Source organism: Jaculus jaculus, chromosome 9 (assembly GCF_020740685.1).
Source record: "Jaculus jaculus isolate mJacJac1 chromosome 9, mJacJac1.mat.Y.cur, whole genome shotgun sequence".
Lineage (NCBI taxonomy): Eukaryota > Metazoa > Chordata > Mammalia > Rodentia > Dipodidae > Jaculus > Jaculus jaculus.
Genome location: NC_059110.1, coordinates 31,726,008 through 31,798,096, shown reverse-complemented (window position 1 = coordinate 31,798,096; position 72,089 = coordinate 31,726,008).

Sequence of the window (72,089 nt, the reverse complement as noted above, 5' to 3'; positions counted from 1 at the left end):
TCAGTTCAATTCCCCAGGACCCACACAGATAGCTCAACATGGCCATGCACATCCATAACCCCAGTCCTGCAGGAAGCAGAGACCTGAGTATTACCATAGCTCATGGAAACTGCAGCTCCATGTTCACAGAGTCCCTGTCTCAAGGAAATATACAAATGAGCCATAGTAAAAGGTCCCATGGCATTCTCTTCTTGCCTGTCCACACACATCGTTACCACCACCACCATCACTACCATCACCACAGATACCATGAAGGCCAAAAAAATGATAATAAATTTCAGGGCTGGAGAAATGGCTTACTGGTTAAGGCGCTTGCCTGAAAAGCCAAAGAACCCAGGGTCGATTCCCCAGGACCCACATAAGCCAGATGCACAAAAGGGCACAACATCTGGAGTTTGTTTGCCGAGGCTGAAAGCCTTGGCACAGCCATTCTCTCTCCCACCCCCCTTTCTTTCTCCCTATTTCTTTTATTTTTTTTTTTAGGAAGTTTGTAAATTCCTTTATTGTTCTTTTTCAACAAGATAAAACATAGTATTTGCAAACATATTTGAATCATCTCAATCAGGAATTTCATTTGAAAAATTAATCATAGAGTTTTCAACTAGTTACTCAATTTGCAAACAATCTCCCCATCTCTGATACTGAATCCAATGTAATTTTCTTCACTTTGCTTGACTTGAAAGTGGAACAAAGGTGTGTTAGCCAGGCCAGCACTCTTAAGATTGGCATAGACACATTGGCTGGCTTCATTTTCCCACCAGCCTTGCCAAAGCTGACCTGGAGTCTCCCTATTTCTAACTCTCTCTCAAATAAATAAATAATAAAATATTTTTTTAAAAGAATAAATTTTCACCAAAGTAAAAATAACTCAGGAGAACATAATGAATCAAAATCATTTGTTATGGTATCTTAGTTAATTGCATGCTCTGTGAAAGTGTTAATGTTGAAGTTTAGATTGTATTCACCACAATAAAATTTTTGTTTCTCCTTAGCCTCATCTAGAGTGAAAAAAGATTTATAAAAATTATGGTGAAATGTCCTATTGAATAAAAATGCAGCCAATGCAAATTCTCCAAGACAAACAGAAGTTTCATATATAATGGATTGCAAAGAATGACTACTATTCAATAGCTTCCATAGAACTTAACAACATTGATTGTTAGATACAATGAAATTACAATAAAATAATATTGTGAGTAAAAGGTAATGATTATCATATTTTCCCCAGAAGCACACACAGGAAACATAAACAAGCCTTTGCATTAACTTGAAAATGTCCAACCATCCAAATGCTTGTGAGCTCATGTGGAGGAGTGATGGCTCTCGCACATATTTATGAGCAGCCTTAAATCCTTTCTGGAGCACAGAGAAAAGTAAACACAAGACACAGTCACATATTTAATGAGGAGGGAGAGAAAAGTCTAAATTGGACCGCAGTCACAGCTCTCACATCCTCTTTCTTTTCCAAATGTCCTGTTGAAATGTTCAGATGCCGGCTCAACCCATACCGCAAGGGAAGAAATGTGCTCCCTCACCAAGTGTCCACACAGTGGGCATCGTCAAGCAGAAATGCATTAACAAGATGTCTTCGTGAACATTCTAGAGCCCTAAAGATTTTTAAATAAATGTGAAAATGCTACCTATCATCCTCAGGGTGACTTCCAGCATTCTCCCCATGCAAGCCCTAACTCTGTGACTTGGGGAAGAATTGTTTGGTTCTGAGGCAAAGCAGCACATCTTTGACTTAGTTCAGACAAAATTTGTACAGGCATAGGACAATCCCATCTGTCATTTTTTGCTTCACTTAAAAATTAAACAGGAAACACATATGTACCCGTATATGTGATACAAATGTGCCTGTGTTTTGTTATCTTGCTGGTTTTATTTAATTTTCCCCTTTCTAACCCAAGCATTTCTTCCACTTTTCATTCATTTCTTTCATGCCAAAATAAAAGAATAATTAGACATTGGAACTTTATTTATAAGTTTGTGATAAGTCAATGTATGGTGCATGGCTCTGAGCAGAGAAGTCCTTTTCAGAACTTTGTTGAAATAGCTTCTTGTTTTTAACTGGTTAATGGCACAGATGATCCTGTGGTGGGTTGATCCAGGTGTCCCCCATCAGGTGTTTTGACTGCAAGTTTCCCAGCTGATGGAGATTTTAAAATTAACACCTTCTGGAGGGAGTGTATTGTTTGGGGTGGGCTTATGGGTGTTATAGACAGTCCACCCCTACCAGTGTTTGGCATACTCTCCTGTTGCTATGGCCCACCTCATGTTGGCCAGGGAGTGATGTTCACCCTCTGCTCATATTGTCATTTTCCTGCCATCCTGGAGCTTCCCCCTCGAGCCTGTAAACCAAAATAAACCTCCTTCCTCCCACAAGCTGTTCTTACTTGGGTTATTTCTACCAGCAATGTGAAACTGACTGCAACAGATCCCAACTGTAGAAAAACCAGGAATGCTTCCTGTAGAATAATTCTGTGTTTAATCCTGTTTGCCCTACACTTGGTAATGATTAAGTCTAACTCTATGCTTCAGTCTCATTCCCTCAGCATCTTGCTTGTGCTCTCTGTCTCACATATAACATGCCAACAGGCCCAAAGGTAACACACAGCCAGAGGAACAAGTTCACTTACAAATGTCGAGTTAAAAATGGACTCTCAGTAAACAATAAGTAATTAGTTAATGTGTCTTCCAAATCTTGCACAGAATATCCTACAACTATACAAATGGATTATTTGTTACTTATATTAAGCTTAACTGTGTATGTCTGTAATTTACCTAGAAATCCTACAAACAGTTGCTCCATGCTAGTTCAAGCCTCTTTATTTCAGGCTTTTCCCTCCATCTCAGATCACCTACTGCGCCTTGCTGTCAAGGAAGAACCAACTCACTTGGTTTTCCTTCCCTCTTCATGATGCCCCACTCAAGCCCAGCAGAGTGCCCTCCTGATGCTGGGCTTGTGCCTAATTCACCCTAGGTCATGAGCTGTGTACATGTGTATGTGTGTGTATATCTGTATCTGCATGCTCATGCTACAAAGTATGTGGCCCTTGGAGGACTTTTGCATAGGGAAAAGAGAAGAGAGCTGAATATAGACAAAGCTGGATTTGAACCTTGGATACAATAGACAGCACATTTAACCCAGGCCTAAAACTTCTCATTGACCTTTTTAAAAAAAATAAAACATCTCTGGTCAAGTAATTGTTGAAAATTAAATGAAACTGTTCATAATAGAAAGTCTTCCCTCTCTCTCTCTCAATACCTTCCTCCCTCCATCTCCCTCTTTTAAAAAAATCCTGAAGAGAACTTTAATCTCTGTTTTTACATTGTTTTATTTTTTATTTTTACTTATTATTTATTTATTTGAGAGAGAGTCAGACAGATAGATTGAGATAGAGAGAGAGAGAATGGTGCACCAGGGCCTCCAGCCACTGCAAACAAACTCCAGACACATGTGCCACCTTGTGCATCTGGCTTATGTGGGGACTGGGGAATCGAACCTGGATCCTTAGGCTTCACAGGCCAGTGCCTTAACTGCTAAGCCATATCTCCAGTTCTACATTGTTTTATAATTTCTCTTAGTATTAGTTAATATACTTAATAAGTGGGAAATTTTCAGTTTTATAAGATATTTTTTATTCCAGCTTTCCCCCAGATTCCGACTCAATTTCCTGCTCCTAGCATTTCTCCCTCAACCATCTCATGGCACTTCCAATCTGAATATATGAGAGGAACAAAACTCTGCTCCCACAGCTTGCAAAGAAAAAAAAGGAGGGTTTCTAAAAATTACTCTTGTCTCATATGTCTGGCTCACATTTATCTAAAAATAAAAGGAAAACTAGGAGAAAAAATAAACGAACAGAGGATAACATGCAGCCCCATGTCTCTGAGTCAGATAACAAGATAATTTTTGTGTGTGCTCTATATTTCACTTTACTTTTCAAAATGACCTTTCCACCCCCTAACCCTATCACTAGAATATAAATCCATTAATGAGGAATCTTTTCTTGCCCTGTCCTTTTTCATATCAATAGCAGCAAGACACTAGATTTTCCTTTGAGTTCATTCACTTTATAGCTATTAAAAAGAAAATACAGTCTGGAGACAGCATGTCTCCAATTGGTTAAGCATACGATGAGGGAATAAATTCCACAGTTTCTAGCTTTCATCTGCCAGTGATTTTATGTGTAAAACCTGGGAATGTTTCCAAATATCATTTTTAATCTGTGAAATGGGTGAATCATTTCTCAAAAATACCTTTTTCACATGCCTTTTTTTTTGAGAAAGGTTCTCGCTCTAGCCCAGGCTGACCTAGAATTTACTATGTAGTCTCAAGCAATCCTCCTACCTCTGCCTCCTGAGGGCTGGAATTAAAGAAGAGTGCCACCACACCTGGCTTTCACATGCCATTTTTAACAAAAAATAATAATAAGCTCTTACAGATTGTTGTATAAGTGATAACTTTCAGAATATCATAGGCTGGCTCCCAAAGCTTAAATGCCACTGTTCATGAGATGAAACAAAATCATAATAGTGGCAGGAATATGCAGTAGTCACCTCCCTCTAGTTATGTACTTATTCTAATCTAGTTTTTATTTATTAATTTTTTAATTTAATTTTTTTTAATTTATTTATTTGAGAGCGACAGACACAGAGAGAAAGACAGATAGAGGGAGAGAGAGAGAATGGGCGCGCCAGGGCTTCCAGCCTCTGCAAACGAACTCCAGACATGTGCACCCCCTTGTGCATCTGGCTAACGTGGGACCTGGGGAACCGAGCCTCGAACCGTGGTCCGTAGGCTTCACAGGCAAGTGCTTAACCTCTAAGCCATCTCTCCAGCCCTATTTATTTATTTATTGAAGAGCAACAGACAGAGAGAAAGAGGCAGAGAGAGAGAGAGACAGAGAGAGAAAAAATGGGCACGCCAGGGCCTCCAGCCACTGCAAACAAACTCCAGACAGGTGTGCCCCCTTGTGCATCTGGCTAACATGGGTCCTGGGGAATCAAGCCTTGAACTGGGGTCCTTAGGCTTCACAGGCAAGCACTTAACTGCTAAGCCATCTCTCAAGCCCTAATCTAGTTTTTAAAACTAAAATCACCAAAGAAGAGACTGGGGTATAGCTCTATGGGGAAGCACTTGCCTTACATTTGTGAAATCTTAGGTTCAATTCTCTGCAGGGAGGGAGGGAGAAAGGAAGGAAAGGGGAGGGCAAAGTTTCCTTTTATAATCACCTCCTCTTGCCTCCTATGAGTTCTGTGGGTACAGGAATCACATGCCATATCCCTTTGCGTGGCAGGGCACTTGATCTGGAGTGAATATGTGGTAAGTGGTGACTGAATTCCAATAAGCCTTCACATCATGTTATCCACTTAGTCCATCCTTCTCACATTCACTTCATAAGATAAGACTCAATTTCAGGGTCATGACACAGTATGACACAATATCAAAGGGCAATGATGCTTTGTGAGTGTGTTTTTCATCCTCTCTTTGCTAATTGGGTAAAATAGTGAATGTATAAGCACAACCAGGCAGTTCTTAAGGTGACACCAAGAAAAAGTAGAACAAGAAGGCAAAGTTCATATGGAAAGTGAAGATCCAAATGGAACCGCCCAGTTATGAGAAAGTCCTCCTGAGAGAACAAGGATGAATGATAAACAGCTCAGAACATTCCAAAGTCTCCCTGAAAGTGCCATCTTTGCAAAGCAAACTATCAGGGTTATCAAAAACTTCAAAGACCTTCCTGATCTCCTCACTGTTTGATATTAAGAGAGTTCATAAAGGTCAGGATTATCCAAATCAATCTTAAGAATGGTCTGACTCCACTTTTCAGCAACAACATGTATTGTGTGTTCTGTACAGTATGATAGCACCTTTCCCCGTCTTCCAGTTGGATATCATGCTTATAACTTACTGTAATGAAAACCTCAAGGCTCTTCCAGGTCAACGGCATTAGGTAAGACATAACTCATACCTATAAAAGATGAGTAATGCTTTGAAATACAAAGAATAAGGGTACCTTGTATAATTAAATGTAAAGGCTATTTTTCTGAATTACAATGTGTATGTACATCTTAAAAGAAAAGTTAAAAAAATGGAAGAATGTATAGCCATTTGTCCTCATATACATAGGGATTATATCCTAGGCTCATCTCAGAAAGGTTTACCAACACACAGCTGTATTTTTGGTGGAGGTGAACATGCATGAGCTACAAAGGAAGGAAGAGTAAGACTAGCCAATTAAATCCAGAGTATCAGTAAATAAAGAGATGATATTGCCACCATCTCACCTCTAAGTAAATTTGTTCCAATGAGTAAGGCAGCACAGCCTTATCCTGCAGGTCTCAGATCCCTGAGGCTCCAGCACAGACAATCCTGGTATAGAGAAGCTCCTGGAGCAAAGTCCAGTCTGTCACTGTCATCACTCTGATATGAATGGATCATGGAATAAAACCTCATACTCTAGTCTTAAAGGGGCAGTCTAATAAAATTCAGAAATCAATCTTAAAGAAAGAAAATATGCTTTAGTATACTACTTGAAGTTTTTTGTTGTTGTTGTTTATTGAGTTTTTTTTGGGGGGTGTTGGTATTTCTTTGAGGTAGAGTCTCACTCTAGTCCAGGCTGGCCTGGAGCTCACTTTGTAGTCCAGGCTGGCCTTGAACTCACGGCAGTCCTCCTACTTCTGCCCTGCCAAATGCTGGGATTAAAGATGTGTGCCACCATACCTGATTACTTAATGTTTTTGTCATAAGTACTCCTCATTTTTACAAAAACATTTCTATACAGAAATACATGGAGGAATGGGAAGGGAATAAAAGGAAAGAGGACAGGAGTGAAGAATGAGAGAGGAGAGGGAAAAGGAAGAAAGAAAAGAGGATGGAGAAAGAGGGAGGGATAAAGAAAGAAGGGAGAGAAGGCGGGAGGGAGGGAGGGAGGGAGGAAGGATGGACAGGAGGGAAGGAAAGAGGAACGTACAGAGTATGTGCAATGCACTTTTGCAAGTAGTACTTGGGCACAAGGTTGGGATTGCTTAAGAAAAGGATGTAAGCCCGATGGTTTTACCATATGCTTCACCGAAGCACTTCCCAGTCTCTGAATGCAAATATTGAATTTCTGAATACTGCAATTGTGGAGGTTAGTGAGAAGCCCTGGATTATCCCTTGTCTCTCCTTAGTGTTTTGAAAATTGACTTTGGGTCATGAAACATAGAAAATGAGTAATAATTTTTAAAAACTCCCTACAAGTTCAGAAAACAAGATGGGAGGACTCAAAGTTTTCCTCACTAATGGGAAATGATTGTTCTTGACCTCCTGCTCTCTCCCCTCAGAGGCTCATGGCTCTTTCCAGACATAACTAGGGAGATTAGACAGTTTCTCCCCATATTTCCAGGTCAAGAGAGCAAGGCTAGAGTTGTTCAGATGTTTACTGAATCCTAATAAGCACAAAACATCATACTTGGCATTATGAGAATCCAAAGAAACAGAAGATACAGATCCCACTGGAGTAAAAAGAAAGATATAAGGAAAACTCACATGATAAACTCACAGCAAAATAAGATTTCACAAGCCTATTGCCAAAGGCAAGCATTCAAGCCATGACAGCTCTCCTGACCAATAGAATATATTTAATACACACTACTTTCTTCAGAAATAGATTTGCCATCTGCTAACTACACACACGTGTGCATATACACCCACATACACCCATCAGTCTGTTAAAATAAGCCTGAAAAAAATCATAAAAATATACTTTTTAAAAAAATTTTTATTCATTTATTTGAGAGCGACAGACACAGAGAGAAAGACAGGTAGAGGGAGAGAGAATGGGCACGCTAGGGCTTCCAGCCTCTGCAAACGAACTCCAGATGCATGCGCCCCCTTGTGCATCTGGCTAACGTGGGACCTGGGGAACTGAGCCTCGAACTGGGGTCCTTAGGCTTCACAGGCAAGCGCTTAACCGCTAAGCCATCTCTCCAGCCCATAAAAATATACTTTTAAGCATCAAGATGACAAAAGCTAACAGGTGGCATTAGTTGGGTATTTTTACTGCATTCTAGGTACTGTGCTAAGTGATTTGAAGGTAGTTTCTTGGTTAATTCTTGAAATGAGTTAATGTGATAGGGATGATTAGCCTTTTAAGTTTCTTTGAATGCTTAGAAGGCTTTAAATAATGCCAAAAGTTTGGAGTAGTGTTTAAGATGTCATAGCTAACCCATAGTTCTGCAGGACTGTAAAGATACCAGGGAATTAGTGTGATTGCACTACACACCGTTTGTTCTTGTGAGGCATTAGTCTGTGCACAGGGAACTTGGCATTTCATAATACCCTTGAGATTTACATATGTCGCAGTAAAGTGGCCAGTGAATACAAGTAAGGAAAGGCTTTGAGAGAGGTCAATGTGGAAAACAATTTTTAAAGGAAACATTTGGGCAGTTCACTGATGCTTTTCACTAAGTTCTAATGGAGCACTGACTATATGCAAGCCCACCTCTTTATGAACAAGGGAAATTTGTATAGACCTTTATGGTGCTAACAGCCTGAGTAAGGAAATGGGAATGATGGAAAAACAGAGCAGGAAATACAGTTAGAATAGGTAGTAAGCCCTGATACTGAGTTATGGACAAAGGGTCAACTTTCCTTGTGGGAGCTGCACATGGTTTCCCTGAGTAGCCAGAGTTGACTGGCTTTAAAAAGACCAGCAAAACTTTGGCTGGAAAATAAGAGCATATCTGATAGAGAAAATAGTAAATACAGAGGTACAAAGAGGCACGGTTTCCATATGAGGACAATTAAACACAACTAAAATTGGACACAACACCAGGAATTATTGGAGTTAAATGTAGCCACAACCTGAAGGAAAAAAAAAAAGCAGGGAAAAAGAGAAAAAGTGGGGTGAGGCTGGAAAGATGGCTCCTCTGTGGTGAAAGGTGTTTGCTTGCAAAGCCTGAAGGTCCAGTTTTGCTGTCCCACCACAAAGTGGTACATGGATCTGGAGTTTGTTTGCAGTATCAGGAGTCACTGGCATGTGCATTCTCTTTCTTTCTCTTGATCCTCCTCTTTCTTCCTTTCTCTTCTCCCCCATCCCTCTCTCCCTCTCCCTCTCTCTTTGAAACAAATAAGTAATTTTTTTCTTTTTTTTTTTTTGGAAAAGGGAAAAGGCTGGTCTGGCACAGTGGCACACGCTTTTAATCCTAGCAGAGGTAGGAGGATCGCTGTGAGTTCAAAGCCAGCCTAGGACTACAGAATAAACTCCAGGCCAGGCTGGGCTATAGTGAGATGCTACCTTGAAGAGACAGAGAAAGAAACAGAAAGAGAGAAAGGACAGAGAGGAAAAAGGCAAGTGAAGTTAGGGTAAGGAGAAGGAGAAAGGGAAAAACTGTGAACAATGCCAGTCACAGAGGAACCCAATGCTTTTCCTGTTTTAGCTCAGAGAAAGATAAAAATGCATCGAGTTGTAAGCCAGAAGCAGAGGTACCAGACACATGGCCTTCCCTCTTCATTCCTCCCGTCTCTTCAGCTAGAGTCCTTGAGTCACTCCTCCTGAAAGTCCTGTCTGCTCGCTGCTCTGTGGCCTTTAAGCTATGGAACTAGAAAAGTCTGCTTCCTGCCTGGACCACTGTAGTTGCCTCTTGATTGTGCCTCCAACCCCAGTTAGTTCTCCTTCCTTTTTACAGGGGGAACTTTTTCAAAGCAAACTTTTCTAGAACTTTCCATAACCCTTAAGGTAAAGTTCAAAGTGTTCCATCCTCCACTTGCTCCTTTACCCCAGGTCCCTCCACTACCTGAAACCCCACTCATTCTAGGATTCACCAATGTTGACTGCCTTCACCTTTCTCACACTACACCCTCTGTCCTCTAGACTTTCTTTTGTACTGTTTTCGTGATCTGAAAGGCTCTTGTTCTCCCAGTTCCTTTTGGCTGATGCCCTCTCATCCTCAGAGTCTCAATTTACCTGTCACCTTTTCTGGGAAACCTTCTGTGATGTGCAGCTGGATTATGCATCCTTTCTCAGTGATTACATACCACATTGTTCTTTTCTCTTTCCCCTCACTTAAAGATGTGTAACTGCCTGTTTACTTATCTGCATTTCCAAATAGATCTTAAATGCCAAAGTGTAGGACAGCATCCATCTCACTCACTTTATTTTCCACAACAGCTGGTGCATATCAGACCAGTAAATAAATAGCTGAGTGGCCGTTACTCTAGGACAATATGAAGGGGATAGCATATTGGTAAATAACAAGAAAAGAATCAAATAGACAAGGTCCAGCTGCCAGATCTGTGACCCAAACACAGCATCGATCAAGCAATTCCAGCAAAACGAGGCTTAGAACCAATGAGGTGTTTTTCTTGCATCTGACTGTGTACGTTAATAGAAGCTGAAATAAAAGGGATGACCATTCAGGACTGGAAAAGAGTCTCTTCATAGGTGGGATCCAGCATGAGAGAGAAGTGCCAGAAAAAGGCTGGAATGTAATAGCAAGATCAATGTAGGGGTCAGAAAGTGATCTGATTTGGCCAGCTGGGGAAACATCAGACTTCAGTGTTTTGTTGTCTACTAAAAGAGAATGCCTAAACAGCCTAGTTCAGTCCTGAACTTACACATTCCTCCATAAATAAAATGCACTGTCTACTTTAAAGAAATGCAAGTTCATTTTATCATCTCCTAAATACAAAGACACCCCCACCCCCGCCACACTCCTCTACTTTACAGAACCTTGTTTCTTCTTTTCACTGTAAGCATCTTTCTGGATGCTTTCAGAGTCCTTGAACTAGTCTGAATAATGTAGCCAGTGAGGCCAAATGAACTCTATGAATTCATGAAGTATAAGGCCACGCACTGGACATAATGAAAATTCAAACTGTATCTGGATGCTGAGAAAGGCCAGAAGAAAAGTCAGGGAATGGCATGTGATTGAAGAGTGCCAGGGTACGTGGCAAGGGCATCATGGAGAACATTCAGCCCTGTGCTTCAGATCCCAGGCTCTTCCATGTTATTGTTGATTGGTCTCTTCATAGCAGAGTGTGTCTAGAGGAGAGAAAAGCCCAGCATTATCCAGGATTCAAATTGTATATAAAGTCTGATGATAAAATGTTCTGGTTTTTGAGAAATAATTTAAGGTTTTCTGAACTTTTGGGGTAAAAGCATGCTTAATCATCATACAGCAAAGCTGGAAGCTAGCCAGATGCAGGACAAATCAAACGGCTTTCTCTAAAACAGCCCTGAGCCGGATACCTCAGCTTTGGATAAGTACTAGTGGGAGAAAGGCAAGGACCCTGCTTCTGGAAATCTTCAAAATCCTCGTGAGTAAAAACAGATCCTTCTGCTCTTTGGTAGAAAACTTAAGACTCAAGCATGAAGAGGAGTGAATATTCCATGAATAATAAGTTGTGTTTCATAAATAGCAAATATCAAATAGTTCAAAATTATGAGCCATAAAGATAATTCTTAAGCAGGAATTTCTCCCTTAATTGACTTGTCTGAATATCTACACTCTTTTCCCTTCCCCCTCCAAAATAAATCAATGTATTGCTGGCTTTGGCAGTTTTATACTAAAATGCAAGGTTATATATAGAATCTGGAAAAACCTAAGATAAGCACAATCCTTCCTGATTGCCTCTTTCCAGGTCGTGTTTCTTGTAGCCCCTCGTGTTAAAGGCTTAAACCATATTTTGAAGGGAAAGGGGAGTTTATCACATTTTATGTCTCTAACTGCAGTGTTCATCCTCATGGGACCCATTCTAGAGAAGGTGGTGGAAACCTGATCTGAATTCTCCTCCTTTAACAAATCACTCTACCAGTGACCCAGCAGCATCCATTAGATGGCTTTGCTCTGCTACTGAGAATGAAGCTCTCATTTCATTTTATGATAATAGTGAAGGTAAAGGAAATCCAAAACTTGAAAGTGTGTTGAGTGATGGTCACTAGCTCTGATCCTTGCTCTGTAATTAGTTACCCTTTGCACCTTTATCTACAACCAGAGAGGTTTCGCTAAGAATGTTCCCAAAGCCTTATGCTAAAATTCTAAGATTTCTTGGTCTATTGTTCAGGTATCCTCCAAACATATAGAAAAAAAATATCCATATTGTTAAATACCACCTGCTTGCCTTCAAAGTTCATCTTTTTAAATTTTATTTATTTGAGAGAGTGAGAGAGGGAAAGAGGCAGACACACAGAGAGAGAATGGGCACTCCAGGGCCTCCCACCATTGCAAATGAACTCCAGACAGATATGCCACCTTGTTCATCTGGCTTATGTGGGTCCTGGGGAATCGAACCAAGGTCCTTTAGCTTTGCAGGCAAACACCTTAATGGTTAAGCCATCTCTCCAGCTCCAAAGTTTATTGTTTTTATTTTGCATTTCTCTTTAAATATAGTCTTCTATGTTTTAAGATTTTTGTATTATAATTTGTTAAGGTTACCTAGGCTTTGTGATGGTAAAACTGAATGCAATTATTTAGGTAAACAGTGCATGATTCTAAGGCACAAATTTGGAACTTCAAGGTTTCAACACTCCTTGAGCCTTTGAAACCTCTAAGTTTTTAATTTTTATTCATTTACTTATTTGAGACAGAGAGAGAGGGAGAGAGAGAATGGACACACCAGGGCCTCTATTCACTCTCAACAAATTCCAGATGTATGTGCCACCTTATGTATCTGGCTTCCATGGGACCTGGAGAACTGAACCTGGATCCTTAGGCTTTATAGACAAGTGTCTTAACTGCTAAGCCATCTCTCCATCCCTAAGTTTTTAATTTCTAGCAATACATTAAAAAAGCTTTCCTACTGAAATGTAGCTTTCAATGTGGTAAAATAAAGATATATCAACTAAAGTCAAATAACTTTGTTTTAATATACTAGAAATTCTGTCATCTTAGAGAAATATAAATTAACGGATGCTTTAGTATATACACATTATCTGTATTTCTTGATGCATAATCAGGTGGCATAATGCACTCATATCACATTTAAGGAGCAATCTTTGATTTTCCTGTGCACAAGTGATACTGACCTCCTTATGTGTGTTTTTTTGTTTTTGTTTTTCTTTTGGAAGCTTCAGTCCTCCACAGTCTGAGAATATTAACTAGAAAATCATAGGAAAAACTTGTTCATAACTTTTAAATTTCATGCCATTCTGAAGAATATAACAAAATCATATGCTATCTGCTCCGTTCTGTCTGGGATATGAACTGTCCCTTTGTCCAGCAGGTACATACTCTATATGATACCTGCTTATTACTCACATGATAGTTATCTTGAACATCAGTTCTACTATCATGTCATTGCAATATGGATGTTCAACTTATCTTTATTTTACTTAGTAAGGGGACCCAGTGCACAAGAATAATAGTGCTGGTCTTTATTTTTAGTGGATCATTAAAATTATTCGATTTTACTACTGTTATCTCTGACTTGCAAATTAAACTTTTATTTTATTTATTTGTTTGTTTGTTTATTAGAGAGAGAGAGAGAATGGTTCTGCCAGAGCCTCTAGCCACTTCATACAAATTCCAGACACATGCACCACCATGTTCCAAGCATCCGGTTTGCATGGGTTCTGGGCAGTTGAACCTAGATCCTTAGGCTTCACAGACAAGTGCTATAACCACTAAGCCATCTCTCCAGCCCACAAATTACGCTTTATCATCAGTACGCATATGCACATGAGCTTAGTATATGCATGATTTGGTACTATTATCAGTTTCATACATCCACTGGGGGGTCTCATAATAGATACTATGTAGATAGAAGGATACTAGATTCTCATGGATATCAACATTAAAACATTACAGCCCTAAATCCAAGCAAAATAATGTATTTCCTTTGTGAAAAAAATATTTCCTCCCCTTTGCCTCTACTCCTATGAGTATTTCACATTCAGTAATCCCAGTTTTCACTGTAGACATCTGCCTCCTCGTCGTTCATACATTAGTGCAATGGCTTTCTATTCTCTGTTCAATATATTTCTTGAGTGCTTACATTAGTAGTCATTGAATTATGTGTTAGTGGCACAGAACTAAGCAGACAGAATTCCTGGTCCCAATAAATTGGCATTCTCCAGAAGCTGTCCATCCCCTCTAATTTCCAGATCTTCATCTTCAAAACTGAGTAACTATTGCAAAAGCTATTGTGAGTATTCAATATAATAACAATTTTTAACTTCTGATTAAATGTTTTGGCAAATAACTTTCAATAAATACTGTATATTTTGTCTTATTCCCCAGGAGTTGTAATAGGGTGGAAATGGCAAATAAGACAATATTTGAACCAGAGTGAAAAGGATAGAAAGCAATTCAGGTTTGGTAATTTTCTAGTCTTTACATAGGCAGCATGAAATGCTATCTTCAAAGGCTATTTGAAAGAAGTAGGAAGCTATGCTACAAAGCTAGAAAGAAGAAGCAGGATATGAAAGTAAAACAGTAGCGTGGTATTGTCCTTGAGGAGACAAAAGACAATGGGTTCTTCAAAATAAGAAAATAACATTACTCTATGTGTGCTATAGTAAGATCACTCTGACTTTACTCTCAGGAATAAGTTTATAGTATAAGAACACCGATAATATCAGAAAGGAGATGCCCAAAGTCAAATAAGGGTTATGCCTGACCTCAGGCAATGACACTGAATAACACAGGTGGAGATGAGAAATGTTTCAGAAGTGGCTTCATGCATGTGGGGGCATGGAACTTTGTTGTTCAAATGGATTAACAGATTGTTATCTAAAATAATAAGAAATAAGTACATTACAGAAATGAGAGCTGAGGGGGATGGTGAAAGCTAAGAGATTGTGGACATAGTTTAGAATGGAAAAAAACCCTAAGAGAATATGAATCATGACAGGGCAAATCAAAGGGAAGGAACAAATAGGGAAAGTCTGTGGAAGGCTGGAGATATGGATCAATGGTTAAGGCACTTGTCTGTAAAGTATAATAACCTGGGTTCCATTCCCCAGTACCCACATAAAGCCAGAAGCACAGTAGAGCATGCATCTGGATTTCATTTGCAGCAGCTGGAGGCCCTGGAGCATCCATATTCTCTCCCCACCCCTCTCTCTCTCTCCTCACAAATAAATACATTAATAGAATTTTTAAAAAGAAAGTCTATAGAGAACAGGTAACATTGTGCTGAGTAATATATTGGAAACTAGGAGGACATCAAGGTGGCATTAAAGACCATAGCACTCATAAAAACAGTTAGTAAGCTTTCTGGGATAAAACTGGTTCAATCTTCCAGCCCCCGAATTGGAGTGAGAGAAAGAACGGGCCACCTACCTTTCAGCTGGGCTTGAGGAAAGGAATATAATCATCAGAGAAAAGTAATGTTTTAATTAATATAAGAAGATAAAGCAAGTACTCTCTGTAGAGAAGCACTAAAATATACAGTATTACAATGGACAAGACACAGAGAAGAGCCAGCAGACAGAAAGGAGAGAAGTCCCCAGACCACCAAGAAAGGACAAGGCTTGCCTGGGTAAAGATAAGAGTAGGAGAAGATTAATCTTGAAGGAACACTGCTTCTTTTTATCTTTGTCTTCAGTGAAATAATTTCACTACTTTGAAATCCTTTCTGATATCATCTTAATAATTTAATACTTTAGTTACCCCTCAGTTCTACCCTGGATGAGAAGGCAATATGCCAAGCTAAGCAAAAGTGATGCCAACCACCATAATTCAAAAACATGGTCAAGTTGCTCCAAAGTGCCATATAATTCATAATTCAGGTTGAAAGTGACTAGTTCTCTATGTAAGTTTCTCAAATGTCACCTCTGTATGTAATGACAGTCTTGATACCCTACAAAGGTATCTGCTCCCAGTGGACCCCTGTCATTTTTTCCAGCAAGGAAAAGCTAATCTGCCTTCTCCTGATGTGGCTGTTTATCTTTGCAAAACACTGAGAGAACAGTTCCTGACTATCCATTGCTTGATCCTGGAGAAGTTGCCTAAAATCCCATCATCGGGCTGGAGAGATGGCTTAGCGGTTAAGCGCTTGCCTGTGAAGCCTAAGGACCCCGGTTCGAGGCTCGGTTCCCCAGGTCCCACGTTAGCCAGATGCGCAAGGGGGCACACGCATCTGGAGTTCATTTGCAGAAGCTGGAAGCCCTGGCGCGCCCATTCTCTCTCTCTCCCTCTCTCTGTCTTTCTCTCTGTGTCTATCGCTCTCAAGTTAATAAATAAATTTTAAAAATAAAAATAAAAAATAAATAAAAAATAAATAAAATCCCATCATCGCTCTGTTAAAAAAAAAATTAAAAAAAAAAAAAGCTGGCACAGCTAGTTGCGCACCTATGTTTATTCACTGAGCTAAAAGAAATGGGATGAACTGGGCTGAGAGATGGCTTGGCTTAGCGGTTAAGCTCTTGCCTGAGAAGCCTAAGAACCCCGGTTTGAGGCTCAGTTCCCCAGGACCCACGTTAGCCAGATGCACAAGGGGGCGCACGCGTCTGGAGTTCGTTTGCAGTGGCTGGAGACCCTGGCGCGCCCATTCTCAATCCTCTCTCTCTCTCTCTCTCTCTCTCTCTCTCTCTCTCTCTCTCTCTCTCTCTCTAACTGCCTCTTTCTCTCTCTGTCACTCTCAAATAAGTAAAAATAAACAAAATGAAAAAAAAAAGAAATGGGATAAACTGCATGTCTATATGGAAAGATAAAGCTCTGAAAATTGTTCTCGACACCAGATAGGACTTGTTGAAGGCTCTGTTTTCTTTTGCCAAGATGCTGAGTCTAATATTTTACAGCCAGCTTTTTCAGCAGGACTGTGGCTACAAGGAAAGGGGCGCTTCCCTGGTAACCACACTTGGATTCACTTCAGGAGTCCCTTCATCAATATGGAATGAGGGAAAGTGCCCAGATGAGCAGTGTGCTGTGCTCTCAAGCTGGAGAACAAGCAGATGACCCAAGTCATTCGTTGGCATGCGTGCCTTAGTGATGGATTTGAAGCATGGACCCTCAAACCCCTTGACACCCCTATTATAAGGTAGGATTTGTGTCCTAACTAACCCCTTAAAACCAGAAAGACCTATGATTCCTTAGCAATAATATATAAGTGTTATGACTTCCAAGGCTACATCAGACAAGGCCATTCAACTTCAGCCTGCTCTGCTGAAGCCCCTCCTTGGAAGGAGCCCATCACTATGCCAATCTGACTGTCCCACCACTGCCCCATTGGAAAAGCCATGATTAGTCAGAACGTAGATAAGCCATCAGCGTGAATTGCTGATGAAGCATGCAAATGAGCTTTCAGTCCACATATTTTCAGCTAGTACCTGTCTCGGGCCTCACACAAGATGCCATACAAGGACAGTGCTTCTAAGACCACTCAAAATACCCATTCTACAATCTGTGAACAAGGCAACAGTATTATTTCTAAGTAGCTCAATTTGAGAATAACTTGTCACCCCAGCAATAAGAACCGAAACAGAACTTGTTACCTGAAAGTGGTATGATGCTAATAACAACAACAAAATATTACTGTGAATGAAAAATACACCAACATTTCTTTAAACAAGGGGCAATTAGTAATGCAGAAATGCACATATGACGAAATTGCTGAGAATAAATGACTACTATGTGCTCAGCTTCAAGCGGGCAATGTAAACCGTTCCCTCCAAAGCTCGGGGAACTTCACAGAAGAGGAGTAAACAGGAAGAGGAAGAGGAGAGCTGTATAATGCTGTCATCTGGATATAAGAAGGCTCGTGAATTCACCCCTGAATTTGCAGCAGCTGAAGATTGTAGCACAAGACTGAGCCTGTCAATACTTCAGCATTGTAGGAGTAGGATACCTGAGAGTCCAGACTTCCCAGAGAAGCTAATGGAAGCTCGTGGTTGTAGGGCGACAGGGAGTCAGGTTCAAACCAGTGGTGTAGCCACTGGTAAGTTGGCAGCTCCACAATAAACAATCTTCTACCTATTATCAAGCAAGCAATCTTAATTTAACTCAATGGGTAAAAACAGAAAAAGAAGACATGACAGCAAGAGGTGGATTAATGGAAAAGAAGGGTGTTAGTGGGAGAGGAGAGGGATAAGAGAAGGTAACTTGGAGGAATACGATCAAAACACATCATATACATGTATAAAACTATCAAAAATTTAAAAAGTAAATAGTTTTTATAGCAACAACACAACCCAAAATATGTTCATTGGACTTTGAATACTGGGTGCATAAGCAATAGTTGGGAAGACTTGAGTCAACTGTCAGAAATAAAGTGGCCCTTGGAGAAAGCTTAAAGGAATTGAAAAAAAAAAAATGTTGCTTCAGGCTGGAAATGAGACCCTTGCTCTATAGTGAGAAAGTTTAGCTAAGCTAAATGGATGCCTGGAATATCTAGAGTTAAAATATAAAATGTACAACATGAGCATTGTTCTACATGAGTTTTGGGTGGGTTTTTTTGTTTGTCTGTTTGTTTGTGTTTTGGAAGCAAGCCCAACAGACGGTCTTTTTATGTGAAAGTAAAAGAGTGGGCTGGAGAGATGGCTTAGCGGTTAAGCGCTTGCCTGTGAAGCCTAAGGACCCCGGTTCGAGGCTCGGTTCCCCAGATCCCACGTTAGCCAGATGCACAAGGGGGCGCACACATCTGGAGTTCGTTTGCAGAGGCTGGAAGCCCTGGCGCACTCATTCTCTCTCTCTCCCTCTATCTGTCTTTCTCTCTGTGTCTGTCACTCTCAAATAAATAAACAATTTTTAAAAAATCTTATAAAAAAAAAAGAGTAAGACAGAGAGAAAGGGAGAGAAAGGAAGAGAAAACTGGTGCACCAGGGCCTCCAGCCACTGTAATCAAACTCCAGATGTATGCGTTCCTTGTGCACATGCCTAACCTTGTGCTTGCATCGCTGTGCACCTGGCTTACATGGGACCTGGAGAGTCAAACATGAATCCTTAGGCTTCACAGGCAAGTGCCTTAACCACTAAGCTATCTCTTTAGCCCTGCCTGACATTTTTAAGCCTCAATTTTAGTAGTCTTTAAAGCAACAGTAATCAAAAGAAAATGGTACTACAAGAGAGGAAACAGACAACTTTCTGAATATTAAAAAAATGTGCACACTATTAACATATTAATATATAGAAAAATAAGAAACAAGAGCTCAAAATCAAATGTTTAAGTAGGCAAATGATAAGAATAGTCACTTCTTGAGAGAAAAGATGGCCAACAAATTTATGAAAAATGCTCATCATTGTTAGATCTCAAGGAAATACAATCAAAACCACAATGAGATACTATCTTAATACAGTTAAAACGGCTATTGTAAGAAGAGACTACAACAATTGCTGGCAAGGATGTGGAGAAAAATGAATTCATGTTCACACTTGAATAGGAATGGATGAGTATAGCCTCTGCTGAGAACACTGTAGAAGGTTTTCAGAACTCTAAAAATAAACCTACACTATGATCTCTCCATGTCTTGGATAGATATCCTAGGGAAAGATACCAGCAGCTCAAAAATACAGAGATATTGAATGATGAGTATCAGAATACAACAAGGCAGAAATCAGTTTCAGCATTCTACAGCATGGTGAGGCAACTATAGTTCACTATGGCTTATTACATATTTCATGAATTACCAGAACAGAGAGGTGTACCAGATCTAAATACACAGTAATGGTAAGAAGATTCAAAACATAAATCATCTTGATTTGATGAATGTATAGCATATACATTATTGAAATATTTCATTGCACACAAAAAAAGGTACAATCATTATGCATTGATTAAAAAATATTTCAAGCTGGGCATGGTGGCACACACCTTTAATCCCAGCACTCGGGAGGCAGAGGTAGGAGGATTGCCAAGAGTTCAAGGCCATCCTGAGACTACAGAGTGAATTCCAGGTCAGCCTGAGCTACAGTGAGACCCTACCTTGAAAAACCAAAGATATATATATATTTCAAGAGGCTAAGGGTGTAGCTTAATGGTAGAATATTTTCTTGACATGAACAGGTCCTGGGTTTAATCCCAGCAGTACAAAAATATAGTATTTTTAATCATCATATGTTATATGACTATATTCAACTATCACACTGTATCTCAGAAGAATGAATAATTAAAATAATAAATAAAATTCATTTTAAAAGAAAATAAAATGTGTACTACAAAATTTTAGAAGGGAGAAAAAATATCCTTTTTAAATGTGACCTGAAATTTGTTTTCTCTGATAGTTTTTAATATTAACAATAAAGATTACAATGGGAATATAACCAAGTTACATTATTCTCATATGTTAAAGTTCTCAATAACTTTTTAAATAAAAGCTAAAAATTAAACAAAAGTCAAAGTACAAAAGAATATGCACACCATGAACCGATAAAACTAGGCAGCAAGGGATTTCTTCAGGAGGAATGGAAGAACAAACATTCCATTCCAAGAGTTTTAACCATATGTAATGTGTAGCAGGAATTCACAGAAACAATTTTCAAATTTCAAGATTGTGTAGAAAAAAAAAAAGGATCTAAGACAATGTTCTCAAATGTGTCACTTTCCCACCTCTTTTAGCAAAATGCTTTAGGATTACTATCAAGGCTCTAAAAATGTGGTTTCATGATAGATATAAAGTGATGTGTGACAAATTTTAAACCTTCTGAATTATTTCAGATCTGGCGGCTCAGAGACATCTTCCAAGGGCTCACGGCCTTCCTTCCCTCTTCAGGCATGCGATGGACTTCCTCTGCTAAAAGAACCACGAGTGTGCTCTTGCAGCAGCTTCGCAGACACCCCAGGGTTGAGATAGAACTAGCTGGATGGAGTTTATCAGTGCGGTTTTTATCTGGAGGGGTGGATTTCAAATTGGTACACAGGAAGCTCCTAAAGTTTTTAAAGGAATTACTCATCTTGGACTAAATGCAGGAAGGCCTTTGAGCAGGGAGGAAACTGAATAGCTACCCATGGTACCATGGTGAATCGGAAGATAGGATCGAAATTCCAAGTCAAACTGAAATCCATAGACAAGCAGTGCCACAAGTCACTAATTTAGAAAGTAACTTACTTGTTTAACATATTTGAGATGTGCTAAAGTCAGTCACTTCTATGCCTTCTGTATTCTCCCTTCGGGAAGGAGTCTTCCAGACACCTAATGCCCAAACCACCCTGTCTTGTCAAGCAGTACAACAGGTCATTTCTGTTTTTGTGTTACAGTCTCCAGATCAGGAATCATGCTCACACACTCACAGATCTCTCTGCAAAGATTTCTCCTGATATTTGCTCTAGGTAATGTGATCTAGCATCTCTGAGAGCAATGTTTGAGCAGAATGAGATGCTTCAGGGCCAGACTATAATGAAACTAAAGAGGTGATGAGTGTATTTTGTATATAGAAGGAATGAAAAAAATTGTGGCCTGCGCTGGAGAAACGGCCCACTAGTTAAAGACACTTGCTTGCAAAGCCTAACAGGCCTAATTAGATTCCCCAGTAGCCATATAAAGCCAAACACACAAAGTGGCACTTTTGCAGGGGCAGGAGTCCCTGGTCCACCCCCCACTCCAACTCATTCTCTTTCTGTCTCTCCTCTCTCAAACAAATAAAAATATTTTTAAAATATGGCCAAAATATTAACTGATGCTTATGACTTAAAACCTTGCTTCAAACTGTTGATGTTCCTTCCATCAGGAGTTGAGATGCATATAAATTAATTTAGGGGGTAAAAGTGATGCTTTTTAACTTCTGAGTCCAAATCAGAAAATTAATGCAATTCCTTCTTGGAATTCTCATCCTAGGGAAAGTCAGCCACAAGGAAAGATACCCATTTACCCTAAGCTAGCCATGTGAAAGCGCTACCACGCTGACATACCAGTGCACATCACTGTTACCAAACTTCAGTGGTGAGAGTAAGTTGTCTTGAGCATTGTGCCAAGCCAAGTCCAGCTACCATCTGATCACGGCTTCATGAGTGATCTGAGGTGAGAGCTACCCAGCCAAAGATCCCTTCCTGAAATCCTAACTTTTGAAATACAGAGAAAACTAAGGCTCTTGTTCTAAGCTACTAAGTCTGAGGTTAATCTTTTACTCAGTAGTACTAAGTGAAATGCTTAGAAATATTTTTTCAACAATATTTCCAGATGAAAAGTATCTCCTATTGGGTTAAAGAGATAAAAGATCAACTATATATCATATATCATAAGAACAGGAGACTGCATGAATGCCATAGGTAAAAATTAAACAAACAGGAGGTTTGTCAATAGGAAAGAAAATACATAAATAATGGAAACTTAGTAACATAGAATATTTTGAAGACATTGTTAAATATTTAGGGCTGTATCATTTAACCATTAATCATTTAAGGGATTTTAATGAGCTAATGTTTAAAAAGGAAAAAAATAAAACAAAAGAATGTAAATCAATTTCCTCATATATGTGTTTGTGTGCATTGCTATGGTTGTACATATCTATCAATTGATTCAAAGAGATTTAATACAGTCAATGCATTCAATTTGTAAATTTAGATGGGGACACATACTTTCAGCACTGTTTAAAAAAATACAAAGAGAAAGGAAGGGAGGAGGATACTTAACAGGTTGATATTGTATATATGTAAGTACACTGATTGTAATGGGGAGGTAATATGATGGAGAATGGAATTTCAAAGGGGAAAGTGGGGGGGGGGAGGGAGGGAATTACCATGGTATATTTTTTTATAATCATGGAAAATGTTAATAAAAATTTAAAAATTAAAAAAAAAAATACACAGACTACGTTGCTAACACGGCTTCTCCCACAGCTGGGAGACCAGAACTTGTGAGAGGTAATAAAAGGAGAGAATATAGAGAAATGAAAAGGGGGCTAAGGGAAGAGGAGAAAGAATGACTGCATTGGAAGCATGTAATCAGCGCTGCTGCTCAATAAAGGGCCACTTGTCTAGCCAGGTGGGACCCTTGGTTCAATCCTCAACACTGTAAAAGCATATGCAAAAGTAATGTATAATGAAACATTTATGAATGTACACAAAATTATATCCTCTAGAAATGAGTAAAACTGGACACCTGCATTTATCATTGCATCTCTTTTGAAATCACAAGCATGAAGGTAAAAACCTATTGGTCCATATGTGAATTTGCTGAGTCATTCAGGTGGAAATTGTAGAGTAAAGCATACCATGGTGAAAAATTTCTTCTTCCTAAAGTATCTATAATATGTTTTATTTTATTTTATTTTTTTGTTTATTATTTATTTGAGAGCAACAGACAGAGAGAGAATGGGCATGCCAGGGCCTCCAGCCACTGCAAACAAGCTCCAGACACGTGCGCCCCCTTATGCATCTGGCTAACATGGGTCCTGGGGAATTGAGCCTTGAACCAGGGTCCTTAGGCTTCACAGGCAAGTGCTTAACCACTAAGCCATCTCTCCAGCCCTGTAATATGTGTTTTTAAAAGTTTCAGAATGGGCTGGAGAAATGGTTCTGTGTCTAAGGTACTTGCCTGCAAAGCCTAAGGACCCAGGTTCGATTCCCTACTACCCATATAAGCCAGATGCACAAGGTGGCACATGCAGCTGGATTTCTTTTGCAGTGGCTGGAGGCCCTGGTGCACTCATTCTCTCTCTATCTGCCTCTCTCTCTCACTCTCTGTCTCTAATAAGTAAATAAATACATAGATATTTTTAAAAGTTTCAGAATTGCCTAAGCTAAAGAAAATATTAAAATTTGGTGGAACAAAACTGGTAATTTAAGCTGTTTATGAAACTTGTCTTCAATCATTTCAATACACTTAATAGAGAGATATAACTAGCCAAGGAGTAAAAATAAGCTAGTTATTCCCATACTTATAATCTCTCTTAGTTCATAAAGAAGGAGATTATATTTTCATAGTGCAAGATGTTGGGTTCATGAGACACATGCTAAAAGTTACTAAAGTCCCCTTGGGAGACAGGATGAGAGGGTGAGGAGGTTGGAATTTTTGTTCTTTATTTTGTTATAAATTGTTTGATTTTTATCAGGGGCCTCTGCTATTTTAATTTAGTTTCAGAAGTCCTTTAAGATATCTTAATAATTAAAATTGTAGCTAAAATAACACTGCCAATGGTTTCACTGAAGTACCTAGTTTTTCTAGACAACAACAAAAACTTTAAATGGCTTGCAGTGAAGTCATTTTAAGATATTTTTAGCATTTGCCATTCAGGCAGTGTTCAAGGACACATCCATTTGCCATATATGGTTTTGACATTTATATTACTTATGAGTAATAGTCACTCTTGAACTTTCCTAAGATACATTTTATTAGTATTAAGATGCAAGAACCTCACACTGTAGACAGTATAGTAAGAAGGGTCACATGTTCTTAAGGAGAGATAAACATCAATCTTCCCATATATCCAACAAAGGCAGTTCAAGTCCAGGAGCCAAAATTCTAAGAAAATGCTACCCATCAAGATGATGGCTGCTGTCCCATCAGGATAATGGCTGACCACTCACCTGTGTCCATTGTTCTGCCCCCATCCTGACTTCCTTAGATTCTGACAGGCACCCCTGGAGCCTGAGCAACATCACCTTACCTCGTCATCAATCAGAGACCCCCAGATAATGTGTTTATGCAGACCTATCATAATCTGTACCCATTCGATGCCTAATTTCCATGTATGTCACCACTCGGACTTTTTCCAGTCCTAAAAGACACTGCAATCCTCAATGCTGGTCAGCAACCTTCTGAGCCCTGTTCCCCATCACCTTCTATGGAGAACTTTGTTCTCTCTTTTTCCCATAAGCCACACTTGCGTAGCCTTCTTTGCACTCCCTCCTTCTGTCTCATGTGCTATTCTCTATCACCAGGAGACAAAGAACTGAAGAGCCCCTGGCACGGATAGTTTTAGTGACTGTTGTTGCTCTAGCACCAAAGCTAAGCCTGATAATAGCTGAGAAAGGCTCTATTGCTCTCAAAACCTGAAAGATATGATAAAAAGTTTGTGAATTTCTCCAAATAAAAATTCATTTTGTGTATTTTGAGTTTTAATATGAGATGAGATGGAGAACATATACAGAATTTCCCAACAAAGTACATGAATCTAAGCCCAAATTTCAAATTAAAAATGTCATACCTCGAACTTTAAATCTCAAGTGCTTAAACTTTTATTGAAGGTGGAAAGAATACATATACATACATATATATATTTAATTCTTAAGGGTTTTTTTTCTTAGTGTGTTTTTCAACTTCACCCAATCTGAGTTCTAGTCATTTGGACTAAGTGAAAAGAATCAGTAATTCAAAGTCCTTACAAACCTGAGCATGTCACCTAAGATGACTCAGATGCAAATGTACAAATTTGCAAGACCTGTAAAGAGTAAATTTTCAATCTTGGCAAATTCTAATGGTGTACTCTTGATTTGATACTCAAAGGACAAGTCTATACACAATCCAAGAATATTTTTCAGGAGCTGGAGAGATGGTTTAGCAGTTAAGGTGCTTGCCAGCAAAGCTTAAGGACCCAGGTTCAGTTCCCCAGGATCCGTGTAAGCCAGATGCACAAGGTGGTACATGCATCTGGAGTTCATTTGCAGTGACTAGAGGCCCTGGCATGCCCATTCTATATAACTGCCTCTTCCTCTCTTTCTCTCTTTCTCAAACAATTAAATAATTTAAGACAATATATTTTTCAACTATTAAATTAGTTCATACACAATTTATATATTCATTCCTTTAAACTAAAACACATTCATTTGTTTAATCCAGAGTAACTTTGGAGTTAACCTTCCACCAATAAGAAGTGAAATGCAGCCCATTAAGGACCATTAATCAATTCCCTTAAAACAGTATCTAGATTAGATCTGGCTAGTAATATCTATTTATGCAATTAAGTGTTTTAGTAATACCACTTACACTAAGAATAAGACATTCCTTGGACTTTTGACATTGCTTCTTTAGTTCACATTTGAGTCCAGAGTATAACATGGCTATAACATTTAATTTCATTGTACTTTTTACCTCTACTATCCTAAAAGCTAGAATAGTGATTTTGTTTGAAATAGGCATATAAATAGAAACTCTAAAGTTGGGCATGGTGACTCATGCTGTTAATCCCAGCACTGGGGAGGCAGAGGTAGGAGGTTCGCCGTGAGTTCAAGGCCACCCTGAGACTGCATAGTGAATTCCAAGTCATTCTGGGCCAGAGTAAGACCCTACCTTGAAAAACCAAAAATAAATAAATAAATAAAAACTCTGAAGGAAAAAATATATAATGCCTAGTAGAAATATTTACATATAGATCATTTATTATTTTATGTGGTAAATAATATATGCAAATAAGAAATACCAATACTTTATTACTAAAGCAATTAAACAGAATTTGTTTGTGGCTTCTGAATGTCATATTTTTTTAAATGTATCAAACTGCTTGTACATGTACTATGGGAAATACTAAGACATAAAAAATATTACTTCCCTTAAAAAGCTCTACATCTGTTTATTAAAGAGACATATTCATGGTAAATTGAATTGAATTGCTTGGTTTAACTCACCCACAATAAATTGTGTTCAACAGGAATCGAAGATAAGAAAAATTAGCTATTAATAAATATAATTATTCATATTCCATATTCAACAAAGTATTAGAAAAAAGAAAGTTAATAATAGAAACATGTCTACAAAATGGGCAATAAATCATTTAATAGAAAATGCTATAAATTTCAAATGGATAAAATAGATAATGTATGAGAAGAGAATAATAGGTAGCAAGACCAAAAAAATGATTAAATTACTGATCACCTCATAATAACAATTAGCACTTTTTTCATATATATGTATGGTATACATATGTGTATGCATGTTCATATATGTGTGGAAACATGTGCATGTGTGTGGAGTTCAGAAGTCAATATAAGATGTCTTCCTTCATCACTCTCTATCTTATTTTTTGAGACAAGATCTGTACACAGAGTTCATCAAGTCAGCTAGACCAGCTAGCTAGAAGCCCTAGGGATCATCTGCCTTTGGTACTAGCATTACAGGCTCATGCCACCACTCTCAGATTTCCCATGAATGCTAGGGAGCTAAACTCAAGTCCTCATGGCACTTTACCCCATATACCATCCTCCCAGCTCAATGATTAGCACTTTGTATACGCTGTGCCATTAATGATTTGATTGATACAACCTGAAGCTCCAGAAGCCTTGAAGAAGATCCAGAGGCCCAATGCAGGTGGTCGTCTAGGTGCAAAGTCTATGCTCTATGCATTAATCAAGTTGCCACATAACCAAATCGAGATTATGTCCATCTCTGGTTCTTGTGTGCTTAAGATACCAAGATTGTCCCCTGAAGATTGTCCCCTGTGCTGTGCAAAGGCACCACCAGAAAGTAACTGACCCAATGAGCTCTATTATTACTTTTTCTTGAGTGATCACTGGAACAATGTCAAACAGTGTTCATGATGGCCACTTTTCCAGCAGCATAGCTTCTGGAATACAATACTGCATATGAGGGTTGACCCTTGTCCCTCAATAGACAAAAATGTCATCGTCACCTCAAGATACTATCCTGATGGAGTTGTTTTTCCCCCTGATCTAGAGCAAGGGAAATCTTCCAGGTATGGACATTATCCAAGATTTTCCAAGACTCTTGGAAAGGTTGCTAGTTGGAAGAAATTAATTTTATGAATGTAATGATGTATACACATTTCTTTGAAAGCAAGCTAAAGACTCCTTTTAAGGATTTTTAATTCCTTCCTTTCATCCCTGAGACTATGAACTTATTTCTAGTATTCAGAAATGACATTTTTCATATGAAACTACATATTTTCTTGTTGGTTTGTCTGTTTTTAAAATTCACTAAGTACCATACTGAGTAATTCAGCACTTATGATATGATTAAAAATTAGAGATAATCACAGAAAAATACTTTCCTAATTAGCACTGATGTCTAAATTTAGACCAATTCTAGAAATTAACATCTGTTAATAGCAAAAGCTGAGCTTCATTAGATAGTTTCCTAATTTTGAAACATTCATAAGGTAGATATGTACAAAGAATAATAAAACAAAAACCCATATTCCCACTCCCCAGTTAAAACTGCTAACATTAGGTATTGTTTGCCACAAGTGGCTTACTTTTGGTACATTTAAAAATAGTATCTGAAGCCGGCGTAGTGGCTCACACCTTTAATCCCAGCACTCAGGAGGCAGAGGTAGGAGGATCGCCATGAGTTCAAGGCCACCCTGAGACTCCCTAGTGAATTCCAGGTCAGCCTGGGCTAGAGTGAGACCCTACCTCAAAACAACAACAACAAAAATAGCATCTGAGTAACATAAGCCTATGAGTGTGTATCATAAGAAAGGGAAAAATAATCAGAAGAAGAAGTTGGGTTGAGTGGGAAATAAAAGCAAAGATGGAGAATAAAAGCAATAAAGGAGGAATGAAGAAAGAAACTAATGGGTTAGGGTAACAAAAAAAGAGATAACATTTAAGAGTTATAGATAAAATTAGAGATCTCTTGGCTATAATTGCCTTCCCTCTTCTTGTTCTTCTTGACAGTGTCCACTCTTGAGTCTGATGTCTACCCTGTTCTACCCTGGAATTGTGTGCCTGTGGCTTACTTCATCACGGTAACAGCACACATAGCATCATTTGACTTCTCATTTTGTTCTTTTACTTAATGATTTGAGATGAAGCCTTGACAGGGCGGGTGTGTGGAGGAGCTTATCATTACATCTAGGTTATCCAATTTGTAAGCATTTAATTGCTCATGGTATTCTCTTGTGATATTGTCTATTTTTCTGTGGTCTAATTACAATTTCTCCTCATTCATTTCTGACTTTGGGCCTGTTTTCTCTCTTTTTCTTAATCTATCAAAAACCTCACCAATTGTCTGTTTCAAAAAGAAAAATCTCTTAGTTTCACTAACCCTTTCTGTTGTTTTCAGAGTCTCAATTTCATTTCATATTTCTTTAATCTTTATCATTTACTTCATTCTACTGTCTGTGGGATTTATTAGTTCTTCCCTTCTTCACTCCTTGAGTTGTAAAGTTGTGTTATTTAGCTGAAGCCCTTTTTTATTTTGGGTTTTTTTTTTTTTTTTGATATAGGGTCTTTCTCTAGCCCAGGCTAACCTGCAATTCACTATGTAGTCACAGATTGGCCTTGAACTCATGGCAATCCTCTTATCCCTGCCTCCCAAATGTTGGGATTAAAGGTGAGCGCCACCATGCCCAGTTTGAAGCCCTCTTTTTAAGCTATATTTAAAAAAAAAGTATTAATTCTCTAGGATGAAATCAGGAAAGAAGAAAAACTATGATATATTCCAAGCCAAGTGCAATCCCCTTTCCCTGACCCCCATGCACACACAGGCACACTCTACTTCAACACCTTCCAGGCCAGGCAGAGGAAACCAGGAAAATCTCACATGGAGGCTTGGATCAAATACAAATTATGCATTCTGTTAGGATGGGCCTCATTGCCAAGTTCAAATGTATATGAAGGACCTTGGTCAACTGATGGGCACCTAGGAAGAATGCTGACTCTCATTTTTTATATATATATATAGGTATTTATTTCTATGAAATTCCTTCTTTGAGCTCCTTTATGTGCATCCCATAATTGTTGGTTTGCTGTTTCTGCTTTTGTTCATCTCAAGATATTTTTATAATTTCCCTTAGATTTTTCTTTGACGCATTGGTTATTTATTCGGAACCGTGTGTGTGTGTGTGTGTGTGTGTGTGTGTGTGTGTGTGTGTGTGTGTTCATTTGTGTGAGGGCACACGTGCCTTAGTGGGCATGTGGAGGTCAGAGGACATCTGCCAGTGTTGGTCCTGGCCTGCCACCTTGTTTGCAAGGGTGCTTAGAGTACAGGTTTTGGGGATGCGGTATCTGACTTTCACTGCGTTCTGGGAATCCCAACTCACGTACTCAGGCATATACAACAAACACTGTCCGGTGAGCAGAGCAATCTCCCCAGGCCCCCAAGTCATGCTTTTAAATCTCCATGTATTTGTGAATCTTCCATAATTCCTCCTTTTACTGATTTTTGGTTTCATTCTATTCTGATCAGAAGGAGTACTTAGCAGGATTTCAAACCGCTTAAACTTATTTGGTGGCCTAACCCGACACCTCTGAAGACAGTGCTGTATGCTGGAGGAGGTGATATGTCTGCTGCTGCTGGATAGGTTATTCTGTTTAAGTCTACTAAGTTCATATTGCTTGCCTAATTTTAATAAGCAGTTCCACATATACTCTTAACTATTTTTTAATGTAATATCCCCTTGTGTACCATCTTAATCAAGTTTGAAGTGACCATGTAATAACCCATATTTTAAAAGCAAAATAGCTGTTTTTTTTACTTTCTGGAATAACTCAAGGAATGTGGTAAATTTCATCTAGAAACTGTCTGGACCTGGAGATCATAATTGAGGACCTGTGTAATATTTTTCTTCCAGGTTGATTTCCCTCATTATTAATGTACTCCAAAATTTTTATTTATTATAATGTCAATTTAGGCAACTTATATTTGTACTTTTTAAACAATTTGCTAGCATGTAATCTTCATAAATTATTTTTGATATTTTTCATTTGTAGTTATTTATTCTACATTTGCTAGCATAGTTTTCTCTATCATCTCCTATCATTCTTTTTTTTTTTTTTTTCTAGTTTTTCAAGGTAGGGTCTCCTCACTCTAGCCCAGGCTGACCTGGAATTCACTGTGTAGTCTCAGGCTAGTTTTGAACTCATAGTAATCCTCCTACCTCTGCCTCTCAAGTGCTGGCATTAAAAGCAAATGTTAGTACATTTTTTGGTTCAATAACCTACCTTAATGTTTATACTGTCAATTTGATACTTTGTATTTGATATTCACATGTATCTTAGTAAATTTTTCTGTCTTATTTTTATGGCATTGTTTAGCAAAGTTTAAGAAACAGTCATAAGTAAATGCTTATATTACACTTCATTTACAAAGTAAGCATCAGGCCTCCACTCTTTCCATTTCAAATAAATCTGCTCAGCAAGCCTAGAACACAAGGTCCCATTGTGGTGTTTCTGAATGTTTCATGAAAGCACCTTTCACAGGTTGGAGGCTCTAGTTGTCTGCTGCCCTGTCTGCAGCTAGAGGAAGCCAGACATGGCCACCACTTTCTGCAAGTCCAAGAAGTGAGATACAATTGAAATATATTTTAGAGCAAATTTATAGCTCTGAATGCTTGTACAGGAAAGGAAGAAAGTTGAACATAAGTGAGCTAACCAACTTGAGAAGTAAGAGAGCAACAAAATAAACACAAAGAGAGCAGAAGGAAGGAAACTATAAAGATAAGAGTGGAAATTAATCAAATGAAAAACAAATATACTGTAGAGGGATTCAACTAAGGCAAAAGTTCATTTTTTGAAAGAAACAATAAAATAGACATTTGGGGGCTCTTTGAAAATATGAAAGAGCACAAATAAACACTCTTAAAATGAAAAATAAGATAAATAGATAATACTAAGGCCAAAAAAGATAAAACTGAAATAAGCTTTTTCCAGAAACACAAAAACTTAGGTAAGATGGAAATTTCTTAGTAAAATCAAAATTTAACAAAGGACTAAAGAGGAAATAAAATGTTTTGATTTTCTTCTATTTACTAAATATTAAAACTAGAAATGTAATCTTGAAAAAGCCAGTCCCATATAACTTCAGAAGAAATTTTAATCTATATATATTTTTTTCATTCACCTTTAAATGAGTTATTTAGAAAGTGTTCTTAAAATTTCTTTCCAAATGTATCCTTTTCCTCATATGTCTACTTATTATTTATTTGTAAGTTGTTGAAAAATGTTCTAACTGCTTGTAACTCTATGTAATTATGCCTTAGAACAGGGCCAATTATGGCAATTCTTATTTGTATGGTTGAGAATTCAACTTTTTATCTTATTGGGATTACTTATCTTCCATATCAAATTTATTGATAATATTAACCAAATTTTTCGGATATGAAGAAACTTGTAGGCAGGTGTAGTGGTGCATGCCTTTAATCTGAGCACTCAGGAGGATTGCCATAAATTCAAGGCCACCTTCAGACTACATAGTGAATTCCAGGTCAGCTGGGCTAGAATGAGATCCTATCTTGAAAGAAAAAAAAAAAAAAACTCGTGGAGGTATGATTATGGCTTAGTGGATAAGGTGCTTCACATATAAGTATAAGTAACTGAGTTCAGGTCCTCAGACCCCAAATCAAAGCCAGAAATTGGAAAGCCTACAGAAAGGTGGGAGACAGAAGCAAAAGAATTTCTCAGAAGCTCTGTAGTAATGAACAACATGAAGAGACCCTTCCTCAAACAAAATAGAATACAAGGACCAATGCGGAAAGTTTGTCTTCTGACCTCCACATGTGAGCCATGGCATATGCACACCTGCGCTCATGCACATGAACATGCACACACACTAAAATATATATATATATATTGAATGCTGCTTGAATCATCAGTAACCCAGAAAAATTTATAAATTCTTACTCTCAGTGTAGATTTGTCTACTTAGACTAACACATTTTGCAGCTATGTGTGCCAAGGTGAATACAAAATGTTCCCCTTTGTCTTGTGTGTCTACATACTTACTCCCCAGCAAAGTGGTGCTGTTTGGGAAAACTGTGGAGCTTTTAGGAGTGGAGCCTTACTGGAGGAGGTATGTCACTGGGACTGGGCCTTCAGGTGTCAGAGCCCGGCCTCATGTACTGCCCTCTGCTCTCTACTTCTGCTCTGGTGAGGTGACAAGGTGAGGCTGGCTTCCTGCTCCTGCCATGCTTTCTGCACAATGATGGACTCGACCCTCTGGAACTGCAGGCCAGCTTAAACCCCTTTCCTTCTGTAAGTGGCTTCTGGCCTGGTATCTTGTCCCTGCAACAAGAAAGTAACTGATAGACCATACTATAAAATTCATACACAATATATTTGAAGAACTTTTTGGATTGAGTATGTAGGAATCTTCCTTATGCTTGATAATTTTTCAAATAGTCCTAGAGACTATTTTGTTTCCTTTTTGAGCTAATGTATTTTTATTGACAGCTTCCATGCTTATAGACAATAAACCATTATAATTCCCTCCCCTCCCCCAGTTTCCCCTTCACAGATCCACACTCCATCATATCCTCCCCCTCTCACCATTTGTCTCTCTTTCATTTTGATGTCATCGTCTTTTCCTCCTATTATGAGGGTCTTATGAGAGTAGTGCTAGATATTGCAAGGTCATGAATATTGAGGCCAAATTTTTTTTTTTTTTTTTGGTTTCTCAAGGTAGGGCTTCACTCTAGCCCAGGCTGACCTGGAATTCACTATGTAGTCTCAAGGTGACCTCGAACTCATGGCTATCCTTCTACCTCTGCCTCCCAAGTGCTGGGATAAAAGGCATGTGCCACCATGCCTGGTTGAGGCCAATTGCTGTCTAGATAGATTGCATTGTAAGCAGTTCTACCCTTCCTAGAGACTATTTTATGGCATACGTATGTATTATTGTGGTGAATTTTAGCTTAATATATATCTTCGTCTTTTATTTCTGACTTTTTTATATATTCACATTTTTGATATTACATCTCAGTTAACACTATATGGCTTTTAAACATCAAGTCTACTGAATTTACAATAGTTAGTACTGCTTGTAGATGTGAAGTTATCTATACAACTTCATTTAATATTACATCTGATCTTGCAGATTTTTTTTATTTCTTGTTTTGGTATAATTAAGATTTTTCCCATACTGTCAAGTGGTTAGGATTCCTGGTTTTCACCCAGGCAGCCTGGGGTTTGACTTGTGATATAGGACTAATGTAACTTTTTTGACTGGAGAGATAGCTTAGAGGTTAAGGTACTTGCCTGCAAAGCCTAACAACTGAGATTCAATAACCCAGTACCCATGTAAGGCCAGATGCACAAAGTGGTATATGCATCCAGAGTTTGTGTGCAGCATCTGGAGGCCCTGGCATGCCCATTCTTTCTTTCTATCTATCTATCTATCTATCTATCTATCTATCTATCTATCTATCTATCTAACCTTGAAAATAAATCAATAAAATATGTTTGTTTTTGTACTCCGTAGTTACAACAACAACATATCTATTAAGCCCTTTGTAATATACTTTATCAGGGACATCTTGATGATTCATATTTTTTATTAACATGAAAACTTTGACTACACATAACCTTTTCATTATTCTCTCTGTTTCTTAAACGGTGCATCTACTTAAAGTGCTCTCTCTCTCTCTCTCTCTTTCTCTCTTGGTTTCTCTTCTGTGCTTCTAGAAAAAAAATTCAATGGCATTATTTTTGTAATATTGTTATTATTTATTAATTTGAGAGACAGAATGGGCATACCAGGGACTCCTGGCTTGGCAAACATGCTCCAGATGAATGTGCCACATTTTGTATCTAGCTTTACATGAACACTGGGGATTAGAGCCTGGAATCTGGACCATGAGGCTTTGCAAATAAGTGTCTCTAGTGACTGACCCATCTTTCCAGCCCTGTTAATTGCATTATAAGTAACTTCATTAGATGTTTTTATTTCACTTTACTAGTTTTTTTTTTTTCTGATGAGAAGAAGGAGGATGGGGAGAGTTGGAGGAGGAGAAGAAGGAAAAAGCCAGAGAGTCAAGCCCAGCATTAAAGCCAATGTTCTTTCAGGAACATGAGGAAACTGAGGTGAGGCTACAACTACCTAAAGCCTGAAAAGAGGTTCTGACATAGTCACTCAGAGTGAAGGAACAGAATGGAATCTGCAGCAACTATAAACCTTTTGTTATAGAACCACGTTGCAAATCATAAGGTTCTAAATTCCTATGCATGTGCAGATGATGATTTCGGACTGCAACTTCCTAGCCTAGCCAACCTTGAGAAATAACCCAAAGTTCTCTCTAGATGGTGAGAACATGGTTGTGATTCTGAAATACCCTAGAATTTTTGTGGAAGGGCATCTACCATCCCTAACTCATTAGTGGGGTCTTACAGCTCTTACTTATGTTGTCATCCAGTTATATCACTATGATGAAAAGGAGGTCAATTGAGGTATTCCTTTAGGGATTATGTGTCATTTTCAGGACCTACATTGTCTCCCGCAGCTTTTCTGAGTTACAAAAAACATGATCACCCCCTTCAAATTTACTCATATTCCACAACCACAATTAATTACACTGTGACTGATTTAAGTATTTAAGTGATTCTGTGAGGAAAACAAAGATATTTCATGTTTGATATTAAGTGTTGGGGACATGTGTTGACATCTGTGGTCTGTCACAAATTAATAATTAGAAGATGTGGTTTTTTAGGTCATGTTTCTATCGTATACGTATATATCGTAATGCAGCATAGGCTGGTAATGAATCTTCTTGGTCCCTATGAAAGTGCCGTCCTTATATTTGGATAAGTGAGGGAGTTGCCAATCTGCAACAAGAGGTAGGGTGGAAAAGTGTCTAAGGGGCATTTCTAAAAGGAAAAAGTATACTCACTGTCATACTCCTCAATAATTTCTCTGTGAAAACTAAGGGTGAGTTGGTCAAGTCCCTCTGGATTTGTGAGGGTAGAGAATAGTCAGACAAGTTAAACTCAAACTTGGTTAACCATCAGAATTACTTGAGAAGGTTCAAATAAGTAATTTAGGAATTAATCTCCAGGCTTCCAATACCATCTATCCTGCACTGCGCACTCCATACCTACACCTTAATCATCACCCTTTCAGGCCAGTCTTCTGAGCTGTGACAAAATACCTGGTGGGTTTATTTAGGTTCATAGTCCATGAGATTGAGTGTATCATGGCATGGAAGACATGCACGCATGCACAGGGCTTAATTCATGGTGGTGGGACCATACATATGATCCATTTTATTGAAAAATGGGTTTGTGCATCATAGTTAGAAAGACTGCACATAAGCATATCACTCTTTAACTATAATGGTTCATTTTGTAAGTTTTTTCATATGTTTGTACATGTGTGCATGTTAGTATGTGTGTGTGCACACATGTGTGGGGGTGCACCTGCATGTGTGTGTACACATGTAAGGAGGCCAAAAACTGATACTGGTTTCTTCCTCAGTCACTCCCCACCTTTATTTATTTATTTATTTATGAGAGAGAGTGGAAGGGCAGATAAAAAGAAAGAGAGAATGGGTGTGCCAGGACCTTTAGCCACTTCAAATGAACTCCAGACATGTGGGTACTGGGGAATCTAACCTGGATCCTTTGGCTTTGCTGGCAAATACCTAAGCACTAAGCTATCTCTCTAGTCCTCCACCTTATTTTTGAGACAGGTTCTCTTACCAAACCTCATGCTTGCACAGCAAGCACTTTACCAACTGAACCATCAGCACTCCTGGGACAGTTAATTTTGAATATCATCTTGATTAGATTAATCATTGCCTACATCTCAGTGACAACTGGGGAGACTCAAAACTCACCAAAGTGTTGGGAAGAAGTGACAAGGGAGTATTCAACACTGATACATCTCTCTCAGATTTTCTTAGGCTCAGGGAACTTTGCAGAAGAGGTGGCACAAAGAAAGTAAGAGCCAAAGGAAGGAGAGGAGTACTTTATAATACCATCTTCCAGTCACAAAGTGGGCCATGGCATTCATGACCTCACAGTGGATGATGCTACCTACTCATGACCTGCATCATAGGAAGGGAGAAATAATGGCATCAATGTAGAACAGGGGCTATGGGAAAGATGAGGCAGTCTAGTGGAGGAGGTGAGGAGGGCGGACCATGGAAGGTGGCAGGAGGAAGTTAGGATCATATTATATTGTGTATATGAATGGAGGTTGTCAATTAAAGTTTTAAAAAAATTGCATAGACCATTAGTAAAGCACACCACTGAGGGTGTATATGATGGTATTTTCAGGGACTTTTATAAAATTATGAGGGCTGTGACCTAATCAATACATTTATTCAATGACCAATTCCTAATCGTATGATAATGTTATTGAGAAGTAGTGAAATGTAGAAGGTGGAGGGAGCTTAGTTGAAGGTAATAGGTCACTGGGGTTGTGTCCTGGTGAATATATCTTTCAATGTGCCTTTTTTCTCTGCTTACAGCTTGCATGATATGAACTGCTCTCTTCTGCCACATACTCCCTATCATGGTGGATTGAACCTTCTGAAACCATAAGCTAAGGTTTTCCTGTTACGACATGGTGATGAGAGAAAAATAACTAACACTCACCCTTAGTATAACTTTATTTATTTATTATTTATTTATTTGTAAGCATGAAAATAATTATGCATGAACAAAAGGAAGTGATGATTGTAGAAGAAGAGGTGAGGTCCATGGCTGTAAAGGAGTTTAGCATTGATCAGCCTGCAGAGTGAACTTGACAGACTAGCATATGTAAAACAATCTAACAAAATTTGCCCAAGCCAAGGTGAGGTCATTCTCTTCTGAATGCTGCTATTTTTTCAATGAAATAATGAGTGAGCTCACCAGCTGATAGTGAAGAATGGGATGGGGAATTAGAAGTCTGATGACAGAAGCGATGATAAAAAAAAAAAATATACCTTCAGAGACAGACACTGAAGATACTCAACACATACTAACGCAGAAATCCAGAGGCCCCTCAGAGCTCATCACTGAAGTAGACTTAAGATAAACCAACCAAGGCTCAAGAACTTTGTGGAAGAGGGGGCAGAAAGATCACAACAGTCACAGGTAGGGATGTCATGCCCAGAGGCATTGCCTCCCTCCCAATAACTGACTGCTGCTCCCACAGCACATAGCCCACAACCCATGGGGAAAACCAGCAACCTCACTGAGGAGGACCCCCTGCAGAATGGGGCCAGGGAGGAGACAGAAGATGGTACCAACACATGATATAGCCATACAAAGTATGTTCTTAATTTAAAAAAAAAGAAAGAAAGAAAAAAAGCCTTCCTAAAGATGATGGGAACAACTAGAGGAAAGCTGAGGGCCAAATAATGATTATTTCTGTACTTTCCTTCAGTTATTTATGACCAACACTAGACACAAACAGCCTACATCCTTAAAAGCCTGCTTTGCTGAAAACATCTACAAAATCATTGTTGAAAATTGTAGAGGCACTGTATACCCAGTGCCTAGAACATGTGCTTTTACCTAGCTTAAGAGAAGCTAAACTGATAATATAACTAATGAAAACAAAAATCTTGGAAAAAACAATCACATTCTCTATGCCCATGGCAGAGGTATGATCAGCCAACATGCTTTCTACAAGAGGGGCATCCTTCTCTTTCTTTTTTAAAAATTTTTTAAAGTTTATTTTTATTTATTTGATAGCAACAGAGAGAGAGAGAGAGGAAATGGGTGCACCAGGGCTTCCAGGCACTGAAAACAAACTCCAGAAACATGTGCCACCTTGTGCATCTGGCTTACATGGGTCCTGGGGTATTGAGCCTCAAGCCAGGGTCCTTAGACTTCACAAGCAAGTGCTTGACCGCTAAGCCATCTCTCCAGCCCACGTCCTTCTCTTTCCACAAGAGGGGTATCCTTCTCTTCCTACCTGGAGTTGACTAGAGATGTGACCAGAACAAAAATCTCTTGCATATTCACACCAGTGTATTGAATGTCATCTTTCATACTTCTCATGTCACACGTACAAGAGAGGTCTCTCTAACAAGGCATGTCACAATGCAACGTCCGGTGTTGTCATGAATGCCAAAAAGGAGATGATTCAAAATGACGCAAAGAACTCCAGAAAGAGCAACCCAACCCCATATGCTGTGTTTTGACAACTTTTGGGAGCCTCAAACAGTGCTAATGCAACAGTGACTAGGTCAAATTTACTTACCATCAAAATAGAGTTACACATGGAGCCAGTGACCCAAAGAAATCTAAAAAGTAAAGAATAACATCAATGCCTATCATATTCTTTTTTTGTGCTGAATTTTGGCAGTTTTAAAGTAAACTAGTATCCATTATTTCACCAGAAAGCTGTGTAGATATGTGAGTGCCTAGCCTTTGGGGAAAATATTCCTAGTAATAAGCACATATAATATTCCTATTAGGAACTAAAGGACAACCTGGGGACCTGGGATGTAGCTCAGTGATGAAGTGGTTGCCTCCCTGGCATGTCCAAGGTTCTGAGTTTGATACCTAATGCTGCAAAAAGGAGGGGTTTGGGGAGAGGGAGAAAGGAAGAGAGGAAGGCCTAGAGAGAAAGAGAAAACTGACAAGGCACAAACATGATGACGGTGTGAAACACCAGAAATGCATAAATGTGTTCTGGGCTGTTTTAAGTAATTTATTTGTATAGTTATTCTGTAACTTCTCAGAGTCACATGGAAAATGGCTGAGAGTTCTAGAAGCTGTTTTCCATATTCGCACAGGCCCGAAGTCAACACAACCTACCCTTGGCAAAGCCTTGTGTTCTCTTTGCAAATATGATAAAGTTGTTTATTCTATTTGTCAGCTTTCCGTTTCTGAGTTTCTTCACTGAATCTGTTATCTTCATTGTGTGGCCAAGTTGTCCCAAGCACTGGGTGGTCACAAATACAGAGAGAAGTTAGGGGTAGGATTCAAGAACGATTATACAACAGGAGGTTCAGTTCATTGTTAACAAAATAAGGTAGTAAGTTTTGGCTTTAAAGCATAGCACGTATTATGAAAAATGTGTTTCCTGAATTGCCTTTAAGAAGCAAAGGAGGCTTGAGAAGATGTGTGTGTGTGTGTGTGTGTGTGCGCGCGCGTTTGTGTGTATGTGTGTGTGTGTGGCTTTTTACGAGATCTAAACTCTGGTGCTCATACTGTGGCAACAAGTATTTAACCTGCTGAGCCGTATGTACAGCCCCAAGCAAAAAAGGATGTCTTCTATTCTGGGCAAGGTGGAACCTTTCATTTTACGGAATGCCACGTGTTCTGCCGTGGGTATAGTCTGTGAGAGAGTCATCGCAACAAGTCACGGAAGTAGAAACCCTGACACAGCCAGCTCTTTGGGCCTAGTGATCCTGCCCAAGAAAGGATGACTGTGTGAGCAGAGAATAAGGATGGGTAACAACAGGGACTGGCATGCTTCCTCATCCTGACACCCAGAGACTGGTATTGTTAATGACAGTAGTGGTGCCTCTCCTTCATTCAAGAGTTTTTCTTCAGCAGACAATGAAGGGCAAAGATACCAAAGACCAATCTATCAGTATTTCAACAGCCATAGGATTAAGACTCCGACACTCTACTTTCTCACTGGGACAGTCAATAATATAGGCCTGAGGAATTGTGTAGACAGTCAACGAGGATTGTGGGGTTATCATTAGAACAAGATGCTTTTTCCAATGATAAGGGAACAAGAGGGACGACGTCCTCATACAGGCAGACCCAATACTCACAGCTAATTTAAGTGCTATACACTTGAAAGTAAAATAAAGTATCAGTTATATTTGCTCTCTTAGAAAGACAGAAAATAAAGGTGTGGTACAAACCTTGATTCCCAGCACTTAGGAGGCAGAGGGAGGAGGATCACTGTGAGTTCAAGGCCAGCCTGAGACTACATCATGAATTCCAGGTCACCTAGGCTAAAGCAAGACCCTATGTCAAAAAACACAAAAACAGCAACAAAACAAAGATATAGAGGAAATTAATTCCCAAACTATAGGAATTTACCAAATAGCTGATAGATAAACCCCACATAAATTCTGTAATATACCAAAAAAAGGGGGTATTAAAAAGTCACCCACTGGGCATGGTGGTGTATGCCTTTAATTCCAGCACTTAGGATGCAGGGGTAGGAGAATCCCTGTGAGTTCGAGGCCACCCTCAGACATAGTGAATTCCAGGTCATCCTGGACTACAGCAAGATCCTACCTTGAAAAACAAACAAAACAAAAAAAGTCACCCAAATTTTTCAGTCATGGTATTAAATATACTTGTCTCTTTATTTTTAAGGGAAAAGACAATTTATGCACTCAGCCTTTGTAAATGAATTAAAATTATGAAGTTTCAGTATATTATAGAAATATATTCAATTATCCTTAACTACCTCTTCAGCAAAAGCATTCATCAGGCTTAATAAATGTGTTGTCAAAATTTCTTGAGGCGCCCCCCAAAAGAAATACTTCATATTTTAAAATGATATACTCGGAGTCATGAGCAATTCAGGATTGAAAGAATTTAGGCTCATTTAATCCATATTTTTCTCAACAGCACATATTATACTTTCCAGATTAAGTTTAAAAATTATCTCCAAAAGATAATAATTAGTGTGTGCTCAGCTGTCTAGGAAGTGCTCCTCGTATATGATCTCATATATTAGTCACTATAACCTCATGAGATGTGAATTTCCCTATTTGATAAATAAATTCACAAATAATATATAAAAGATTAACTTTCTATCACTTATTTTTAAATATTACGTAGTTCTCAACTCTATCAGAGGCCTAAGCATCCAAGAATACTTTAAATTTCATACATGCTTCTTTAATTGACTTGATGGCTGTGATCATCTGGCAACATTTCTCTCTGGTATTCTTTACTACGATGTCCTGGAGAAAAAGGAGAAAGGAAAGTTTTCCTTCTTACTCATGATAGCTTCAGTGCCTTGTATAATAAAGACACATAAGTGACACTTTGAAAAATCAAGTGGCCCATGGGCAAAAGGATGAATGGTGTGGTTGTTAAGTAATATCCAATTATGCCTCATACTTAATCCCGGAGCCTTTGGGAGGTGCAGCCTTGATGGAAGAGTTCTGTCACTGGGAGTGAGTGAGCATTGACGTGTTAGAGTTCAGCCTTGCTTGCCTGCCCATGCTGGAGCATGCTCTCTCCTCCCTCCCCACTGACATGTGATGATGTGAACCCAGCTTCCTGCTCCTGCTGTGGTTTTCCTGCCATAATGAATGTTAAGCTGGAAATAACCCATTTCCTTCCATAAGCAGCTTCTGGTTGGTATTTTGTCCCAGCAGTGAGAGTGGATTGGTTATGGATGGGTACTTGGACCTCTGGGTTTGCTAATTGGTTGAATTCATGCAGCTCTACAGTTATCCTGAGATGCCCCGAGGCTTAGTGACACCCCTGTGAGGATCAGGGAAAGTGTCCTCTCCTTTACTCTCAACTGTCTCTCAGCTAAATAACCCACTTTACGGGGAAACTTTCTAAGTAGTATTAGGGAAAGTTTGTCCTACAGGCTAGCGCATTCACAGACTCAGAACCAACCCAAATGTAATGGGAGAATTCACACCAAATTCATGTCGTGGGCACCAGACCCAGCCATGTCCACAAAGCTGTACTGTAGGCCTGGACTTTCAAGCAGATCCCTGGTCAACATTGAAAAGTGTTAATTTTTAAAGGCTGAATATCTAACTGGTTTTTTTTTATTTCTTTTGCTCCTATAGTTAGTTGTTCCATATTTTACAGACTCTTATTTTATATATCCCTGTTTGCTCATCATGTCAACCCAGTGGGCATGTGTTTCAAGCAGAATAAACAAGTTTATGAAAGAGTAGAATAAAGCATATTGGAGGATAGCAAGTAGCGCAGTTAAAATATACAGTCCTGGGCTGGAGAGATGGCTTAGCAGTTAAGCGCTTCCCTGTGAAGCCTAAGGACCCCGGTTCGAGGTTCATTTCCCCAGGACCCACGTTAGCCAGATGCACAAGGGGGCACATGTGTCTGGAGTTCATTTGCAGTGGCTGGAAGCACTGGTGCGCCCATTCTCTCTATTTATCTCTACCTGCCTCTTTCTCTGTCTGTTGTTGTCAAATAAATAAATAAAAATTAAAATATATATATATATTATATACATATATATATGTATTATATATTATATTATATACATATATATATATATGTATGTATGTATGTATGTATATGTATAGGCAGTCCTACGTGACACTTTCAACCAGATCTCTTTCTCTCAATAGCTATGCAAAAGTCTTTTTACTTCCCTGATCCTTATTATAAGATGCATCTGACATATCTTCGTATCTATCAAGCAGAAAAATTGAGACTGGAGGGCTGGAACGATGGCTTAGAAGTTAAGGTGCTTGCTTGCAAAGCCAAAGGGCCCAGGTAAGCCAGATGCACAATGCAGCACACACATCTGGAGTTTGTTTTCAGTGGCTGGAGGTCCTGCTGAGCTCCCTCTCTCCCTCCCCCCCCCCGCCACTCTCTCTCTCTCTCTCTCTCTTTCTCTCTACCTGCATCTTTCTCTTTCTCTCCCAAATAAATAAATAAAAATATAGAGGCTAGAGAGATGGCTCAGTGATAAAGTGTTTGCAGCATAAGCATGAGAACCCAGTACACACGTAAAAGCCAGGCATGGTGGTACATGCCTGTAATCCTAGAGCTAGGGAGGCAAAGATAGGAGGATCCCCATGACTCGCTGACTAACTAGTGTAGGAATTGGCAAGCCCTGAGTTCAGTAACAGACTCTGTATCAAAAATAAAGAACAGGGCTGGAGAGATGGCTTAGCGGTTAAGCGCTTGCCTGTGAAGCCTAAGGACCCCGGTTCGAGGCTCGGTTCCCCAGGTCCCACGTTAGCCAGAGGCACAAGGGGGCGCACGCGTCTGGAGTTCGTTTGCAGTGGCTGGAAGCCCTGGCGCGCCCATTCTCTCTCTCTCCCTCTCTCTGTCTTTCTCTCTGTGTCTGTCGCTCTCAATTAAATAAAATAAAAAAAATTAAAAAAAATAAATAAATAAAGAACAAATAAGGGAACACCCACATCTAGATCTGGCCTCCACATACACATGTACACATACCCATACACACACACATGTATGTGCAAACACACATAACACATACACACACAAGAAAAGCAAATAAAATAACACCTAGTCCTGAAAATTTTTATGGGCTTTAAAATATTAACTAAGTGGGACAGACATAATATTATATGCACATTGTCCTTTTTTTTGAAGCAAGCTCAACAGACTGGCCTTTTTTGTGTGTATGAGAGAGAGAGAGAGAGAGAGAGAGAGAGAGAGAGAATTGGCATACCAGGGCCTCCAGCACTGTAATTGAACTCCAAACACGTGCACCACCTTGTACACACTCGTGACCTTGTGCATGCATCACCTTGTGCATCTGGCTTATGTGGGATGTTGAGAGTCAAACATGGGTCCTTAGGCTTCTCAGGCAAGTGTCTTAACCACTAAGCCATCTCTCCAGTCCCTGTTCTTTGCTTTTAGCTAGGGTAAATCACACTCTCTGAAATGTGTGGACATGTACACTGCCAGTATGATAGCCTGACATTCAGTGAACGGGATCAGTGTGGCTAAGTGTTCTGGCACTCTTGAGACATTGCAGTAAAGCAAACAGCTTTTCCTCCCCACATCCCATTATTGTTCACCTTTAGAAACATTGGAAGGAATAATGTAAGACAGGGTTGGGAAAGTGAAATGATTCTAATTCACTATAACTTTTGAAAACAGAGCCTACAGAATCCCCTCTGACAGTCCAGAAAGAGCCACTGACCTTCCCAAGCAGGTTGGAACACCAGTGTTTTCAGAGGATTAATACCCATGCAGAGATGAGCAGGACCATAGAGAAGACTGGTGGGAACTCAGTGAATGGGTAGGTCCCATTGTCCCAGCTGCTGCTGAGACTGTCAGTCACGCACTTTTCCTAACCTTCCAGAAGCCTGCAGCAAAATCAGAAAGGAAGCATTTCTTCGGGTATCATGATACAAATTACCAAAATCTTCCCTTCCTCTGGGTGAACATGACACCATGCCAGGATGTAGAAGTTGAACTTTAGCCCCTTTACTTTTTGAGAGAACTTTTGCTATTGTGCTGGTGGTTCAAAAAGGAATGGACAGTAAGGCTCACATTCCAGAAACATTCCAGAGTAATAGGCTCAGAAGTAGATGACTCAATGAACTGGGTAAAAGAGAGCTGAGCAGACTCCTCTGTGTAAAGTTAGGTAGCATTGACAATCATAATGCCATTACTGGGTTGGGTTTTGGAGGTTAAACTGTAGTTATTTTGAGATTGAGGTGACCCTGAATACCACAAAAGAAATGTCTTGAAGGCTATTTGGCCATAACAGTGCAAGAATACTGAAATTGAAATAGAAGTAGAATGTCTAGTCACTATAGTAAATGAAGACAAAATTTTCTAGCGACCATTAGTCCCGGATCTTCCTGGAGTTTCTTCCACAATGGTATACCATGGATCTAAGCACTTAGCTTCCAATATCTCGGCCCTTTGTTTTAATGACCTTTGTTATTACTGTAACCAAATACCTGAAAAGAAGGAGCACTTGAGAAGGGTTCATGTTAGCTTGCCGTTCAAGAAAACGCAGTCCATCACGAAGGGAAGGCATGGCAGCAGGAAGACGACGCCTCTTGTCACTTCACATCTGCAGCTGGGAAGCAAAGACAGGACAGGAATTGGGGCTAAGTTAAGAAAAATCAAGATCTACCTCTAGTGACATACTTCTTCCAGCTAAACTCTCTTCCTCAAGTCCTACCTCTTGCTAGGAACATGAGCTTATGAGGGACATTTCACATTCAACCCAAGCATTTTTTCTAGGTTATGGCAATATCATCTTTATATCCATCAGCCAAAGAGACAAAGAAAAGGCAGAGAAGCACACCTATGCCTTTAAGACTTTGAAGCAGAAATGACCCACATCACCTGTGCTTGTGTATTCACTAAGGAGTCACACAGCCACACCTAACTGTGAGAGAGACCAGGATATGTCATGTAGCATGTGTCTATGGGGAAAAAGATATGGATTTTGGTAAACAACAGTCACTGCTCCAGAGTAGACTTATCCTTCCTATATGTAAAATCAAAAGCCAATGGGGTTGGAGTCAGGGTGGCCCTTCATTCAGCCGGGAGCTCCTCATATGGTGTCTGGTACATAATAAGTACTTGCATTGATCAAATTAAGGTACAGAAGAAGCTATGGTTGAAAACAAAGAGGAACTATCCCCCCCACCAAAAAAAAGACATAAAAGACAAGGAATTTTTAGCTTAGGGTGAAGCTCAATGCCTGAGCACTTAACCATAGCCCAGTACATGAGGATCTTGCATAATCCTCAGAACCACACACAGAAAAGACTGGGCTAATACTGGCTCAGAACTCTTTTAGTGGCCTAAAATTTTGGAGACATGGAATGTCTAATTAGAGAAGGAGGAACACGGAACTTTGACTCTTGTGCAGTATTTCCAGAGCATGAGTGGTCAGAGGGAAGCCAGGTGATTGGTCAGTATAGCCTTCTTGGGCTACACTAAGGTGTGCGTAGAGCTACCAAGACATCACAAGCCACTCCATCTATCAGCATGGGCCCCACGTTTAGCTTTGCTGCATGACTCAGCAAGCCTTCCCAGGACAGCTTGCAGCTGTTGCAGCAGCCCACCTCGGCTTGGCTGCAGTCTGGCCATAACATGAACCTTCCTGCTCTTGACTGAAACTTTTACCACATGATGATGGATTACTTGTCTACCACCTTCAGCAGCCACCTCTGCTGATGTCACATAAATGTCACCTGCCTCCCCCCCCCCAACTGAGGAAGATGGTTGCCTTATCAACTTAGACTTTGGCCCATGCTTCTAAGATTCACGGGGAGAGAATTCTAGAAACATTCTGGTTGATTTTTATCTTCTGAAAAAATACCCTGGACCTCTCTACTTCCCTCTCCCTCCACCACTACTACTATTATTATTACCCCCCTAAACCATTTTAATAGACCCCTGTCTGACCTTCCCTCATCCATGCTTATCTTCCTCTCTTATTTATCCTTCACAGCTCACTAGCAAGGATCTTTGTCAATGCCCACATAGATACGGGCCTTGTTTCCTCTCTTCTGTAAATACTTTAATAACTTATGAGGACTGCTTTAACATAAAAATAAAAACCATATTAGCAGTTAAACACTTGCCTGTGGAGACTAAGGACCCTGGTTTGAGGCTCAATTCCCCAGTACCCACATAAGCCATATGCAGTGGCTGGAGACCCTGGTGTGACCATTCTCTCTTTCTCTCTCTCTCTCTCTCTCTCTCTCTCTCTCTCTCTCTCTCTCTCTCTCTCTTTCTCTCCTCCTCTCTCCCTCTTTGTCTCTCTCAAATAAATAAATAAATTTTTTTAAAAAAATCAAAACCATAAGATGTAGACTCAGTTAGCCTGCAAAGATACTTCCTCCCTCACTTTGTGTGTCCTGGACACCACTCCTCTTTCAGAGTCTTGCACAGGCTGTGATGCTTCTCAAGTCAGATCCATCCCATGCACAGTCCTGGCTCCCCTCTTTCCCTAGTAGCCTCATATTCACCCTTTACATGGCAGCTCAGGGATATGAAGCTCCTCCCTCTTCCTTTTTCCAACTCAGGTGGTCACTCCTGGCTCCCCGTGTTTCTTCCTTACTATGTAGACTTCTTTCTTTGTTGATGTGTATGTGTGTGTGTGTGTGTGTGTGTTATTTTTTGTTTGATCCCTCTGGTAGTGTGAATGTGTGTCCCCCAATAGACTCTCGTGTTTTATTAAGGTTCATCTCCAGCTGCCTGCCTGGAGGAGGTGTCACTGGGGACAGATCTGATTCCAAGCCAAAGGTAGGCAGAGCAGTTTGAATTCTGCCTGGATACTCTGCTTCTTCCTGCAGTTCCCTACTGTTTTTCTGCCACTCTTATGCATGTTTATGGTGCTGGCTGGCTGGTGATGGCTTTCTCTCTGCTCGGATCTGTGAAATGGGGCCAGTCTCTTCCCCTGGATATGTAAGCCTCAAATAAACCCCTTCCTCCTCAAAGCTGTGCCTGGTTTGGATATTTATCCCAACAATGTGAAGCTGACTACAACAATCCTCAGTGAGTAATTTTAGTTTAAATGAAAATATTGTGCTGTTGACAATGGATAAGGTAGTGTGATGACTAAATTCTACTGTCAACTTGATCAGTCTAGGAATCAAGTAAGAAACTCACCTGTTGGATGGATCTGTGAGGATGGAGAGAGAGGGGAAGAGCTTCTTCCAGAGTAGGCTGTCCATCCAGTGGTGGAGTACATATAAGGAAGCTACAAGAAAGTACAAGGCCGTTGGACTCGTGGCCCTGTTGCTGCTATCCTTGGACACTGGATTCCAGTGTCCAATAATCCAATAATCCTCAGGCCTTCAGTGACTTACAGGACTGCAAAGGCCTCCAGCCTCATGACTGAGCAGCTACTAGATTCTCCGAGTCTCCAGCATGTAGACAGCCATTGCTGGACTGCCAGCCTGTAAGCTAATCCAATACATCACTTCTAGAATGCATATTTGTTCTATCTGTTCTTTTTCTGTAGAGAACCCTGGTATAGATAGTATGGATTGTAATGGGAACAACATAGAGAAAGCTTTCTGGTATTAACTGAGTTTCTATTCTGAGTATACAAGCCTTATACTGTGGCACCAGATGAGTGGCTCAGTGGGTAAAAGTGCTTTCTGCGCAAGCATGAGGTCCTGAGACTACCTGAGTTCAATTCCTCAGCACCCACACAAACAACGGGACATACACATCTATAACTCAAGTGCTGTGTGGAGACAAGACCAGAGAACTTCTGGGGCTCACAAAAATAGCAAGCTCTGCTACCGGTGAGACGCCACCTTAAAAAAATAAAAACATGGAAGAATGTAATATAGAAATTTCCTCCAAATTAACACATTACATTCTGAAGGGAGGCTAGTCAAGACATTCTAAATTGAAATACAGGTTCCTTAAGACCCAAGAGGTTCTGAAACTTGTCAAGACTCAGAAGGTAAACAAGACTGAGGATACAGACACCTTATAAGTCTTAGGAGGTTCCTGAAACTTACTGGATTCACAAGGTCCCTCCCCTGTGTTATATAACAGAAAAAAAATGCTTGTGAGAAAAGACCCTCATACCATGGGAGCTGCTTGCCAGTCATGTAGCGAGCTCCAGGGGAGCAGCCTCTGGGAGTCAACACAAGTGCTGGGCTTTCTGATGGCAGCTGTTTAGTGGTCCATGCTCCTGTGAGTAACCCATCGTCTGCACTCTTATAAACAACCCCAGTAAACTCACCAGTTTACTAAGCTAATCTGGGGCGTAGCCTGGTCAGCTGTTGGTGCCCTTTCAGGGGTGAATAGAAGTTTGGACCTGTATACCCAGGTAAAGTTAAAGCAACAATGAATGATAAGGGAAAACAGGTGACAGTCTCCTATGTGCAAGACGAGCATGCATCTGCACACCACAGACCTACAACACACATGCACACACACACACACTCATACAATCACTACCACCACACATACTACACACACACCAAAAAAAGCGGGGGGCTAAAGAAATGGCCTGGCGGTTAAGGCACTTGCTTATTAAGCCTAATGACTCAAGTTCGATTCCTCAGTACCCAAGTAAAGCCAGATGCACAAAGTGGCACATGCATGTGGAGTTCATTTGCCACAGTGGTGGGAGTCCCTACCATTCCCATTCTTTTTCTCCTTCGCTCTCTGCTTGCAAATAAATAAATAAATAAATAAATAAACAAAAATAAAATAAAAATTTTTTAAAAATCAAACAAAATGTATGCTGTTTTCTATGTGCTACTAATAAGATTATATTTCTTACTGCTTTTATTTATTTAGTTATTTAAAAGAGACAGAGATAGACAGAAAGCATGGACATGCCCGGGCCTCTGTGTCACTGCAAATGAGTTCCAGTTGCATGTACCACTTTTTGTATCTGGCTTTACATGAGTACTGGAGAACTGACCCCAAGCAAGTGCCTTTAACTGCTGAGCCATCGCCCCAGCCCCAAAGATGAAATTTGAATGTATTTTTCTACTCATTTCGATTTATAATATTTTAAAATCTTTGTCCCTCAAGTTTTATTTTTTCCTCTAAGGATTTTTCAACCCAAAAGTTTAGCAAATGAAGTATATATACAGTTCATAAACATATTTTAAGACTTTTGGGAAACACTCAAAACAAAAGCTATTTTGAGAGTTAGGAAATAGCTTGTCTGTATATTGCCAAGTGAATTTGGAATAACCTTTTCTGTGGGATGCAGTGAAATAGAAAGACAAAAACTTCAACATTTTCAGTTCAAGGTCACAAGGGACTGCAAACAAAAAGTGTTTCTCATCCTGTGAACACCCGGACACACAGAGCATAAAAATTGTCTTCGTTCATTCAAGAAAAAATTTATACACACCAAAGGAAATGTTGACCTTTTTGCCTTTTTGTTTCTCTGGGAGGGTTCCGGATAGATTTTGACCTCTTTTCCTCCATTCAAATATTTTACTGTGTATTTAATGAGCCTTGGATACCTGCGCTGGTCCACTGTTTGCATTTCAACTGAGTTGGCAATAAGGCCGGAAGACAGGCCTCCAGATGCTGCTGGGCTGATAGGTAAGGAGACCGCAGGGCCGCTGACCAGCCGCTCCGCTGCAAGCGGCGGGAGAAAGAAAACATTTCATTCACAGCACTTGAAAGGACAATGTCCTTTTCAAAACTGGGCAAAGATTAGATGAGTACTTGCAGAGCCAGACCAAAGAGTTTGTCAGGTCAACAGCCTGACTGTAGCTCTTAAGAATTAGGAACTTGGGGGCTGGAGAGATGGTTTAGTGGTTAAGCGCTTGCCTGTGAAGCCTAAGGACCCCGGTTTGAGGCTCGGTTCCCCAGGTCCCACGTTAGCCAGATGCACAAGGGGGCTGGAAGCCCTGGCATGCCCATTCTTTCTCTCCCTATATCTGTCTTTCTCTCTGTGTCTGTCGCTCTCAAATAAATAAATAAAAAATTAAAAAAAAGAAAAAGAATTAGGAACTTGGGATTCGGGAGATGGCTCAGCCATTAAAATATACTTGTTTGCAAAGCCTGCTAGTCAGCCTGAGACTACAGAGAGAAGTCCAGGTAAGGCTGGGCTAAAGGGAGACCTCGCCTCAAAACACAACAACAACAACAAAAATCTATCCATCCATGTAAAGTCAGCACTGTTTGCAGCATTAAGAGACCCTGGTGCGTGTGTGCATGCACACACACTCACACACACACACACACACACACACACACACACACACACAAGTTAATAAATCAATAAATTTGTTTAAAAATAAATAAATGAAAAGAATTGGTAACATTGCCCTGCAGGGTTTTGCTCTGTACTTAGAACTCAGATCCCAAGTATTAGTTTGTTTATATGAAATCTAACTAATGTGCTATATTAACTTAAAATTGAGTAGAATAAGATGAGGAATTCAAAATTAAAACTAAAATGCACCTGGGAGGCTTGAAGTAGGAGGGTTGCCATGAGTCCCGGGCCTTCCTGGACATTCAGAGTGAAACACGGCTTCAGGACAAATAAAAGGGGCTGGGAGGTAGCAGTCAGTGAGTAAGGCATTAACTGTGAGAGCACAAGGACCCCAGTTCAGCCCCTCAGCACCCAGGTCAAAAGGCAGGTGCTGCAGTGGACATTTGAGGTCCAGCAATGCACAGAGACAAGAAAAGAGGCAGAGACAGGCCAGTGCGCTGGAAGCTCAGCTCGGGGCGGCTCACCAGGTGAGCCAAGCGGTGAACAATGGAAGACCACGCCTCAAAGGAGGAGGGTGAGGCCCAACCCCGGAGAGCTGTTCTCGACCTCCACAGGTAAACTGTGACAGGCACAGCTGCACTCATGCACCTGAATGCACACACATCTTGAACGCACAAAAGAATTTTTAAAAAATGCTTTTAAGAAACAACTATCCGGCTAGAGAGATGGATTAGCATTTAAGGCATTTGCCTGCAAAGCCTAATGACCCAGCTTTGATTCCCCAGGACCCACGTAAGCCAGATGCACAAGGTGGTGTATGCGTTTGCAGTTCATTTGCAGCGACTGGAGGCCCTAGAGTGCCCATTATCTCTGTCTCTTCCTCTCTCATTCTCTCTCTCTCTTTCTCTCAGATAAATAAATAAGTAGGGCTGGAGAGATGGCTTAGAGGTTAAGCGCTTGCCTGTGAAGCCTAAGGACCCCGGTTCGAGGCTCGGTTCCCCAGGTCCCACGTTAGCCAGATGCATAAGGGGGCGCACACATCTGGAGTTCGTTTGCAGAGGCTGGAAGCCCTGGTGAGCCCATTCTCTCTCTCTCCCTCTATCTGTCTTTCTCTCTGTGTCTGTTGCTCTCAAATAAATAATTTAAAATAAATAAATAAATAAGTAAAATACTTTTTTAAAAAAAGAAGCAATTAACTACAGAAATAATTTTTATGGGGGCTGGAGAGACAACTCAATGATTAAAGACCCTTACAGAAACAATTTGTTACATCATTTGAACTCCCGAAAGGAATTGAAGTTCAAACAAAGTGGCCAGCTCCCTTGCAGGACAAATGAGATACTGTGTGCTCTGTCTGGTGGGCCAAGTAAAAACCTCTCTATGGATTTCCCTGTAAGATGGCTGCACAGGAGTCATGCCAATCTAGCCTAGGGAGGGATTTAAGTAAAACCACAGCAAAATAAATTCTTCGTCCAAAAAGTGAAACTGCATAGGTTTTTACCAGCCACAGCAGAGAAGCAGGAGTGACTAAGGTCTATCAGAAAGGAGGAGACAGGCCAGAATCCCACTGAGGCACTTGCAGACCCAGACCTGATCCTGGCAGATCTGCACGCCTGCCTGGCATATAAACATCTAAAAAAGTGTCCTACGTTCTTAGCCATCAGGCAAATGCAAATCAAAACTACTTTGAAATTCGATCTCACTCTTGTCAGAACAACTATCATCAAGAAAACAAATGACAATAAATGTTGGTGATGACGCAGAAAAAGGGGAACCCTTCTATACTGTTGGTGGGAATGTAGTCTGGTGCAGCCATTGTGGAAACCAGGAAGTTCTTGAGACAGCTAAAACAGATTTACCATATGATCCAGCTATAGCACTCCTAAGCATATATCTTAATGACTCTTCTCACTACCTTAGAGATACTTGCACAACCATGTTTATTGCTGCTGCATTCACAATAGCTAGGAAATGGAACTAGCCTAGATGTCCCTCAATTGATGAATGGATAATAAAGATGTGGTACACGGATTTGAGAGATGGCTTAGCAGTTAAGGCATTTGCCTGCAAACCCAAAGGATCCTGGTTCAATTCTCCAGGACCCACGTAAGAGAGATACACAAGGGGACACAAGCATCTGGAGTTTGTTTGCAGTGGCTGGAGGTTCTGACACACCCATTCTCTCCCTCTCTCTCTCTCTCTCTGCCTCTTTCTCTCTCTCAAATAAATAAACAAAATATATTTTTTAAAAAGATGTGGTACATTTACACAATGGAGTTCGATTCAGTGGTAAATAAAACTGAAATTGTGAAATTTGCAGGGAAATACATGGACCTGGAAAGGATTATACTAAATGAGGTAACCCAGGCCCAGAAAGCCAAATGTCTCATGTTCTCTCTCATATGTGGATCCTAACTACAAATGTTTAGACTTGTGTATAAGCTGGAACCAAAAATCAGTAGCAGAGGCCAGTAAGCTAGAAAAAGGCTTTAAGGGAGGGAGGAGAGGGAAAGACTTTAGGGGATGGTATTATATATATGTAAGTAGAAAAACAGATTACAGGGGTGGAATGGCCTAAGTGAGGCCAGGGGAAGAGATTGAGTAAGAGAAGGGTGGGGGGAGGGTCAATAAGAATTCAACATATTCTGAATAAGATATATGAAAGCCTTCTTTTTTGGACAATGACGCATCCAAAAGACATAGATTACTACCAGAAAATTTCCAGTGCCAGGGATGGGATACCTTCCAGTCTGTTGTTGGCCATGGAGATCCCTGTTGCCTCCAAAACTTTACAGGCTATTGCCAAGGCCATTGGTTTCCCATGAGAAACAGATGGTAAGACCCTATTGCTGAAGATTTCACATGCCTGGGCAGCAAGGTCACTGAGAAATCAAGCTGGTGCTGAGCTGAAACCTTCTCCCTGTAGACCAGCCAACTGAAAGCTGGAACTATATTGCATGCAGCCCTATGGGAGACAGAAGTCATCAGTGGTGAAAACAGTAGACACTGGAAGCCTCAAGTTTTGCCAGACAGGCCAAATGACTGAACACGTGCAACAGTGGCCTGTCTGCTCTGGGGGAAACCAACTGCTCTCTAATTGGACTGGAGGCCTGCTCTATGGGAGGGAATAGAAGCCTAGTGCTGATAATCTAATCAAAAGCCTATGGCAGGGGAGGTTATGATCCTTGGCGTATAAAGTCTGCTCTTGTCTGACTAAATGCATATATTATTCTCACCAAGCTTCCCTGAAAGCACTACACTTAATGTTCATATTCATATATTACCATTAGTGTCACCTTTGGTTAGAGAAGCTCCTCTTTTCAGATGGTGGTGACCACTGGGATGACCCAAAAGACAACACAGTGCTGAGAAGTCACAGAGGAGTGTCCAGCACTGAAACATCTCTATCACACCCTCCAAGATTCAGGGTCCATTGCAGAAGAAGTGGTGGAAAGAATGTAAGATCCAAAGGAAGGGTACCACTCCATACAATGCAACTGTCCAGAGAGAAACTGGCCTCAATATCCATGACCTCACACTGCTTAGCAATACCTTCGCAAGATCCTCATAACAAGATAAAAAGAAGATGACATCAAAATAAAAGGGAGACTAATGGAGAGAGGGAGGGGATATGATGGAGAGTGGAGTTGTGAAAGGGAAAGTGGGAGAGGTGAGAGAAATTTCATGGTTTATTGTCTGTATGTATAGAAGTTGTCAATAAAAAAAAATAAAACCCACCTACATGGGCAAATAAAGATTCGCCAGGATGTGAGCACCAGTCAGGCGTTTCCAGTGCTGAGAGCACAGGTGCAGTGGCCCATGATGGACACATGAAGGTGAAGAAGAACCTTAAACCATTGCCTCTGATGCAAAAGGAATTGTGCTGAGACCGCTGCATAGTATACATGGGCTGGGACATGACTGAGAACCTACCCACTTCACTGCCCAGTGCTTCTCCTGCAGGTCATGTAGGTAAGCTTCCTCCTGAAAGAAGATATCTCAGCTCTCACAAAAGAATCTTAGAAAGAAAATAATCTAACTCTTTCATTATGATCTAGCCTCAGACATGGAAAAAAAAAACACATTTGCTCAAGGCATTACCAGGAGCATTAAATGTATCCAATATAATACTGAAAAGAAAATATTTGTGAATTAGTTGTTCTATTAAATATAGAAACAATTATGCTTCAGTTTTCATTTTGAAAATTGAGGGCTGGAGGGTTGCTTAGTGGTTAAGGTGTTTGCCTGCAAAGCCTAAGGACCCAGGTTCAATTCTCCAGGTCCCACATAAGCCAGAGGCACATGGTGGTCCATGCATCTGGAGTTCGTTTGCACTGGCTGGAGGCCCTGGCACACCCACTCTTTCTTTCTCCCTCTCTCTGTCCCTCATAAATAAATAAATCTAATAAATTAATAAATGGGAGGGAAAAAAGAAAATTGAAAGGCAACACACTAAAGCAAGTAGCTAATAAAGCTAAGTAGTTTAAAATATATATATATATATATGATGAAGTTGTACTTATAATTCACAAAGCATGACCACTATATACAGGAACAGAGGTAAGCTATAGTAGAAAAGAGCTAAATTTTAGAAATTATATTCATTAAGTTGGCCAATAAACTACGGCAATGCTGGAGAGATGGCTAGCGGTTAATGCACTTGCCTGAGAAGCCTAAGAACCCATGTTTCACTTGCCAGATCCCATGTAAGCCAGATGCACAAGGTGACTCATGTGAATGGTCACACATGCACACAAGATGGTACATGTGTCTGGAGTACGATTATAGTGGCTAGAGGCCCTGGCACACCAATCCCATCCTCTCTCATTAGAAAATTAAAAAAAGATCTCTTCCCATAATGTAGCTTCTTTGGAAGTAGCAATAGTCTAACTTCCTACATTCAATGATGGGAAAAGCACTTCCCTGGTTTCTAACATCACACAGGTACTTGAACAACAAAATCAGATCTAGGGCTTAGGCCTAAGCTTATAGATAAAGCACCAGAAATCCAGACCTTTCCTTAAGATACAGTCTTGGTCTTGTATGTTTGACCTCAAATCCCTTTTTTTCTGCAATATTTTTCTTCTTCAAAAGTGGCTATTATATAGCTGGGCGTGGTGGCACACGCCTTTAATCCCAGCACACAAAACGCAGAGGTAGGAGGATCACTGTGAGTTTGAGGCCACCATGAGATTACATGGTGGATTCTAAGTTAGACTACCTCAGAGTGAGACCCTACCTTGTAAAACCAAAACAACAACAACAACAACAAAAAGTGGCTATTCTAGCTACCATTTTCCCATAGTTATGCATTGCCTAGCATACATCTGTTTCCATCTTAAGCATGTGTTAGTATTCTAATAATTAGATAACTGATGTTTTGTCACTATGTGGATATCTAAGTTTAAAACTACACTGGTTAAAATAAGACAGACTCCTCTAATAGGCCCAAAATTTTTCATGAGTTGAAAGCCATGGAACTTTATTTCTCACATAGGAAAGAGTAAAGGCCTGGACTGTGTGCTCAGAGGTCTCCTCCCTCCATCCCTGAGTGCTTTTCTATCCTGTAAGAGTACAGCATCTCTATCGAGTTAGCAGAAGCTGAAGAGGAATAGGGAGCAGCCTTCTGAAACGCCCCTCCCAGGTATAACACAGTTCCCTTCCATCAAAGAACAAGGGAGAAGAAGAAATGAAATCTGGGTATGTGCTCTAAAGCAGAGGCAGGACCAAGCCTTGGAAAATTGCTGACTACACCAGTCATTGCTTCAAGTCCACTACCTAAGGCTAAGCCTTCATCAACAGGGAAAATATCAACAACACAGAAATTCTAAGTACGCTGAATGTCACGATAAATCACTATTTTTAAATAGTCTATGTTAATTAGCAAAAAGGATAAGACTGTACAGGTAAAATATGTTACGTAGATAAAATGAAAGGTGGGCCAGAGAGATGGCTTAGCAGTTAAAGGTACTTGTTTGCAAAGCCTGACAGCCCTGGGTTCAATTCCCCAGTACCCATGTAATGCCATAGGCACAAGATGGTGTATGTATGTGCCTAGAGTTCATTTGCAGTGGCAAGAGGCCCTGGCTCCAATACTCTCTCTTGATCTCTCTAAGTTTTTGTCTTTGTCTCAAGTGAAGAAATAAGAATATTTTTTTCAAAAAATCAAAGGCATAATCAAAATTAAATTAAAATTAACTTTCACGAACAAAATTTTTACTGTTTTCAGATGGGAAGGGGCATTGGGAATTCAATCTACCAAGGTCTTATGCATGCTAAGCACATGTTCTACCACTGAGCTACATTCTCCACCTTTGCTTAGTTTCCATGTTTATCAATCAATTGCACACATTGCCTGGGCATATGATTGGCCTACAGCACCATGGTGAAGCAGGTATAACGTTTGCATCATGATCATGATTTCAGTGTCGTCTGAGTTGGGACACTAATAATACAAGGCAAAAAAAAAAAAAAAAAGACAACTAATTTTGTCAATTTTAAAATCTACATTGCTCTTGTTATATGTCTGAACTAACATGATTTTCTTGTTACATGTATCTCTGATTTCTGTCTCTTCAGGGGTGTGTGTGTGTGTGTGTGTGTGTGCACATGTGTGCGCACGTGCTTGTGTCTCTTTGTTTATGATTTCATGGGTTTCATTTTTCTAGTTTCCCCATCTCTGTCATCCTATTTCCTCATCACATAGATCAGGTATACCCCACTGAGCCGTGGTCTCCTCTCTCAACAGCTCTCCTCGTAGACAAAGCAAGACATGTCATAACCTTGGTCTAATTAAAGCGCAGACACATGACTACATGTTGAGCAGGGCCGGCTCAGATCAACAGGCCACCCAGCAGGAAGGTGAGGCAGAGGACACTAGTTAATCCACAGAGAACTGGATGCTCTTCCAGGGAAAACAGGAGGCACCGTGTTCCGCCATTAACAAGGACACGGCGTGCTGAGCGCTGGGAAGCCCAGAGTGCACTAAATAGTACTGAACTCGCGGCTGTGAAGAGAAAGCATGGTTTCTCATCAGGGGCACAGTGGCTCCTCCCCCGCCCAATTTCCTATAGTAGTCACTCTAATAAGAACCTGGAGGGGGGGAGGAAGTACACACGCAGTCACTATGGAGACATGACTGGGCTTTCCCAATTAAGTTGCTAAATATGCTTAAATGAAGAGGTTGTCTGGATCTAAATGGATTTGAAAACATTTGAAAAATTCAGTTATTTTCTAATACCTTCTGACCTTCCAGACATATTTTTTTTTTTCCATTTAGCAAAATTCCTCATTAGTCTTTAACTATTACTTTAAATTTTGCCAACTGGAAGTGAGCAAAGGCTTGCGGATGTGCTGCAGATAAGCGGATCTCAAATGGGAGTTGGTAGGGGAATATCAGAGCCTCTGCAGAGATAGCGAAGCCAGGAATGCGTAGTTTGGAAAAACTCCCCAAACTGATGCTTCCACTCCCCCGCCCCCTCCTCATTCAGAACTACCGTTGAGTCATTACTTAATAACACAAGAGCAAACTGTTGTCTTGGATGTGGATGTTCACGACAGATGGCTAAAAGACTTGTGAATGGAAATGGGATTTTTTTTTTCTTTTTCAAAGAAATCATGGAGAAACAAGGAATTACCAGAAAAAGTCACTAAAAGGAATGTTGTTTAAAAGACATATCCAGGTCTGGATAGACGGCTCAGTGTTTAAAAACAGTTGCTGTATAAATATGAGAGTCTGAGAGGGCCTGAGCCAGCCTATGTTAAGTTCCCCAGTACCCACATAAACAGCTGGGTGTGGTCATGTAAGTCTGTAACCCCAGTCCTGTGAGGGGGAGGGGTGTGACGTAGAATTGCTGGCACTTGCTGGCCTAAAAATGGTGAAAATGGCAGCTCTGGGTTGAGAGATTATCTCAAGAAAACGGGTGGATGAGCAAAAAAGAGGAAGACACGTGGTAGCCGCCACATGTGCGCGCACAGAGGGCACACACACCCACACATCACATCACACGTACTTGCACAGACAGAGAGACAGATGCACGTGCGCGCAAAAATAACGACATATGCATGGGGTGCAAATGAATGAGTCTCCCTTTGTCTAAGGAACTGGAGGTTGTTGCCACTGGGAGAATTACGGGAAGTCGGGACTGACACAAACTAGATCTTATTCTGCCAAGCGAAGTATAATTTCATAGTCCAGGCTGACACAGCAACCCCAACACCTTCCAGACTCACGTTTGCCAAGGCTAGCTCCTAGCGCTGCCAGCTGCCCCCGCCTCTTCACCTGAACAACTGCTGGACCCCCGTACTTCACATGTAAGGTCTAGGAAGTTAGTAGGAAAGGATAAAGAAGGCCATGCATACTGTCTTCAAAGAATTTCTGCAGGAAGACAGCCTCCAAATTTCCCAGTCTATATACATAGAATTGCCTAGATGTGATGAGACCTGGAAACTTCATCCTCCTTTGTCTTGTTGAATTTTTTAGGAAACCCTCTATTGCAGCCAGCTTCGCATTGCTGGTTAGAAAGCACCCAACCAAGAGCAGCTTGTGGTGGAAAGGGTTTATTTTGGCATACTGACTCGAGGGGAAGCTCCATAATGCCATGAGCAGAGGGTGGGTGCGTAGATATCACCCCCTGGCCAACACAAGGTGGACAATAGCAACAGGAGAGTGTGCCAGAAACGGGCAAGAGGAAGCTGGCTATAACACCCATAAACCCATCCCCAACAATATACTGCCTCCAGGAGAGTCCAATTCCCAAGTTGCCCCAGCTGGGAACCTAGCATTCAGAACACATAAGTCTATGGGGGACACCTGAATCAAACCACCACACCATCCCATTAGGATTAAATGCCTGTTCTCTTGACTGCACGCCTACCATACATTCAACTGAACATGGATGGAGGAAAATATACAACAATGTCAAATCTTCAATATCTCTGCATCCTCACATGAATTGCATGGCTTCGAATTTCAAAAAGAAAATCAGAAATGCTACAAGGGACTGGGGAAGATGGTTCACTTGAGTTTGGATCCCCAGTGCCCATATAAAATCTGGGCATAATAGCAGGCACCTATAATTTCAGTACCTCCTAGTACTAGCTTGTGCAAACTTGTGCTTACCTCACCTTTGCGTATCTGGCTAACGCGGGATGTGGAGAGTAGAACATGGGTCCTTAGGCTTCGCCGGCAAGCACTTTAACTGCTAAGCCATCTCTCCAGCCTACATAAAACCTTTTCAACCCCATTTTCATCCTCAGCTATTTCTCTGCTCCTCATTACAGGAAACCCCTTGAATGATCTACCATTTGCCATTTACTATTGTACACTCTATCCTGAATCTATTTCTATTAGATTTCCACAGGTAAGCTATGCTGCTTCTGCCAAGGTCTTCAGTGACCTTCACATTGCTGCATTCAAGGTCAGTCCTCAGTATTAACCTCACTCAATTCATCAGGACTATATGATCCTCCCTGAAATCTTTTGTTCACTCAGCTTAACTCAGAATAACACTCTCCTTGTCTTCCTCCTGGCTCAATAGGCACTCATTCTCAGTCTTGCTTTCTACTCTTTGGTATTCTCCAGAGCTCTGTCCTTGGGCTTCTTACACACCCACACACTCTTGTGGCCCTTTTGGTCACTCTCAGGCTACTGACACCCAACTGTGCATTCTTACCCTGGACTACTTCCTTGAACCCCAACCTATATATCCAACTAGCTCTTTTGACATTCCCTTTCTGATGTCTCATAGGCATCTCACATATCTAAACTGAACTCAGTCATCTACTCACATCCAGAATTGTTCTTCTAACAGATGTCTCCATTTTAGTCAAGGCCAACTACATCAGCATTGGTCAGGCTAAGCTATTGTTTGCTGTGTTGATCATCTGAGCATTGTACTGGCTTCCAACAAGAAAGGCTTATGTCCTGCTTTGTGGCCTCTCCATGTGTCCTTCAGGTATTGTCCATATCACTTTGCTCCAGGAGCCAGAACAACCAAACAGAATCTATGTGAAGCATGGTTTCATGGCAGAAGGGAAAATGGATCACCAAATGAAATGCTGCCACTTAAAGCTTCCGCCCACTTTTCCCTTGATCAGGCAAGTCACGTGGCTCCCCAGTCTTAATGGCAGAGGTGGATGCCATATTTTCACAGGAAGGGGTCCTATGCTGAGGAAAACTAAAATATTTGGTAAATAGTAAAATGACCTACTACATTGGTCCTCTTGCTCCCACTAAAATTCTTAGCATCTCTTTTTTTTTTTTTAACTAGTCTACAAAATGAGTTGGCCGCTTCTCAGTGCTAACATCCTGCCCAGACCCTTCATTCAATATGTTTCCAACTGATTCCCTGTATGACGTTCTAGTGTTTTCTCCAGATAGTGTCCAACAATGATAGTTTAAAACACAAGTCATAGGCTGGAGAGATGGCTCAGCAGTTAAAGACGCTTGCTTGAAAACACTGACACCCTCAGTTCACCCCCCCAGCGTCCAGATGCATAATGTGGAGCATGTGTCTGGACTTTATTTACAGAGGGAAGAGGCCCTGGTGCACCCATATTCATATTCATTCTTTCTCTCTTTCTTTCTCTCCCTCTCTCTCTCCTTGAAAAATCAATCAATAAAATATTTAAAATTAAAAAGAATAAAAACACAAGTAAGATTCTCCTAGGCTTCTATCCCAAACTCTCAAATGTCTCCTCCATTTTATGAGTCAACACCATCTCTTTCAGAAGCTTTACAAAAATCTCACCTGTCTTCTCCTGTGTCATCTTTCGAGATCTCTTCTTCATCTCTAGCTTGCTCTGTTGCAGCCGTGGGATTGCTCTGCTGTCTTCATGTGTCCAAAGTGCAGCCCACCCTTGAGATCTGCAGCTCCCTCTTCCCTAAGTGTGCTTCTCCCAGATCACCTGGCTCACTCCCTCATCTCCTGCAGATGGTAAGAATCTATTTACCATGTCAACCTCACCCCTCACCTAACACCTCTCCCCCTCCCTGCTTTCTTGTTTCCCTGGCACTCACACCTTGTAAGTGTCTCATCTATTTCTGACTTTCTTGCTGTACTAGAATATATATTTCTTGGCTGCATGGGTCTTTATTTAAATCATTATTGTAATGCTCGCATATAAAACGATGAATCACTCAGCTTGCAATAAACATTTACTTGACATATAAATCAGTGAGTGACAATGAATATGAAAGGCTTCAAAAAACTTAAACATAGACATTGCTTCAGGATATGCAGAAAAATAAGTAAATGTTGGGCATTCACATAAGTCAACGAATATTGTTGAGTTGTCGTAAAAATCAGAGAAAACAAAAATAAGAGAGAAAACAACACTTAATAAAAGCACTTTAATGTTTTATTTCTAAAACTATAATACTAGGGCCAAGCTAGTTTACTCATAAGTTGCTTGATTTAAATCGATATTTTAAAATGTATATACTTTAATTTTTATCTCTATCAAAGCAAAAAAAAAAAAAAAAACTAGTTAACAATTCCACAATAGCTGAGCTGCTTTGGTTGAAAATAAAAATGCATTTCACCTTTGGCTACAGATTTAAAAAAGATGTTTGGAACAGACTAATCGCCTGCATCCTGAGTTTGCACTGCCCCTGGGGGTCTTAACCTTACCACAGGCATATTTGGGGCTGAGGCATCACTGTTGCGGGAGACTATACATGGGACTACAAGAACTTGCCTTGCATCCATGTCCTGTGTCCACTAGAGGCTAGTAGCATCTCCCTAGTTGTAACAATAAAATAAATCTCCCCAGATAGTCTCAGGTATCATGAGGAGGGTTGGGGCTGGGTCATCACTCCCCTGAGAACCACTGTCCAAGAATGACAATGCCTGGAAAGTGCACTCCTGTGAGGCTTCAAGCTGTGAACCATTTAGCACACCCTGGAATGGTTATAGAAATACAATACAAGCAGATCCTTCACTGTGTGATTCAGGGAACGATTGGATTGGCAAGGCTTTGTTGAAAATAGCACCCAGGGTTTTTCCTCTACTATTTCTTTTGTGTGACAGTGTAGACAGATATGACCTGGAAAGTAAAACTTATTAATAGTCTAACAATAGTCTAGAGTTGGCAACAAAAAGGAAGTACAAAGAAAGCTTTAACAGGGAAAATGAAAGAAAACACCAGGATATGGACAGCAGCCTCTGCAGAGGAGAATGTTGTGTATGTCAGAAACTCCATGGGCTTCTTTGCCATGCTAAGACAAGGACAATGAACCAGGAGGGGAAATTCTACATGTCAACAGTCTGTTTCCAATAGATTCTGCATGGCAGCCTCAACAAAAAGTGAAATAGTTAATTAAAAATAATACTAAATAGGGCTGGAGAGATGGATTAGCAGTTAGTTAAGCGCTTGCCTGTGAAGCCTAAAGACCCCAGTTCAAGGTGCAATTCCCCAGGACCCACATAAGCCAGGTGTACAAAGGTGGAACACGCGTCTGGAGCTCCTTTGCAGTGGCTGGAGACCCTGGCGTGCCCATTCTCCCTCTCTCTGCCTCTTTCTCTCTTTGTCTGTCTGTTGCTCTCAGATAAATAAATAATAATAAACAAAACTAGAATAATAATAATAATACATAGCTGACTTTAGTATTGTACTTTGTGTTAACATTTCAAACAATTCAAGACAAACAGAAAATTAGCCATGTGAATATTAGCTGTACCTGAAATATTTAATATTTTTGAAGTTAACTTTTATATTCTATTTACTTGTTTAAGAGATAGAGAGAGAATGGGCATGCCAGAGACTCCTACCACTGCAAATGGACTCTAGACACGTGGTCCATTTTGTACATCTTGCTTTATGTGGGTACTGGGGAATTGAACCCTTGCCTTCAGGCTTTGCAAGCAAGCGCCTTTAACCACTGAGAGATTTCCCAAGTCCCAAAATTTACTTTTAAATCTACTCCTCAAATTCTAAAACACTTTTTAACTTATTGTAAGTCCATTATAACTTTTTTTTTTAATGTGGGGGTTTTTCCAATGGATTTTAATTTGCAGATTTGTTGTTTAAAAAGGTAACAAAATAATGGAAGGATAATGGATTATGCCAAAAATAACCATGTGAGCTTGTACTGACAGAATTTTCTTGGCAATCACACACCTATAAAAAAAAAAAAGAACATTTTGTAATTTTGTTAAGTAAATAGTTTTATAAGGATTTATACTGATAATGTATTGTATCAAACTTTTATATTCTGTGTTTCTTTCATTCCAATGAAACCAGTCTAACATTTGACTATTGTCACAGTCAGCTTCACATTGCTGGTCTGAACCCCCAAACTAGACACAGTTCATGGGAAGTAGAAGGGATTTGTTGAAGCTTACAGATCCAGGGGGTGTTTCATAATGGCAGAAGAAGAGAAGCTGGCCCCCTTTCACAGGTCCACACAGAGAACACAGGACCACCTCCAGCACCCTCCAGCCAGCGCACTCCAGGGGGCCCAGGCAGGGCTCAAGCACTCTGCATTTCTTAGGCTGGAGTTCAGATCCACCTCCAGTAACACCTTAGGGCCGGACCCCAGGGTCCTCCCAGTAATATCTCCTCCAGGCAGGTAGCTGGAAATCCAAGAAGCTTAATAAAACTCCTGCATCAGTTGGGGGAACATCCATTCCAACAACTGTGAAGTGTCCCTAAGCTGAATTCCTCTTTTAACTTCTACATAAAAGTGGAAGAAGTGACATGAATCCATCAAGATGCCCAGGTCCCTGGAAGCTTTATTCCTGAGTGTGGGACACAGTAGTTCAGTCCTTTCAGCTCCGTCTACCTTGTGCTAAAGTTACATTCAAAGAGTAAAACTAATTACTTTAGGTTTCATTTTCTTTTTTTTTTTTTAATTTTTTTTTTTATTTATTTATTTGAGAGCGACAGACACAGAGAGAAAGACAGATAGAGGCAGAGAGAGAGAATGGGCCCGCCAGGGCTTCCAGCCTCTGCAAACGAACTCCAGACGCGTGCGCCCCCTTGTGCATCTGGCTAACGTGGGACCTGGGGAACCAACCGAGCCTCAAACCGGGGTCCTTAGGCTTCACGGGCAAGCGCTTAACCGCTAAGCCATCTCTCCAGCCCAGGTTTCAGTTTCTATCCTCTTCCTGAAGAAAGAAAAATCATGCAAATAGATTACAAAAGGAACAAAGGTCAGAGGTAGATGGATTTTTTTTTAATGTATTAAACTCTGTGTCCACAAATTAAACATCTATTCTCTAAAGCTAAATATGTCATTACTATATGTATTTTAACAGACTGACACTGACATCTACATAAACCTTGACAAAAATTTACCTTCATTTGCTTCAAAACGATCTTGAAACATGCTTATGTTTTGCATTAAAAATTATTTTAAGGAAGGCAAACAGCTCATGCATTAATAATGTGAATGGAGACTTTGAATTTAAGAAGAGAATTATGAATACAGCTCATATTCTCAGATATTCATTAATAGAAGGTCTTCATTCATCTGCCAACACTGATTTTTAAAGAAACTGCATTAATAAGACAAAAGGGAAACATAGCTTCCTGCCAACCGGCCTACAATGTGCATACTCTTGAGTGATTCTAAAGTCTGAGCTTTAGTCAGTTGGATTTTTGATTGTTTAATCTTTTGTACATAACTCTCAGGGCTAGGAATGCATCTGTGAGCTGAGAGAAGCTTCCTGGTGTTCTAAAATGAACTGTTTACTTATCTTTGCTAATTCTCTTGTCTAGCTGGGGTACTGGAAGTGTGTAAGGCTCCCCTAAAATACTCTACACAGGGGCATAAGCTACATTATCCACGTGTGTGCCCCATGTTCATCACAGCGCTTTTCAGTTGGCACTAGTCACTAATACTTGTCACTACAGAGAAAATCCAAGAGCTCTGAAGAAAGTCTGCAATGTGTGTGGGAGATAGAAAAGTGGCCCAGGGGAGCCAGGAGATGTATGGCCCAGTGCTAGAATAAATCAGGGTACTGTGACCCCGTGACTCCCAGAGGCAGTAGTGCATGTGGGGTTTTGCTTGCATGGAGATAGTCAGGCATTCAAACTTCCCCTGTCCCAGTTAATGTCACAATCCTGAGTCACATCATTTCCAATCACTACCTCCCTAAACCCTCACGGCCACTGGCCATCATAACTTGCCAATCATCTCAAAGTGTTTACAAAATACACCTTCCATTCATTGTCACTGGTGTTGCTCTGGTTTAGATTTTATCCTTTTTCCAACCACACGTTATTTATGCCAATCTCCACCGTGCAACATCTACCCTGCCTTTAACAGCCTGTGTGCAGAGGGAGAAGGAAGGAAGGAAGGAAGGAAGGAAGGAAGGAAGGAAGGAAGGAAGGAAGGAAGGAAGGAAGGAAGGAAGGAAGGAAGGAGAAAAAGAAGGAAGGAAGGAAGGAGAGAAAGAAGGAAAGAAGGAAGGAAGGAAGGAAGGAAGGAAGGAAGGAAGGAAGGAAGGAAGGAAGGAAGGAAGGAAGGAAAGAAAGAAATAAAAAAACCTCTGAAACACAGAGCACTCTCCGACGGGGTAATCTCTGATGGGGTACCCTCTGGCAAGGTTCTCTGAGTACTCTCCGGCTTCTCCATGAGTTAAGGTTGTATAACCTCAGTTCACCAGGGTTCACACTTCCAGCAAAATCAAACCTCTTTTTAGCATCCCCCCAGTCACACAGTACTGATACTGCAGCGCTAGTGTACGCACCACAATTGGAGGAAAATTGTTTGCCTCTCTCTCTGTCTCTTAGCAACCACGGCTTTCAATTGAGGTTAGGATGGAGATATCACTCACTGGTTAAAGGCATTTGTTTACAAAGATTGATGGTACCAAGGTTTGATTACCCAGTACCCAAGTAAAACCAGATGTACAAAGTGGCATCAGGAGTTTGCAGTTGCAAGAGGCCATGGCACACTCATCCATTCATATTCTCTCTTCCTTCCTCTCTCTCTCTCTTTCTCTCCTAGCAAATAAATAGATATTTTTTTTTAAAAAAAGAACTTGGGGGCTGGAGAGATTGCTCAGCAATTAGGGCACTTGCCCATAAAGCTTAATGACAGGAGTTCAATTCCCCAGTACCCATGGAAAGCCAGATGCACAAAGTGGTGCATGCATCTGGAATTCTTCTACAATGGGTCCCTGCTGTGCCCCCCTCTCTCTGGTGGAGGTGCATACCTTTCATCTCAGCAGTCCAGAGGCAGAGGTAGAAGGATGACTGCGAGTTCAACGCGAGCCTGAGCCTACATAGTGAATTCCAGATCAGCTACTTCAAAACAACAACAAATAACTTTCTTATTCAGCTTCCTATGTTAAGCTCCTTTAACGTTTTAATAGTACATTAAAACTTGTTTACTTTTCAAGCAACTGGTTAAATAAAGTGTCCCCAAATTAGCAACTTTCATGTAAAAGTACTTCATTGTTAACTTTCAGTGTTTTTCACAATCTGGGTCCATACTCCCTACTGCCCTCATTCCATTGGTATCGACTCACAAGAAATTTGAAGAGGGGCTGGAGAGATGGCTTAGCGGTTAAGCGCTTGCCTGTGAAGCCTAAGGACCCCGGTTCGAGCCTCGGTTCCCCAGGTCCCACGTTAGCCGGATGCACAAGGGGGTGCACGCGTCTGGAGTTCGTTTGCAGAGGCTGGAAGCCCTGGCGCGCCCATTCTCTCTCTCTCCCTCTAACTGTCTTTCTCTCTGTGTCTGTCGCTCTCAAATAAAGAAAGAAAGAAAGAAAGAAAGAAAGAAAGAAAGAAAGAAAGAAAGAAAGAAAGAAAGAAAGAAAGAAAGAAAGAAAGAAAGAAATTTGAAGAGGAAAGCTATGGGGCATAAAATCTTCACTGAGCAGGTGTGCAATAACCACCCTTCCCTGATCTGAGAGAGTGTAGCTCTTGGGGGGTCATGAACCTTACTCCATCTCAGCATGCAAATGAGATAAGCGTTGTTCACATAACAACTTCATTCACCATTTGAAGTGTCACAAAGAAAATGTGATAATAGGAAAAACTAACGGAATTCACATCCTGAAAAGTTGAATCTATGTTCCAGGTGCCATTTATATTTATATCTCCCATGAGAAACAAGAAACTATCTAGAAGTATAATTTCTTTCCCTCATCAAGATAAGAAGTATGAAAATATCCCTCCCTGGGGTTTTTCCTAACTGCTGTATAAAAGAGCTAAGAAGCCTGGCATGGTGGCACACACCTTTAATCCAAGCACTCCGGAGGCAGAGATAGGATCGCCATGAGTTCGAGGCCATCCTGAGACTACAAAGTAACCTCCAGGTCAGCCTGGGCTAGATCAAGACCCTACCTCAAAAAACCAAAACTAGAAAGGAAATAGCAAAGAAACCAGTTTCCTATGCAAATACAAGGCTCCAAAAATCACAAAAATTGCAGAAAAAATCATTTAAGAATATATAGTGTCTACAAGTAACAGTGCTACTTAACATTTAATATTGTTGTAAATATATCACATGTATGTGCATGTATAATAAAACTTTACAAAAGCCTGGTTAGCTAAGAAGTATTTGAGGGCCTCATTTTATAGATGAGGCATATGGAGGAACAAAAGTCTAAATAATTTGAGTACTGTCACGCTGTCCCACAGCTAGACAATGGGGAAGCCTGGATTTAACCTGTCTCTGTGCTTCCAAAGTCCATGCACTTAATCACTGCCTAAGCTTTATGGGGTAAGAATAGCAGACAGGAAGAAGGAGAAATAGATGGAGCAAAGTTAATTACTCCATGATAATATGTATTAATTACTTTTGTTGTTCTTTCTATGTTTAACCTCTCTAATGTTCAGGTTATATAGTGTATAGACTGAATATGAGAAGATTTAGTGTATAGATTGAATATGATCATGTATGTGGTACATACCTATATGTGGACCTGCACATATGTTTTACTTCGAGCTCTATAAAATCTTTTTCCTGGGGTGGGAAGAATATACAAATATATATACACCATATGCAAATACACTGTGAAGAGTAGAAAAAAAGAACTTACGCTCTAGAAGTCTTATAAATCGACAAGCTTAGATATCATGGGACTTGAGAAAAATAACCATGATTTTAAAAATCACGCCAGGAACAAATGTGGTGCGACTCTAGGACAGTAATGTTTAAAATCTCCATTTCAGGAGAAATTGAGTCCTCATTAGGGCTCTGAGCCTTTTTCCATTAGCAATGAGGCCTGAGCACCCCGTCCACACTCAAGTGAGAACTGAATTATGACTGGTTGTCGTGAAGAGAAAATAACTATTCAAGGGCAGGAGATGGGGTGGGCTTGGGGGAGGGCTAGGGAAGGACTGCCATTTAGCTTGTAAAGTGCAGCAGCTGGGGCCTGTTTTCACTAATATCTGACATGTTTCTTTGGCCACCAGCCAAATGGAGCTGTACCCAACACTTCTCCCATCCTTCCTGTGCCTCCAGGATCCTTTGTAACTGCTACTTGAGATTCCAGTCCACTCCAATCAATGCTTCGGTTCCTTCCTCCCCTTAACGTACAAGCATCCCGCCCTAATTAATTAACCTAACACCAGCTTCACCCAGGACCTTCCCACACTTTGCCCCTTCACGCAGCCCAGAGACATCAGCACATTCCTGACTTCATCACTTGTCAACTCCCTTTCTGTTAAAAACCAGTGTCCCCTTTCCCTGACCTGGCCTCTGATTTGATCTCACTTTAAAGTATCCCACTTTAAGAGACAGTAACAAACGCTGCCTTTTTCCTGTTTGGTCTGTTTATTCCCATTCACCACGCTTGTTAGAATTAAAGACTAAGAGACTAGGCAGATTTCCATGCTTTGGATATATACGTAAACTGAATACTGGATTTGTAACAGAGCTCACTTTACCTATCACTGTGTGACCTTGGGTGAATTTCTTAAGCCCCTGTCATCTATTCAAATACTTATCAAGGGCCCATTTTTATGCCATGTTCCATTGTAAATGCCTGTGCTATAATTTTAATTATTAACAGATTAATTTATTAATTACTACAAAGGCCTGCCCTCAGGGAATCTTACATGTTGGAGAAGGGAGATAGCTGTTAATTAGGAGATGGGTTTAAAAATATTGACAGTCAAGAAACAATATCTAGGATAAGGGGAGGAAAGGGAGTGCAAGGAAAGGGAGATTGGGAGTAAGAGGGAGGATGGCAACTTGAAATAAAACCATCAGGAGTCACAGGATGAAATATTTGGCCAGACCTGAGGAGGTAGGAGAATGGGCCTTGCATATATTTGGGTGGGGGGAGAGCATTCCCAGTAGAGGAAATGGAAGGCTGAAGCTCCTGGAGGGCCTTGTAGGGAGTGTTAGATTAGCAAAGACTCTATGAATGGTGGAGGGCCAGAAGGCGATAGGAGATAACATCAGAGGAACGGGGAAGTAGAGCGTGGAGGACAAGAGACAACATGGCTGGTGCTTTAATTGGAATTGGAAGTTTGAACCAGGAAGTTTGATTCGAAAAAGGACATGCATAAATTCCTAAAACCTCAGCTAATCCCTCTGTAAAATGGGGATAACAATATGGTGGTTAAACAAGGACTTTAACTTCTGTGGTCCCAGCATTTGGGAGGTGGAGGTAGGAGAGGTGTGAATTCAAAGCCAGTCTCAGTTACAAAGCAAGACACTGTCTCACCAAAAAAAAAAAAAAAAAAAAAAGCCGGGCATTATGGCACACGCCTTGAATCCCAGCATTTGGGAAGCAAAGGTAGCAGGATTGCCATGAGTTCTAGGCCACCCTGAGACTACAGAGTGAATTCCAGGTCAGCCTGGGCTACAGCCAGACCCTACCTCGAAAAACCAAAGAAGAAAAAGAAAAACGTGATTAAGATCAGTGTGGCTACTCATATTCCAAGGCCACCATTTAGCAACAGTTTGTTACTTTATACAAATCAAAATTCTGAAGCCTCGATTTCTTCATTGTTTTTTGTTGTTGTTGTTTTTTGGTTTTTTCGAGGTAGGGTCTCACTCTGGTCCAGGCTGACCTGGAATTAACTCTGTAGTCTCAGGGTGGCCTTGAACTCACGGCGATCCTCCTACCTCTGCCTCCCGAGTACTGGGATTAAAGGCGTGCAGCACCACGCCCGGCTGGATTTTTTCATTTTTAAAGCACTCCTAAGAGTAGCTCCAACATCATCAGGCTGCGGGAAACATGAGCAGGACGTGTGAGCGTGCTCGGCCCTGCGCCTGGCTCTCAGAGACATATAAAGCATGCGGGTGCATGTGGTACTGGGTATGCAGGGTAGCACGTGAGGACCCCCAAGTCACCCGCTGTGATTTACATTGCCCCTTACACACTGGCTATTGCCAAGGAACTTGGTACATTATGAACATTTATAACATATCATTTTAAAAGAGTCAGAGGACCAGAAGTTCACAGATAATTTCTAGACGCCTCCGAATTGATCAAGGACTAACTGAACCCTCGTCTGCAAAGCCCTCTGCTGGGCACTAGAATGCCACAGGCACTTTGGTTGAAAAGAGAATACACACACGCAAGCATGGACCCTACATGGGAACACGTATTTCTTTTTTCGGTAATGAGTATTCAACACAGGGCTTTGCACATGCTAGAAGTGCTCCACCGCTGACAGATACCCCTAGCCTTTCTATTACGTTTATACTTGGAGACATAGTTTCACTAAATTTCCCAGGCTGGCCTTGATTTCAGTCTTACGCCCCAGTAAAGACATTGAACTTGTGATCATCCTGTATTGGCCTCCCCAGAGAGACATATAGATGGGTGAAGATGTGTATATGTATGTATATGCATACACTTTTTTAAAGAAAAGAAGTTAGGACAAATTTCTGTGTGCTGCTGACCCCTGTTGGGGGAAAATAAATAAGAATTGGCCCTGTCACTAATTTAAAAAGAGCAGAGAGGTTCCCCAATGAATAATTTATTTGGGAACAGCAGAGCACATAGAGCGTCAGCAGTGTGCTGAGTAGTAATTTGCAAGCCACAGTAAATACAGGCATATTCAAAGAGGCTGGGGCAAGAAGATGGTTATTAAAGGAAAAAAGGGGAGGATTACAGCATAGATATTGAAATTATAATCCTTGGCCAAAATGCCTAATAACAAAGGCTGAGTCCAGCTAGGATTGAACCACAATGCCTGGGAAGGTGGGATGTGTAGATACATATTTTCTGAGTTTTGAGGACCTCCCTGCAAGCCTGTAGTTCTTGGAGAATCTTCGGTGATAGTTACTGTACTCATTCATCCTTTCTTCCTTCTTTCCTTCCTTCCTTTCTTATTGCCTGGCTTGTTGCATTATCTTATTAGTGTTGACCTGATCAAATCCTTTGTGATTTGGTAACCTTCATGCTA